The 72,089-nt window shown below is 44.7% G+C and overlaps 1 long non-coding RNA gene across 2 annotated transcripts; it reads left to right on the top strand.

Annotated features, from left to right (window-relative positions):
• Positions 1–3,564: 3,564 nt before the first annotated feature.
• Positions 3,565–35,182, top strand: LOC144785884 (uncharacterized). Of its 2 annotated transcripts, XR_013602054.1 has the most exons (4): positions 3,565–3,693; positions 10,604–11,162; positions 11,208–11,355; positions 33,561–35,182. It is a non-coding gene; the product is annotated as an uncharacterized LOC144785884 (long non-coding RNA). The 2 variants fall into 2 exon arrangements; XR_013602053.1 differs by having other exon boundaries at positions 3,576–3,693; positions 10,604–11,355.
• The last annotated feature ends 36,907 nt before the right edge of the window (positions 35,183–72,089 follow it).

Genomic DNA, 72,089 nt, shown 5'->3' on the forward strand with positions numbered 1-72,089 from the left:
GGTCGGCTGAAAAAAAATTATTTTAATTTCTTCTTTTTCTCCCCGTCTTTTGCTTTTCTAGAGCTTGGAGTGTTTTTCTTGAAAATCTCAGACTTTTGGGAGAAAGGAGATCTCTGTAGATACTTGATGGCAAGAACAGTTGTTGGAAACAAAGGAATATCTGTGTCCAACACCACCTGTTAAAGTAACAGGGGTAATACCCCAACTGTTATTTCAAATTCATGACTGTGAACCATAGTAAAAATCATGGTCATAGTATAGACCAGAGCTTTCCAAACTGAGTGTCCCGACAGAGTACTGTGTCGCCTGCAAATGGTGGGTGTGTCGCGGGGTGACACCAGTATTAACGGGCACTTAGCACATGACTGCTGCTAATTAAGATGCATTCCTTTGAAAGCTTTGTTCTCACTATGCCTCCTCTATTGCATAACGTCTCCCAGTAAATGGTCATTTAAAGACCGGTGAAGTAGTCGGGTGCGGCTGTGTGTGTGCCCAGGAAGCTGGGGTGACAGACAGAGGGAGACAGACACAGGGAGATAGAGGACGGAAGACAGAGGGAGGGAGACAGAGGGAGGGAGACAGAGAGAGAGGGAGACAGAGAGAGAGGGAGACAGAGAGAGACATACAGAGGGAGACAGAGGGAGAGAGAGAGAGAGAGAGGGAGACAGAGGGAATGAGACAGGGGGACGGAGACAGAGAGAGGGAGACAGAGGGTGACAGACAGACAGAGGGAGACAGACAGAGGGGACAGACAGAGGGAAACAGACAGAAGGAGGAGGGCAACAGAGGGATGGAGACATAGGGAGGGAGACAGAGAGGGAGAGAAGGGGGGGAGACAGAGGGACAGAAACAGAGGGAGACAGAGAGAGGAGGACAACGACAGAGGGAGTGAGACAGATTGAGGGAGACAGAGGAAGGTAGACAGACAGAGGGAGACAGAGGGAGACAGAGAGAGGGAGGGAGAGAGAGACAGAGAGAGAGAGGGGGAGAGAGAGATAGATAGAGAGAGGGAGGGAGACAGAGAGAGAGAGAGAGAGAGAGGGAGGGAGACAGAGAGAGAGAGAGAGAGAGGGAGGGAGAGAGAGACAGAGAGAGAGAGAGAGAGAGAGAGAGAGAGAGAGAGAGAGAGAGATGTGTGTATGCTGGGTCTGGTGGCTCAGTGGACGAAGGCATCTGCTGCAGGGGCCTGTGTTCAACCTCATGGTCTCAAATTTGCTTGAAAATGCACCATATTCCCACTTTTATTTCAACATTTTCTTCTGGGTGGTTCGGAATCGCTCGCTACGACCACTCGCTACACTGCCTTACTGTGTCCCAAATGATGCATCTCCAAAAAGTGTGTCACCAACATGAAAAGTTCGGAAAGCTGTGGTATAGACCTTAGTATTACCATGGAAACTGGTAACTGCAGCACTTGATGCATTCAGGCTCTGCTTCCACAACTCTGGGCTGTAGACTGTCTGTAAACATCTGCTATCCACAAGCCCCAGCATAGTCGCTCTATTTATATTCGCTCCAAATTGATACGGGTGCTGTTTGGGTTCAGCGCCTCCCGATAATGAACTCCAACAACTCCTACTTCCTTGGGTGCAGGTTTGTTTCACTGAGCCCAGTTCCCACCAATGTGCTGCCAGTTCCCATATTTGAAACACTGTGGTAGCTTCAGTCTTGCTCCTTTCTTCTTTCTTTGGTTTTATTTTTGCAATGGAAGCATTTTGTTTAGAAGTGAGGGCCAGTAGTTAATTGCTACTATAAGCCAAATGACAACAAGGAGCAAGATCTTTTACCCTTAGAGCGTGGGATTTGGGGGTTTTCCCACCCACCTCTGCGTTGCCTCAGGGAGGGCTTCAGTATGCAATTTAAGAACTATTTAACCTCTCATTTCTTCCTTGTACAGCTGGATGTTTGAAGCCACCTCTCTGCTTTATATTCGAGGTTAAAGTTCAGTTGTTGAGTAATTTCAATGTTTTTATTTTAATGTTTCTAAAAACCTTTTAGTATGTTCTTCATAATGACCTAAATGTTCCAAGGTAGTCTTTGTACTTTCTTGTATTCTCTTGTTCCCATGTGGTTGGCCGTTTGGTATGCCTTTTGCATACTCCCAGTAAGCAACCGGGCAAGACATGGGTCCATGTCTCTTGCGCCCGAGCCCATCCTTAGCAACTCTTTCAAATATAATAATAAAAATTCGGAGTCTTCAGCTGGAGAATCTTTCTGTAGCACTGAAGAACGTATATTTTGGTGAAACTTTGAGGCTGCAAATATATTAGTGAGTTGAACCAGGGACTCTTGATGTTTTTCAGCAGTTGTGATTATATTATTGACCAAGTTACGCCCCTGTTTACACTGAGACAAAGCCTTGACTAAGGAGACAAAACATGCAGTTTGTATGGGTGGATGTATGACGTTACAACGCATACTTTTACAACGCATTCCTTTACAACGCATTTATTACAACGCAACATCTATTACAACGCTTTCCATTACAACGCATGCCATTACAACAAATTTTTAAAAACTACCTTTACAACGCATTCCATTACAACGCATACTACCTTTACAACGCATACCATTACAGCGCATAACATTACATTGCATGTATGGTAAGTTTTGGATAGTGTAGGGGTAAAAATTACTATTCTAACTCCAGGGGGGTGCAACAGTAGGGTAAGTGTTGGATAGTGTAGGGGTGAAAATTACTATTCTAACTCCAGGTGGGTGCAACAGTAGGGTAAGTGTTGGATAGTGTAGGGGTAAAAATTACTATTCTAACTTGAGGGGGTGCAACAGTAGGGTAAGTGTTGGATAGTGTAAGGGAACTATGCGTTGTAATTTTATGTGTTGTAATGGTATGCGTTGTAATGACATGCGTTGTAGTGGTATGCGTTGTAGTGTCATGTGTTGTAATGGTTGCGTTGTAATGGCATGCGATGTAATGGATGTTGCATTGTAAAAGTTTTGTTGGAATGGTAGTGCGTTGTAAAAGTTGCATTGTAAAGGTTGTTTCCCGTATGGGTGTGCATACACCAAAGAGGTACACGTGTTTAAATAACCTAACGCCCAGTTTTTTTTTACAAAAAGCTTTAGCACAGAGGTGCACAAACACCTCACAAGTGAAATGTTTACCTATGCGCAAAGTGAAACGTGATCTTGTCCAGTCTTCTGCCTACACTGACATAATCAACATAATTCCCAAACCTAATGAAGTACGTCATTCAAACTTGATCACAGTCTTGGACAGCAAGAGATAACTATTGAGTAAAGGCTATGAGAACAACAAAAAGGCTAGATTCATGTGCACATGACTTACAAATTATGGGACCACAGGTTTTTATGGTTTCCTCTGCTGTGCACATAGCGATGTCCCATACACCCCCTTGTAGTGGGGTGCCCTGCTCACACCATTGTGGAGTTGTCTGGGCGAGCACAGTGCTGCTGCTGACTTTACTTCACTGCCTCCCTCTCCACAGCCACACCTCAGTTTACCACATTCCCTCTACCTCCTCTAGCCCCGCCTCTTTCCTGTTCTGAAAGCAGGCAGGGAGGTTTCTCCTGGTGTAGATTAGAGAGCAGGAGTGCCAGGACTGAGATCACTGGGGAGGGAGAGAGGAGAGCGAAGGAGAGCTGAGGACCCAGGGGACACCGAGACCTCTCCACCTTCACCTTGAAACCTCTCCATCATCCGTTTGAAAGGTATCTGCGCTTCAGCTGTTTACCAATTACCTTACACATTTTTTTCCCAGCTATTTTCAAACTTGTCATAAAGTTTCAGTGGGTCCATTTATCTAAGCCTACTATGCAAATGTGTGGGAAAAATATAGTTGTAAGTGGTTCCCAGTGGATACAATTGACAGGACTTTTAAAAAAATAATTGAACAGCTTTGGGAAAATTTCGGTTGTTGTCAGTCTCATATTGGAACTGTTTTTTTTGTTGCAAACTGGATAAATTAAACCAGAAGCGTGCAATATTATGTGGCTGCAAATTTGCTATCATGGGGGGGGGGGGGGGGGGGGGGGGGAGCGCGTGCTGGGGTAGTGACCTAGAAAATTAGAGGCTTATTAATGAAAGATTTATGAAGCCACGCAAAGCCACCCTGTGTGACTGTGAGTGGCCTCATAAATCATTAGTAAAGCGACTCAGCGCAAATCACTGCTTTGCCTTACTCTGCGCCCGGGAGGCATAATATGGGCGTCGCAGTGGGTTTACCCATGCAACACGCATGCAGCTAGATTCATCAAGCTTAATTGCGCTCGCAAAGGGCCAGATTCTGAGAATCTGGCCCTTTGCAAGTGCAATTTTTGCATTTGAGATTCATCATCCCAAATGCAAAATTCGCTAATAAAGAATTTGCGAGGAATTGCATTTAAGGAATCTCTATTTGACATTCCTTAAATGCAATTCATGAACCATTTTGAAATTGCGAAACCGCAATTTAGGCCGCTATTTACCACGAAGTCAAACCTCGTGGTAAATAGCTAAAACTTAGAAAAATGCATTTAAATGCATTTTTCTAAGCTGCATGTTACACACATGTCCTTTGGACATGTGTGTGCACAACATCAGTGTAAATTCACATTTCAGGGGTGCTACCCCTGCACCTTTGAAATCGCATCCTTATTTGCGATTAGCAAATTGCTAATCGCAAATAAGGAATAACTCCCCATTCATTCCTATGGGCCTGAGTTATTCCTTATTTGCGATTAGCAATTTGCTAATCGCAAATAAGGAATGTGTAGAAATCGCAATTTATTTAGCAATTCCTACATGAATCCCGTTTGGCAAGTCCTTAATAGCGATTCCTTATGAATCGCTATTAAAGACTCGCAAAACGGCCCTTTCATGAATCTAGCTGATGGAATTTGATGCTGCCCCAGATTTACAGAAACATAAACCTGGGGAAACGCCACATCCATATGTTTCCGAGGAGATGCGTAACGAGGAGCAAAAGTTTAATTTCTTCTCGATTTTTGCTCTTTTTATGTGTGCTGCATTCTGCTGCACGCGTTTAAAGTGGAAAATGCCTCTCAGGATTGTTTTTGTGCATGGAGGTACCCCTCCGGGCGCAAAAACAATCTGACCTGCAACGGAGGTACCCTTGCACCATCGTGCAAGGGTTCCTATGTTGGCGCTAGGGTGTCGAAAAGACACTAGCGCAAGAAGAAAGGACTGAAATGCACTGTCTCGCTTAAATACGGGGCATTCCTGCCCTTTCACTTTGTCGTAGGGTAAGGCAACAAGGTTCACAAATATTTTGACTACCCATTCTCCTTCTGAATATGGTGGATTAAGTCCTGTCATGGGCCAGAGCATGCCCCAAATCCAACGCAACCAGATGGGGTGAACACCTCCAAAATTGTTTTGGTTGTGGAAAAAGCTGTATCTCGAAGAGGAAGCACATTGCTCCTGTTGAAAAAGGATACAATGACTTTTGCAATTACATTTCTGCTAGGCATTTACATGTGTATATGTCTACACAGTGCATATTTATTCGTGTAACAGCCTACAGACGAACGTTGTGATGGATAGCAGGGACTGTCACAGTTCACTAGAATGCATCTGGAACATTTTGAAAATGTTGCCAAAAATTGTACGTCTAAGCCAAATGAAGGCGTAAATCTTCAGGGGAAGATGCTAGCATATATCTTGTGACTCAGGCTCACATAGTCCAATATTCAAAACTTACTGACCTCAGCTGCATCGAGTAGAAACCAGTTTCAACTGGCAACTGGTATTTCCAGAAGGATGACAGCAAATCATGTGTTTCAAATCATGAAAGCCCATTTTAGTAATTTTACAATAGGGAGGGCTTGAAAGCACTTCCGGTTATGTAAGGAGAGGAAAGAAGGGGGCAATGGGTAATCCTCCTAGGGCGTTTATAGAGAGAGGTGCATTCTTTGGGGCGCAGGCAACAGGTGTCTGGAGCTACACTACAGTCCGAGTAGAAAGTACTACTATCACAACTGGAACCACACTGGGGTCATGTTTTACAACCTCGCTCTATTTAGTGTGGCCTCACTGTTCCTAACACAGCACCATCACACTTCAAAAGTATCACGTGCACAAGTCTTTGCAGGACTACAACACCCGGAATCCATTAGGATGTCAAATTACAGTGCCGTACTAACCCAAAGGCTGTGGGCACAGCTCTACTCCATAAAGCAATGCAGGCCTTCCCAGGAGAGACCCTGGAATGGAAGGTATTCTACTGGGCTCTTCAATGGACCACCTCACCCCTCAAATTCCCCAGTGGGGCTCGAACAACACTACAGTATTTACACACTTTAATCTCGCCCTGCAGCCATGTTCTGGAGTTTCTATAAATTATGTCAGTATTTTAAAGAACACTGAAAATATCAACATGCCTCAGGTACAAGATTACAACTAAGCCTGTGTGCAAAGTACCATTTTTTTGCTAATTCATGATCATTTTTATATAAAAGAAAACTTAGAGGTCCATTAGGATGGCGGACGGACAAAGTCCGTCCGACATCCTGTCTGAGGACGGTACCGTCCGCCACAGGGGCGGAGGTCCCGTCCGTGGAATTAGGATGCACCCGTCACAGTGGCGGGTTCATCCCGCATTTTTAACATTGCGGCGGGCGGTGCTGAAAGCACCGCCCGCCGCAGTGTTAAAAATGCATGTTGTGCGTTTCAAAGCACAACATGACAGGCACCGCGCGGTGCCTGCCATGTTGTATTTTGAAACGCAGGGGGGTATCATAGGTACCCCCATGTGCACCCCCCCACCCCCTCTTCACCCTGGGGGCCCGCAACGGGTCCCCAAAGCAAGGACCGTATGCCTTTTCGTGGTGGCAAGGCATAGCCCCCAGCACATCCTAATATGGCTGGCGGTTTCTGATAGACACCGCTACCATATTACAGCTTTTCCGCCACGGTCGCAAGGCGACAACGGCGGAAAAGCGGTGGTCGTTCTTCCTGTCCGCCACGGTACCCCCCACCATTGTAAAATGGCGGGGGGAAATAGGTGGCAGACGGGCAAGGATGGCGGACGGATCGCAACCGCCTGCATGGCGGTGGCGATCCGTCCGCCATCCTAAATGACCCCGTAGTAAAGATTTTGAATTAGCCAGGATGCTTTTTCTGAAGATTGGAGACTTGCTCATGCGTAAGATGGCACAGGTCAAGTGGTTTGTGCTGTGCTACTTGGAGATGTTTGCTCCGGTAAAGGCAGCAGATTGGAAAATTGTCTTGGACAAGGTACACACTGCACAGGGATCACACTGAAAAGCTGCCCACGTCCAACTAGATCACTTGGAAAAAATGTCAATGGATAACTTGATCATATGGTGAGATTACTCATGGGAAACTGCATCATATGGGCAAGATACCTATGGTATTGTGGATCACCTGGGTGAAGTACCTTTGGGAAATATGAAAAGAGCAACATATCCACCTTCAAATCAAAACTGAGCTAGTTCCCAAAGGGCAATTGTGACACAGAAATCAAAACACCAGAGCCAAATTCATGAAGCAGGCATTTTAATCATGAACAAGTGGATCACATGGCAAATTGATTACAGTCGAGATTCTTGTGAGCTGTTTACCAGTAAGAAACTTGCTCAAGCACATCCTCTCCTTACATCTGACATATGGGTTAGTCTTTGTGACTTGTATAGGGCTTGCGTGAGTCGCAAATAGAAGGGGTATTGAAGGGATGCACCCCTTCTATTTGCAGTTAGGAGATGCATATGCCAATGTTTTATGATTGCAAGGGCATTCGCAAACTTAGATCAAATGCCAACTCCTCAAAGGGTGCAGCATCTGATTTGCAACTTGGGAAGATGATCCAGTGGGAGATTTTTCACTTTTGGGAATGGAGATATTGGCCTCTGTGGGTGCAGACATTTGTCCAGAGAGCCACTGCCTGCTAGCCAAGATGTCGTACTAATGGGAAACTGTTATAAAAAAATAACACTGGTCCCTTTAATGGACGAGGGCTTTTCCCTCTTGAAAATGCAAATGCCTGGGCTAAGGCCTGCTGTCTCCTGCAGCCTCCATCCCAGTATTTACAGCCAATCGCAGTGGGTTTCGAAATGCAAATTGCCAAATTAATGTTCATCATGCAGGTCGTTTTGTGACCTCCTGTGACATTCAGTGAGTATTACAACCTAACATTATTAGTATATAGGTTGCGTCACAAATTGCATTCCCATTCTAAAGTCAGTGTGTATAGTGCACATTCCTGGTATGTGAAATGTAATGGAATATAAGGCTCTGTACCCTATGCTCCTTTCTATGAGAAACCTTTCTGTGTGCTTGGCTTCCTTCGTGGATATGTCCCTCCTTGGAATTGCTTCTCATATTTTGAAGATGGGGTAATATGACATTACTGCAGTGCGCCTTCATGGAATCATCCAGTTTAACTCAGTCACATTTTGTCCATTCACAAGTTAGGAAAGAGAGATCAAAATTCGAAAACAATGTAAAAATTATTTTGGTAATTAGGTGCATTTTGTATAGTCAGGATGTACATACTTCCTCAATGCAAGCCCTCAGTAGGAAGCTGGCTCTGTATATACTATACCAAAGTAAGGTATGATGTGCAGAGGTAAAGTAGATAATACCTTACTCTCTCTTTATGGTTGTGTGGGCGAGCGGAAAGGCTTTATCAGAGGGTAGTGTTAAGCATTTATTGTACACACTCAGGCAAGAAATGATGTCACACACTCAAAAACTGAACTCCTAAAAATGTGTCTGTATAAAAATATTATTTTATTTTTTATTTTTCTAGAAGCAATCCAGGCCTGTTACAGGAAAGTCCAACAATACTTACCAACAATAATGTAGTTAAATATAGTTTAAATGTAGTTGAATGCAATTGGATTGATTACAGGTACTTTCTCTACTCAGTGTGATAAGCCTAGAAACCACACTAGAAAATGTTCTAGATATAAGTAAATACATTTTTGTAAATATGCAGTTTCTTAGGGTTTCATGCAATCCAGCTCCACACTTAGAACAATTTTCACAAAAAAGCAGTCAATGCAGTCCTAAGAGAGACAACCAGGTTATTGGTTTAACAGTAAGTACTTAGGTTTGGGAGTTGTTTTACTAGGGTTAGAACAAGGGTTCCCCCAGGGTCAAAGATGCACTCTCAAAGCACCCTCAGCAGTACTAGGGCAGCCGGGTGCAGAGTACTGCGGCCCAATGTTATCCAATGGGGGATAGGAGCACACTGTTGGTGGCTGCTCATGAGCAGGCCACAAAGTTGTGGGAGCGAAGTACCTACAGCGGCTCAAGGGTGGCCAGGTACAGGGTGCTATTTTAGCATGGATGACTTGTTGTTTTCAATGGGGATTCCCGGTTTTGGATTTTGGCTGCATGCTCGGTCCAGGAAGTCTTCTTGGAGGGACCAAAAGCTGGGCAGGTAAGTTGGAAGGCTTGGAGACGTAGGTGCACCTCAGGTTCTCTTCTCCAGGATGCAGGGCAGCTGCATGCAGGGTTGCCTTTTAAGGTCGAATTTCACCTTACTGAGTCACTCGCGGTTGGGGGTCTCCGTGCAGAAACTGCAGGTGACGTTGGGAAGTCATGAAGGGGTAAACCCATGGTAGACTCAGACTCTGGAGTGCTGAGGGACCTTGCAGGGAACCCACCAGAGGCTGTTTGTTTTTCAGGGGGCATCTCTAAGATGCCCTATGAGTGCTTTGTACAAAAAATACCACACTAGCATCAGCGTTGGGCTATTATGCTGAGAAGTTTGATACCAAACATCCCAGAATTCAGTAAAGGGTGCTGTGGAGTTCGTAATGACAAACTCCCAGACCATATACTCTTTTATGACTCTCCAGCACTTTCAATGTCTATGAATGGACTTAGACACTGTAGGGGAGTGTACAAGGCTCATGAAACTGTACCCTCACCAGTGGTATAGTGCATCCAGCTAGAGGGGTATTTTACCTATATCATAGGCAGTGGTTAGCAGACATGGCACACAGGTATGTGTGCCATGTCGACTCTTCACTTTTCTCTGCACCAAAACACACAGCCTGCAATGGCAGTATGTGTGTGTATTAAGGTACAGGACCTCTAAGGGTGGCAAAATATGTGCTGCAACCCTTAGAGGCCTTCCCTGGTTCAGTGTCCTTGGTACCCGTGTTACCTTTTACAAGGGGCTTACATGTGGCCAGAGAGGTGCCAATTGGGGGTGCATAGGTACAGCTTTGGGAAGGAACACAGGCCCTGGGAACCTGATTGGCAGGGACAACGTGCACATCAAGTTATGGTGCATCAGAAATCTGCAAAAAGTGGGGGTGGGGGAGTTATTGCAACAGAAACCCAGCTTCCTACACCCTTTAACAAGCAAAGTATCCTTTTGGGATTCAGAAAATATTTACAAACCATGATGATCGAAACGTATTGTGCTACCAGTTGGCTTAACAATTTTGTTGGAATTCTACACGCCCTGTATTGGTTTCTCCTGCCAAACACAAATAATCTTAAGCGTTCACACTCTGCTGTAAGGATGGGGAGGGAAAGGGCGAGGGACAACGGTTGCAAGATAATATGACCTCTATCGTAAGCTTGCAATAATGTATGAATTGCATGAAAGAATAATCATTACCAACTTTCATGTATCCATAGGTTCACAGGCGCTTCCATGAATCCGAAGTACCAAATTGCGGCTATAGTGGGCTTCTCCCTCTTGTTGGTAGCTGTCATTGTGGCCATCATTTGCGCTGTTGTTTACACCTCCAACACGAGGAGCAATGCAGTGAATCATTACCAGTATGTTCCAATCATTGGCGATGATGACATTTTAATCATGAAAAATATGACCACTTCACACTGATTCTAAGAGCAGATAAACTGGATCCCCACCTGGGAAGCAGCCAACCAGAGAGCATGCCCCACAAGGGATCCCAATGGATTACTTCATGGCAGTTAATTTTTACTCTGATCCCCTAGCTTCACTTGCTAAGAAGCTCAACCCAGCCAACCGTGAATGGAGGATGCTGGAGAACCCAAGACTTCGATGTTTTGTTCAGTCTACTCTCCTGTTCGCTGCAGGTGATGAGAGTGAAGCACTTAAGCTGCTTCATAGGAGAGTATGCTGGCCTCAGTGACTCACTTACTACCAAAATGTGTGCATCTATATGCCTAGGGAGTTCCTCATCACTTCCATGGAGAAACCGGCAGCCCGGTTCCTCGAGGACAAGAGCTTGCTGGTCTTTGATACGTGTCACAGTGTCTCTCTGCCGAACATCTCATTATCACCACTCCAGAAAGTCCTCACCCCGTCCTATGAGAGGCTCCTAATCACCATGAAAGATGGAATACGCGCTACCTCCACTCAAGCTGGGATTGTAGTGATTCTGAACGTGGGCCAGGAGCAGGTATGGAGAAGAATTCCATATTGTATTCTGCATTGCCTTATTCAACGTAAAATATTGGAAAAGTGATACATCCATGCTTGATTTGTGTGTTGTTTTACATCCTGCATTCCACTTGCTAGTGTAAAAAATGCAATCTTTAGAGACGTTCGACCACAACAACAACTATACCTCTTGAAGGGTCAGTTAATGCCTGGCTCTCAGCAAACTCCTTCCAACTGCAATTAATTGACCAACAAAATCCAACTGCATTTGGGCTTATTTCATCTTCAAAAAGTATGTTTCTATCGCTGTTACTGTAGGGAACACCATCTTACCTGCACCGTACCCTCCCAACCTCTTGGTCACGTTCACCAACCTCCTTGCCTTCCAGTCTTTCAGACCTTTACTTACCAGCTCATACCACCTCTTTCCACACAACTCCAACAAGTTATGTCAATTCTCCTCAAATCCACCACCTTATGTCCATAATCTGACGTCATTGTGGAAGTACCACGTCTCCAGCCCCTATGGTCATTCAACTCAGTCGACATTACACCAAAACACATCCTTTTTATTTAAATCTGAAGTCCACCATTCTGCAATGGTCCCAAGCTACTCAACCTCTCGCATCCCCACTACGAAATCTGCCTGCGCCTTAAGCTCTGCAACTTCCTCCCTCCTATCCACCTTGATTTTATGTGCTGCATAACAATGCTGAATTCAACATTCCCAAGGGTAGAATTTCATAGGTCCGCGCATATACAAAGGTATGTCTTTGGGAGGATACAATTTTCACAACATGATACCTTTGAGAGTCTGATCTAAAACAATTGTTGTTATTCACCAGGAAGGTTTGGTAAAATAGGTGTATGGTATCAATCATAATGGGAAAATATAGCAGAGCTTGATTTTAAAACACAGTTTGACTGGGTATGGGGCAAAACAAAATAGATTTAAGATGGAAAACCTGGAAAGGATAATTCCCTTGCTTTATTAGTGCACTGCCACTATGCCAGTGTACAAGGAGTGGCCATCGTCCGTGGTACATATCAATATTGTCTTTCCCTTCCAAAAAGCTTGGCGTGACAGGATTAATCAATCAATCAATCATTGTAAAGCGTACTACATACCCGCGAGGGTCTCAAGGCGCTGGGACCCTGAATTAATGCTTGTTGTACCCCTCACAAAGACTGGGTCCAGAATCGGAATAGAAGAGGAGATGAACAGCTGCAACTGAGAAGAAAACTAAACACAAAATTGTGGAGCGTGGAGCCCAGTGACTAGAGTCAGCAATAGTCTCTGTTTTTCAATAGAAAAGTGAATTAGTAGCAGTGATGTGCTGAAATGTACAATGTTGATTAATTTTGTCTTAAAGAAATCGGAAAGAACACACATCAGCGCACACGTTTTTATGCAGAAATACACTATGGAGTCAAGTTCAAGAGTTTATAGCTCCTACTGATGAATACAAAATATTTGAAAATAATTCTGTGAATTTGTACAGGTTTGGGAATAACAGACACACGCAACAGTGACCTTTATACATTTCTTTCCTTGATTTATCAAGCATGGGGGTTGGATATTCTCAGGTGTGAAAATACTGTGGTATTCTAGTTTGTGGCTGAGTTGTCCACTGAGAAATGGGGAATTACCACAGAAATCAGAGTTTCGACACCAGATTGCAACAGTCCTGAAGTGTGGCCTGATTTCAATCCAGACATTTCACCAGCTTTGTGCTGGTGAAATGTATTGGTGTGGGCAGGGCTTTAAGAGGGATGAAAAAACACTGGGGGGGGGTCTCTCAAAGGGGCGTGGCCAATGTAACTAAGGGCGTGGCTAAAACACGTAACCTAAAAATCTGTGCTTCACACAGAGTGCCGCCCGACTTGTATTTTGCTGATTCTGTCATTGCATCCAGATATATGATCCAAAAAGTAACATCATACCTACAACAAGCCGGCACTATAGGCTTTGTCAATTGTTGTTATTGCATAAGATAAATAATCAGCAACTATGGCTTGTATATAATATTGAAAAAGCTTCCACTTAAAGCCCTGGTGACACCACAACGATGTTGCTGCTCCTGCATTTCAAAATGAGAAGGGAAAATCCAGAGATAAAATGATTCTCTTTAAGTGGTTTCCCTTCCCCTACAACGCTCACCTGGCATGACGTTATGCTGTAACTTCTCCCCTAGTGAGAAGTGAGCAGTGTGAGCACCCGCACATCCATGTGCCGCTGTCACTGCAGTCCGAGAAAAAAACGGCCCAACTGTGCCAGGGCACAAAACAGAGCCCGATAGAGACCCGTTTCGAGCCCCCCTTAAAGGCACGCGTGATGTTACCCACACTTAAAGCCTTGGGTGTGGGGAACATCACGCATGCCTGGGGCATAACCAGGCTGCCAGGCAGGGAGGCCGCCAACCCTACAAGGGGCCCCCTATACTTCAAGGGGGCCCTTTGAGCCCAAGGCTGGTGAATAATGGGAGACTCAGGGGCCCCTCGTCACATTGTGCTAGAGGGCCCCATCATTTTTTGCTATGCCACTACAGAAGGCGGTTTTACCATATCTCAGGTAGCAACTAATCTCCCAAGACCGGGCATCTTGAGATGCCCATGGGGTACCAGGAAGATGGAGGACATCATTAGTTTCAGTAGATGTAGGACTGGCTTATTTGATTTTGATATCCTTGACCACATATTCAGGAATAGGTCCTGAGGAGGAATTACCCTCAAGGTCCTCCTACAGGTAGAATCAGATTTTACTCCCAAGGCAGAAAGAGTGCCCCCTTGTGTAAACTCCCAGAGCAGGTGCTGGCAGGGTCATTGTATGCTCTGGACTTCCTGTGTCATAGCACATAGGGGTTTAAGTTACCGTTGGACAAAAGTACCAAACTTGATTGGGCAGCTGAAAGAGAACATTAAAGAGAACAAACAGGTCTTATTTTAAACCAAACTGATTTGTTTGTGCAATTATCGTTAGGTTTTATAACAAAAATATATCAAAACATTTTGGTGAAAAATCAATACTGTTCTTAAGTATTACAGTTGTCTGTAGAAATACTGAACATTTTAAAGAATTTAGCAGGAATAGATGCAGAGACTCGGATCACTGCACAGCGGTGAAGGGATAAATGCATACTATGTCATAATAGTAATCCCCAGGAGTACTGTGAGGGTGGCCTCCCTCTGCCAGTACTTTGACTGCTCAGTGGAATCAAAGCTTTAATCTCAGAAATATGTTTGGCCAAAGTGCATTCAGGATCTCTCCTTTTGTAGGTTGTGCAAGGTTTATGAACACTACTTCAAATACATGAGCTCCGAGAATACGGCTCTCAAGGGAGGTACCTTACATTATAGGTTGGCAGCCTCCTGGCACAATGTTAGGACTCCACTTCTGCTACAGGCTGATGTAAAACATAGTACTATTGTAGCAGGGCCATGGAGCTTGTGAAGAGGCATTCCAAGCAGCCCTGCAACTCCTTTGTACACATTTTGGTTTTGAGACTAGTTAGGGGCAATGGTCTGGCACCTAAACGTCGCATCTAGGTTCTGCATTACTGCAGTGATGCTGCTGCCATCTGGAATCTTTCCTGCTCCCCAGTTATCTCTGTTGGAACTTTAACTTGACACTGCTCCCAGACTCAGACTTACTGCTGTGTCAAGTAGACTAAATCGGTGGGACCGCGGACGACAAGGCTCCTCAAGCTCAGAAGGGCATGGCTCATAGAATTACACACTATCTGGGAAAAATGTCAATCCAAAAACAGATTAAAACTCTGCATTCGCGATAGCATGGGTGTCCAACATGAGTCAAAGAGGGTCAGATCTGTGCTAGATTCTCAGGATATCTGCATAAGATACATCTTCCTACAGTTATTCTAAATTGAACTCTTTAAGATAGTCAGTAGTTGGACATCTCAGCTCTGCTGAATTTTGCGGTACAAAAAGGGGCTTGGCAGGGCATGGCCAATGTGTGTTTATAACTAAAGTCTTACACTCTCGAGATTGATCATGGCACACCATAAATCTAGTGTGTCTGCAACCAAGCCCTCTCAATGCTTAGACAGGGGCATGTTATGGCATGGCCTTCAGATGCAGACAGCTACAGTAAGAGAGGTGTAGAAACAGGCAAGAAAGGTACAGAAAGAGGGAACAGGGGTGCAGAAAGAGGTAAAAGGTACACATACATTTGCACTAGAGGAACAGAAAGAAGTAAGAGCAGTGCAGAAAAAAGCAAGAGAAGTGCAGAACAAAGCATGAGAGGTGGGTAAATAGGCAAGAGGGGTACAGGAAGAGGCCGGAGGGGTGCAGAAAGAAGGAAGAAAAGTGCAGAAAGAAGCAACAGAGGTGCTGACCGAGAAAGAGACATGAAGGATGCAGAAACAGGCAAGACAAGTGCAGAAAGAAGCAACAGAGGTACAGAAAGAGGAAAGAGAAGAGCAGAAACAGACAGGAGAGGTACAGAAAGAGGGAACAGGGTTACGGAAAGAGGCAAGAGAGGTATAGAAACAGTTAGGAAAGGTGCAGAAAGAGGGAACAAGGGTACAAAACGAGGCAAGAGAGGTGCAGAAAGAGGGGAGAGGGCTGCAGAAAGAGGCAGGAGGGATGCATAAAGAAGCATGTGAGGTGCAGAAAGAGGCAACAGAGGTGCAGAATGATGCAAGAGAGGTGCAGAAACAAGCAACGGACGTGCAGAAAGATGCAAGAGAATTGCTGAAAGAAGCAATAGAGGTGTTGAAAAAAGCAAGAGAAGTACAGAAAGAGGCAAGTGAGGTGCAGAAAGAAGGAAGAGCAGTGCAGAAAGAAATAACAGAGGTGAAAAAAGAGGCAAGAGGGGTACAGAAAGAGGCAGGAGGGGTGCAGAAAGAAGGAAGAGAAGTGCAGAAAGAAGCCACAGAGGTGCTGTGCTGAAAGACGCATGAGGGGTGCAAAAAGAGCAAGTGAACTGTAGAAAGAAGCAACAGAGGTGCTGTGCTGAAAGAGGCATGAAGGGTGCAGAAAGAGCAAGTGAACTCTAAGTATGGGCAAAATTTGCGAATTCGCGCTCCGCGAATTCGTGCGAAATTGCAAAAAAAGTCAGCGAGTTTGCGAATTTTCCCACGAACTGGCGGATTTTTGTGCCATTTGCACAAATATGTGACCACGTGTGCCAGCGCACCAAAAGGCGCCGAGGTCCCTTGAGTGAGCTGGCCATTATAGTGGGGACGGGTGGGAAGACGTTTCATACTGCTAGTGTGTGGTGGATGGGGCCAAGCGGGCAGGGTTTCTATGCGAGTTCACATGCATCTTGTTTGTAAAGGGTCAGAGACCGAGCAGAGCAGCAGATGAGGAGAAAACAGCCTCCTGGTCACAGGAGCTACACGGGGATGGCGCTCGGGAAACTCATGGATGCAAAAATACGTTTGGCACAGGACCCCAGAATCCTTCAGATGTCCAAGATAGCTTTGCTGCACGTGTTGGTACAAAGCCATTCTGATCCTGCTCAGTGGGTTCAGGCGCATGCAGCTGCTGCTGCTGGACAATGTCCCATCTCATACTAAACTGCCCTGTACAGGCATATGCTGGCGCTGGGCAGTAGGGTGCAGTGGAATGCGGGTGCTCCACGCCTGGTATATGCGCATACCGGTGCTAGGGGGGGACACGTGTTTATTGGTGTTATGTAGCAAGTTATGACTTTACATTTTGACTGCACCAGACGGTGGTACCACCTACATGGATCAGGAGCATCCAGGCACCAGACTTCATGGTGCAAGAGCATAATGGTGCTGTGTGGTACGGGTATATATGTACTGGGGGGAGGGGGACACTTAGCACAATGTGTGCTCACGCCCAGAGGGCTCCCAGGCAATTTCGCACAAATGATTTTCACACTGAGAGGGCTCCAGGGCAGTTCAGCAGCACGGGGCTTACACCCACTGGGCCTCGGGGCAGTTCAGTAGCGCGTGGGCTCACAACCCCTGGGCAGCACAGCAGCGCAGGGGCTCACACCCACAGGGCTCATGGGCAGTTTAGCAGTGCCACCCTCTGGTTCATCACTGCCACCCTCTGGTTCACCACTGCCACACTCTGGTTCATCACAGCACCCTCTGGATCACCACTGCCACACTCTGGTTCATCCCTGACACCGTCTGGTTCATCACTGCCACCCTCTGGTTCACCACTGCCACCCTCTGGTTCATCACTGCCACCCTCTGGTTCACCACTGCCACCCTCTGGTTCATCACTGTAATCCTCTGGTTTATCACTGCCACCCTCTGGTTCACCACTGCCACCCTCTGGTTCACCACAGCCACCCTCTGGTTCATCACTGCCACCCTCTGGTTCATCACTGCCACCCTCTGGTTTATCACTGCCACCCTCTGGTTCACCACTGCCACCCTCTGGTTCACCACAGCCACCCTCTGGTTCATCACTGCCACCCTCTGGTTCATCACTGCCACCCTCTGGTTTATTACTGCCACCCTCTGGTTTGCCACTGCCACCCTCTGGATCATCACTGTCACCCTCTGGTTCATCACTGCCACCCTCTGGTTACCACAGCACCCCCTGGTTCACCAGTGCCACCCTCTGGTTCATCACTGCTACCCTCTGGTTCATCACTGCCACCCTCTGGTTCACAACTGCCACCCTCTGGTTGATCACTGCCATCCTCTGGTTCATCACAGCACCCTCTGGCTCACCACTACCACCCTCTGGTTCATCACTGTCACCCTCTGGTTCACCACTGCCACCCTCTCCCCCTCTGGTTCATCACAGCACCCTCTGGTTCACCACTGCCACCCTCTGGTTCATCACTGCCACCCTCTAGTTTATCACTGCCACCCTCTGGTTCACCACTGCCACCCTCTGGATCATCACTGTCACCCTCGGGTTCATCACTGCTACCCTCTGGGTCACCACTGCCACCCTCTGGTTCATCACTGCCACCCTCTGGTTCATCACAGCACCCTCTGGTTCACCTCTGCCACCCTCTGGTTCATCACTGCCACCCTCTGGTTCATCACTGCCACCCTCTGGTTCACCACTGTCACCCTCTGGTTCATCACAGCACCTCTGGTTCACCACTGCCACCCTCTGGTTTACCACTGACAGTCTCTGGTTTCCCCCTGCCACCATCTGGTTCATCACAGCACCCTCTGGTTCACCACTGCCACCCTCTGGTTCATCACTGCCACCCTCTGGTTCATCACTGCCACCCTCTGGTTCATCATTGCCACCCTCTGGTTCACCACTGCCACCCTCTGGTTCACCACTGCCACCCTCTGGTTCACCCCTGCCACCATCTGGTTCATCACTGCCACCCTCTGGTTCACCACTGCCACCCTCTGGTTCATCTATGCCACCCTCTAGTTCACCACTGCCACCCTCTGGTTCATCACTGTCACCCTCTGGTTCACCACTGTCACCCTCTGGTTCATCACTGCCACCCTCTGGTTCACCACTGCCACCCTCTGGTTCATAACTGTCACCCTCTGGTTCATCACTGCCACCCTCTGGTTCATCACAGCACCCTCTGGTTCACCACTGCCACCCTCTGGTTCACCACTGACACCCTCTGGTTCACCACTGCCACCCTCTGGTTCATCACCGCCACCCTCTGGATCACCACTGCCACCCTCTGGTTCATCACTGTCACCCTCTGGTTCATCACTGCCACCCTCCGGTTCATCATAGCACCCTCTGGTTCACCACTGCCACCCTCTGGTACACCACTGCCACCCTCTGGTTCACCACTGACACCTGGTTCACCACTGCCACCCTCTGGCTCATCACTGCCACCCTATGGTTCACCACTGCCACCCTCTGGTTCATCACTGTCACCCTCTGGTTCATCACTGCAGCCCTCTGGTTCATCACTGCCACCCTCTGGTTCATCACAGCACCCTCTGGTTCACCACTGCCACCCTCTGGTTCACCACTGCCACCCTCTGGTTCACCACTGTAGATTATTGGGAGAAAGCACACCTGCCCAGCCTCAACCGGGGGCTGATTAATGTGTTACTGAATTTGAGCTTCAAGTCCGGCACCTGCTTCCTTATTTGTAAGTGCTTCCTGTTGTGGTTTAATTTTTGTGACAGCCTGGAGCATTGTGCCATACTTGTAACTATTCTCTGACCCTGCTTCGAGGTTCAGAGCAGGGTCAGAGAATAGTTGCAAGTAGGCAACAACTCTGGAGGCGCAGCTCAGGAAGCACTTACAGGGTTACAGCAGGTGCCCAAGTTGAAGTTAATTTCTTTGTAACCATTTTGTAAATTGTTACAAAGAAATTAGCTTCAACTTGGGCACCTGCTGTAACCCTGTAAGTGCTTCATGTACTTCAGTTTTTGAAAATCCACCCCGAACGTGATTTCGCGGATTTTTCTGCAAGATTTCACGAGATTCGCAGACCGCGAAATTGCATAAAATCCGCAAATTCCGTGAACGGAACGAATTTTACGCCCATGCTTAGTGAACTCTAGAAAGAAGCAACAGAGGTACAAAAAGAGGCAAGAGAGGTGAAGAAATAGGCAGGAAAGGTACAGAAAGATGGAACATGAGTGCAGAAAGAGGCAAGAGAGGTACAGAAAAAGAAAAGAGGGGTGCAGAAAGAGGCAAGAGGGGTGCAGAAAGAAGCAAGTGAGGTGCAGAAAGAGGCACCAGAGGTGCAGGAAGACACAAGAGAGGGGCAGAAACATTCAAGAGAAGTGCAGAAAGGCGAGAGAATACTGAAAGATGAAACAGATGTGTGGAAAGAAGCAAGAGAAGTGCGGAAAGAGGGAAGTGAGGTGTAGAAAGAGGCAAGAGAGGTGCAGAAAATGGTAATAAAACAGCAGAAAAGGGCAAAAGGAATGCAAAAAAGGGAAGAAGGGTGCAGAAAGAAGCAAGAGATGTGCAGAAAGAAGCTAGAGAAGTACAGAAAGAAGCAAGAGAAGTGCAGAAAGAGGGAAGACGAGTGCAGAAAATTACAACAGGGTTGCAGAAAGACACAACAGGGATGCAGAAAGAAGTAAGAGAGGTGCAGAAAGAGGCAATAGAAGTACAGAAAGAGGACAGAAGTGCAGAAAGAAGCAAAATAGGTGCACAAAGAGGCAAGAGGGGATACAGAAAGAGGCAAGAGCAGTGCAGAAAGAACCAAGAGATGTGCAGAATGAGGAAAGAGAGGTACAGAAAGAGGCAAGAGCAGTGCAGAAAGAACCAAGAGATGTGCTGAATGAGGAAAGAGAGGTGCAGAAAGAGGCAAGAGATGTGCAGAAAAACAAAGGAGGGTATAGAAAGAGGCATGTGGGGAACCGAAGGAGGAAAGAGAACTGTAGAAAGCTACAGGAGAGTTGCAGAAACAGGCAAAAGGGGTACAGAAAGAGTATACAGGTATGCTGACAGAGACAAGAGAGGTGCAGAAAGAAGCAACAGAGGTGCTCAAAGAGGCAAGAGGAGTGCAGAAACAGGCAATAAAGGTACAGAAAGAGGGAACAGTGCTCTAGAAAGAGGTAAGAGGGATACAGAAATCTGCAAGAGAGATGCAGAAAGAAGAAAGAGCAGTGCAGAAAGAAGCAAGAGAAGTGCAGAAACAAGCAAGAGAGGTGGAGAAATAGGGAAGAGGGGTGCAGAAAGAGGCATGAGGGATGCAGACATTTGCAAAAGGTACAGAAAGAAGCAAGAGCAGTGCAGAAAGAACCAACAGAGGTTAACAGAGAGGCAAGAGGGGTGCAGAAATAGGTATGACTACTGTACACATAGGCAAGAGGGGTACAGAAAGAGTTAGGGGGGTGCAGAAAGAAGGATAATAAGTGCAGAAAGAAGCAACAGAGGTGCTAAAAGAGGCACGAAGGGTGCAGAAAGGGGTAAGAGAAGTACAGAAAGAAGCAACAGAGGTACAGAAAGAGGCAAGAGAGGTGCAGAAACCAGCAGGAAAGGTGCAGAAATGGGGAACAGAGATCCAGAAAGAGGCAAGAGAGGTGCAGAAAGAGAAGAGGGGAGAGGGGTGCAGAAAGAGGGGTGCAGAAACAAGCAAGTGAGGTATAGAAAGAGCCAACAGAGGTGCAGAAAGATGCAAGATGGGTATAGAAACAAGCAAGAGAATTGCTGAACGAAGCAACAGAGGTGTAGAAAGAAGCAGGAGAAGTGCAGAAAGAGGCAAGTAAGGTGCAGAAAGAGGAAAGAGAGGTGCAGAAAAAGGCAAGAGAACTGCAGAAAGAGGCAAACGGGATGCAAAAAAGGGAAGACAGGTGCATAAAGAAGCAAGAGAGGTGTGGAAAGAAGCAAGAGAAGTGCAGAAAGAAGCAAGAGAGGTGCAGAAAGAGGGAAGACGAGTGCAGAAAGAGACAACAGGGGTGCATAAAGAAGCCAGAGAGGGGCAGAAAGATGAAAGAGAGGTGCAGAAAGAAGGATGAGGGGGAAAAAGAAGCAATGGGGGTGCAGAAAGAGGCTACAAGGATGCAGAAAGAGGCAAGAGAAGTGCAGAAAGGAGCAACAGTAGTAGGATAGTAGGGTATCCCTGTTGACTGCATTACTCTTGGCTATGGCTGCCCCAATCATCTTTTTGGAATAACCCCATGCTATTAACATGTTCTGACTGGGAGAGGCAGCGTGATGACTCTTTAATTAATGTTCTTAAGTCCCCCCTACTGGCGTCTTCGCTTTGCAATATGGTATTTGCAGTTCATTTACCTACTTTGTAGCCAAGCGGAAGGCATCAGCTCCACGCACCAGTCAAGCAGCGCATCAGTTTCCCAGCCTCCCGAGCCCACCTCTCGCCGCACCCGCTTCGCGGGTGCCGCTTCGCCGGTGGGTGCTGGTAGAGGCACGTTCTTCTAGGATTGAGGCGAGGATACCGGCAGCAAGACTCCAAGGCGGTAAGGGGCGCGAGGGACCAGCGGGGCTGCGAGCGTGCGGGGACTTCATTTCCCAGAAGTCCCTGCAAGACCAAGGAAGAGCTTCCGGTCCGCTCTCCCTGCTGGCCCGCCCCCCGCCCACCTGAGCCAGCTAAAAGCGTCTCTCTCCCTCCACCTTGTGGGACATTTACCTACTTTGTAGCCAAGCGGAAGGCATCAGCTCCACGCACCAGTCAAGCAGCGCATCAGTTTCCCAGCCTCCCGAGCCCACCTCTCGCCGCACCCGCTTCGCGGGTGCCGCTTCGCCGGTGGGTGCTGGTAGAGGCACGTTCTTCTAGGATTGAGGCGAGGATACCGGCAGCAAGACTCCAAGGCGGTAAGGGGCGCGAGGGACCAGCGGGGCTGCGAGCGTGCGGGGACTTCATTTCCCAGAAGTCCCTGCAAGACCAAGGAAGAGCTTCCGGTCCGCTCTCCCTGCTGGCCCGCCCCCCGCCCACCTGAGCCAGCTAAAAGCGTCTCTCTCCCTCCACCTTGTGGGACATTTACCTACTTTGTAGCCAAGCGGAAGGCATCAGCTCCACGCACCAGTCAAGCAGCGCATCAGTTTCCCAGCCTCCCGAGCCCACCTCTCGCCGCACCCGCTTCGCGGGTGCCGCTTCGCCGGTGGGTGCTGGTAGAGGCACGTTCTTCTAGGATTGAGGCGAGGATACCGGCAGCAAGACTCCAAGGCGGTAAGGGGCGCGAGGGATCAGCGGGGCTGCGAGCGTGCGGGGACTTCATTTCCCAGAAGTCCCTGCAAGACCAAGGAAGAGCTTCCGGTCCGCTCTCCCTGCTGGCCCGCCCCCCGCCCTTTTGCACCTCCTACAAAACAACACTTCCCTCCCGCAGCGCGGGACGCAGCTCGGGCGAAGACAGGGCAAAGACAGGGCCGTTTGAGGCCGTTCGAGGACGGCAGAGGACGGCCCGGGCCCTGTCACCCTGCACCCCACGACAACCCCTCTGGGCCCCCTTGAATTATTTAACGTACATTATTGGGGATCAGGATGCGTCCCAAAACACGAAGCACGTCCAAGAAAGCAACACTGGTGACGCAAGTGACCGGCCCTATAGATCTGTTTATATCCAGGGTAAATGACACCATTGACAAAAGCATCATCTTACTGGAGAAAAGAGTCTCTTTAGACCTCATACAGGCAAAACGATCTTCGCTCGGCTCAATTGCTACCGCAAATTCTCCCGTCCATCAGGGGGCAAACAATAATAATTGCTCCTTACCCCTGCCACTAACCATTGTTCCTATGGTGACTGTTCCAAACTTAGTAGACTTATCCGTAACCCAATCGGACTCCGATCAATCATATGTTGATCTTGATGCAACTCCTGATTTACAAGCTTGCCAATCACCGGATGAGAAATTAGTTCAAAGTCCCATTTGTAACTCTTTACCACCTGAGCCAGAAACGTATGTAGAACCAACAAAAACAAAGGAAATCATCACTACTTTCTCAAAGGAAATGCCAATCATCAAGGGAAAATCAAAAATAAAGAACCATAATTTAATTACTCCTACCCCAAATCCCTCGGCAGGTATCCCCTGTTGGGTGGAAAACATGGTTATGGATCTAAAATCTGACCTTGAAGCTAAAATTACAGCACAGATCAAACCACTCATATCAAAGCTGGACAGACTTACGTCATTAATTAACACTAAATGCAGTTGTAAATTAAGTAGAAACGGTCCTGCCCCAACACAGGGAGCAAAGGAAACACCTCAAAAATCACCTAGCACCAAACAAATAACAGGCAAAACAGTTAATCCCAATATTTCACAAATTAAAAAAGCGGCTGAAACACTTCCTTTAGCAAAAAAAGGGAGCAATTTGGAAGTTCCCCAAAATACTCCGGAGGTGGTAGTTCTTCCTTCTGCCACACAAACAGGTTTAGTAGGTCAATCAAAAACAAATAATAGACAAATAAAAGGGAATCTCACTATCCCACCAGAGACCCCCTCTCAGGAAATTCCATCAGATCTGAAGACAAAGCAACCTCGGCCCAAAATTATTAACTTACCCCCGGAAGCCTCTCCCCTCGTGGTGGTGCTAACAGCGGTGCCCCCACTGAAGGAGGGTACGAGAGAAACTTTTGCAGAGTTGAGGAACAAATGTGCCCAATGGCTCCAACTCCACAGACCATTACCCGCACATATTAGGGGTGACATCTTCTCTGTACGTAGAGGAGACTGGGTTGGTAGAACCCCGAAGGCAATAGCGGGGGATGTCATCAGTATCAAATTCAGGGAGATCGGGGCGTCAAATTATATCTGTAATTCGCCCAACAGAGGTCCTGCTACAAAAATAAATCCCCTCCCCTTGTCTTATTTTTTATCTTCACCTTCAAGGCAGAATTTTCCCTTTTATGCATATCCACCAAACCCTGGCCCTGCAAATCCCCCCGAAAATAACATATACCATCCCCAACACTACTTAGATAGGCCTAATTTCCCACAAAACTTACAACATTCAGTTTTTCAGTGGCAATCACCGGCCTTATTTTCCCAATTTGCACACCATGCAACCCAACACCCCATCAACCTACCACAATATTCACATCACACCTCCCAACAAGGGTGGCAACCTCACCAACCTCAGCAACCAACGCATTTTAGTATCCATCCTTGGCAACAGCCGCGGCAAGGATGGCTTCCCCCATTCAACCCACTAGGCCCAAATCATCATGGCAGAAATAGGGACGAATGGAGAGGCCAGGACCACCGGACAAAGTGCAACGATTCCACACGTTGGGATAGTTGGAATGGCCCTCAATTAGAAAATAGATACAGCCCCCTGGAATGTGTTGATTGACTACCACAATCACAACCTCAGGAAGACTCCCAACCGCAAACAGAAAGCCCGTTAGTCTCCTTAGTCTCAGAGACCCTACCAGCTCCTGAGATCCGAAATGAATTAAAAAGCACAAAAAGTCCAAGGGATAGCGTAATAATCCTCAGCTTGATCTCGTGGAACACTGCGGGATTAAAGACAAAAATAGAGGATGGGACAATCCTGTATCATACGCTTAATCACCAAGTACTATGCTTACAGGAGACATGGTCCCTACAAGAATACCACCTGCAAGGATTTAAAACGTACTCGTCCCTTGCGCTGCCGGGACATACAGGCAGACCAAAAGGAGGTCTCTGTATTTTTATAGCCAACACTATCCAAAACGTTAAAATAAAGGTTATCGAATTGGCACAAAATTTGCAGATCCTTGGTCTTTACTTCCAGAAAAGAGAGTCGATGATTATTATCAATTTTTATAACAATCTGGATGAATTGGACTTCGAGAAAGTCTTGGCCCACCTGCACGAGAAACTAATTAATTTAAGAATGAAACAAGGAGAAGGAGGCCCGGTAAACATATTATGGGCAGGCGATTTCAACCTACACGCCTGTACCAAACCAAAAAGAAAATGTCCCGGCATGGTGACGGAAGAAGGCCTCTTACTTACTCATTTTTCCCATAATAAAATGGGAAGGCAAGTGAATGATCTCCTATCCGATCTGGATCTCCAGATAGCAAACACCTCGGACTATGGGGAAAACTCACTTGCACCTACCTACATTGGAAGAGGCTACCAAACTACGGTAGACTTTATAATTATATCAGCGTCTTTACAACTAAGAGTAAAGAACTTTGAAGTAATACCAAATTCCCAAAGCGACCATGCAATTCTAACACTGGAAGTCTCATTAATTAACCAGAAATGTTCTCCTGAAATAATAGCTAACGCACTGACTCAGGAAGATATTAACATGGATAAAGTAAATGGGTATTCTATAAAATGGGAGAGGACAAATCCAGAGGAACTCACTAAAGAGCTAATAAGATTAGTCCATCCCCAAATTGAAATTTGTTTGGATACAGCCACCAACGACACGGATCTTTTAACCAACTTCGCCCAAATCATGGGAAAAATTAAGGTGCTACTAACAAAAAAACAAAAACCTACCTCATCCAAGCCCAATGGCTGGTTCAATCAAGAGTGCACCAAGGCTCATACAAATCTAAAGCAAGCCCTAAATAAAAAAGAAAGGGATCCTAGAACAATAGCCACTCTCAGAACTGAATATCTAAAAATAAGAAAAAGGAGGAAAGAGGAACTGAAGCGAGAGCTGTGGAATGAACTTCACACCAGTGCCCAGGAAAAAAACTCTAAAGCTTTCTGGAAAATTATAAGAACTCCTTTTTTGGCAGACGACATTTGCCCAAAAATCGAAGCTGCCATAGACGCTGTAACTTGGGTGTCACATTTCACCAGCATCTTCCGAAAACCAACCCACGATCAAGACCTGGAAGAAGAGGAAAAAATACCCTCACCATACCCAATAGATATAAGCTTTGATATTCCCGAAATCCTCGTGGCACTGAACTCCACCAAAAAAGGGAAAGCTCCAGGGCCGGACGGTGTCCCGGCAGATCTCTTCAAACATCAAATAGATCTCTGGGCACCAATTTTAACAAGAGTCTGCACCGCTACAGCAAAAATAGGAATCTTGGAGTCTTGGACCAGGTCCATTATGGTGCCGATTTTTAAAAAAGGTAATCGCATGGACCCCGCCTGCTATCGCCCAATCTCCTTGTTGGACTCACTGGGAAAAATAGCAGGACGAGTGATTTTAGAAAGACTTCAGGACTGGGCAGAAGAAAGAGGTATCTTATCCGACCTTCAATTCGGATTTAGAAAAGGATTAGGTACCGTGGAACAAGCCCTAAATTTATCATTAATTTTTGGAAAATATGTGCATGCAAAGAAAGCAAAACTTTATATGACCTACGTAGATTTGTCGGCGGCGTTCGACTGCGTCGCCCATACAAAATTGTGGTCCCTCTTGGCACAGATGGGGGTTGATCCTCCACTCCTGAATTTTCTAAGGGAACTCTATTCCTATCCATCTGCAAGAGTTCGTTATGGAATAAAGGGAGAACTGACGGAGTCCTTCGCAGTAGAGCGTGGGGTCAGACAAGGCTGTGTCCTGGCACCCTTCCTTTTCTCCCTCTATACCAACAACTTGGAGGTTGAGCTACTAAAGGGTGCCCGCGATCTCCCCTTGGCAAAACATCGCCCGATCCCCGCCCTGCTGTATGCGGATGACGCCGTCCTTCTCGCACAAACTCCCCGTGAACTCCAAAGGTCCCTTAATAGTTATTCCCAGTTTATGAGAACTCTTGACCTCCACATAAATGTGAAAAAAACTTTTGTAATGAATGCTGGGGTTGGGAAAAAACACCAAAACTCTATTTACCTTGATAGTCAAAAAATTGACTCAACCAAAGAATACTCTTATCTGGGGGTCATGATAGACAATAAACTCTCCTGGAAACCAGCAATAGAAGCCAGAAGCCATTGTTTCAAAAGAGCACTAGCCGCTTTGGTATCGTTCTCTCAAAAACTAGGAAAACGTCCACCTAGAGAACTGATAACTATATATAAAGCCAAATGCCAATCCACAGCTTTATATGGTGCAGGACTATGGGGACATATGGACGTCACGTCTCTGCAAACTGCAGAAAATAAATTCTTTAGATTTATCCTATCCGCCCCCAAAACTTCCTCCACTTACGCCTGCCACTTGGAACTAGGGGCACCATATATTGAAGACCTTGCCAAGTTACAACCAATTTTACTCTGGCGACGTATCTGGACATCGGACAAAAACGCCCTCACAAAAATGATAGTGGCGGACGCAATGTCCTTGGATTATGTTTTGAGAATTAAATGGCTGGCCTACATTCGGACCTTTCTTCGAGATCTTGGAATGGAAAAATATTATCTTAATCCCGAAAAAATTGGAGAACTCGCAAAGGAGAATTTAAAACAGCGAGCGTTGGACCATTTGATCAAACTAAGACTTCAGGTCGAGGCCGGGAAACAGTCGACGCAGCACGCCATGTTGGTTCAATCTACTCTTTCGATGCAGCCTTATTTAAATCTTGACATTGGTACCTTTGAACGATTCCTCCTGATAAGATTCAGACTGAACTTATTTCACAAACTGGTGGTTTTTCCAACACCAAACGTGTGGGACCTAAATTCACCTCCATGCCCATGTGATGGGATATCAGGTCAATCCACGCTTCATACAGTTCTGTTCTGTAAATTTTATCAGGAACACCGCAAACTCTGGCTACTGACCCTTTTAAAATCGTGGGGTCTCAGACAATGCAGAGTGGCCATGTTGAGCCTGCAGCTTTTGGATACTGAAGCCACATGTTACCATGTCCTTAATTTTTTGAAATGTATATACAGGCATAGGAAAAACCTTTAAGAAAATATATCTGTACTGTATATACTAATGAAATTTCTTTCTGTAATCATTTTAAGTAACTGATAACTAGATCTCTTTGAAGACTTTTTAAATTGTATTGCTTTTATGGATTGTAATAATCCGAATAAAGTTTATTATTATTATTATTATTATTATTATTAAATAAACTGCAAATACAATATTGCGAAGACGCCACGCTGCCTCTCCCCATATGCCATTTCCCAAGATGAAGGGCGCGGTGACGCCCGAAACGCGTTGGAACTGTCATGGCGAATTCAGCCCAAGTTTGTTGAAGTATTAGCTGTGCTGCCAGAGGAAAATAAAACATTTTGTACATGGATGCGTGTGGGCTGTAGGATTTGGACTTCGGGGGCCAACAGCAGGCCCTCCCTCACCCGTAGACCTCTGGATTGGGTCCGTGGGGAACCCCAGGGACCCCTCCTTCCCAACTATGCACATTGTGGCAGGCACAATGGGGTTACCACCACAGAGTACAAGGTTTTCCCCACCTTTCCAATTTTTCAATGAGAGCCTGTGTTCTTGTTCAGGACACAGGCTCCTACTGAAGTCAGTGGGAGTCCGACTGAACCGAGTCCATAAGCATCTGGACACATTGTAATCTGTCGGTAGGGCTCCCCAAATATGAGCCTTACAGAAAGCGATCCTAAACCGATTCGGTGGGAATGCTTTCTTGACAATAGCATAATCGGCCCCGTAGACAGGTATTCTTATCCAAGATTGCCCCATACCAGTCCCTGGAGAAAATGGGCTGATATGTAATATCACACCATTATGATGTGACAGTATATGTAAGCATATGTACAGATAAGTGCAAATTGTCATTTTGCCTAGTCATTATGTAACTTTACACTAATAAAAGGAGCTGTTCACACAATAGTGTTCTAATTAGGTGTGCGACTACGTTTATGACTCGGGACTTTTGAAACCAACAAAAAGCCTTAAGGCTGATTTTATTTCAGAAATGGACCCAGAGATTACCCCAGACAGTTAATTGGCAGTTAAAGTTCCCTGGAGAGTATAATTTCACTTTAGTTGGCAGAAGTGAAAATATGTGGCCAGTCCAACAATTGAGTTTTATCATGCAATTAATCAGGCAATAGTGTGAGTGGAAAATGAAAACCAGTCATAGCTAGAGGTGTGCAAGTTCAAGTAAACTTTTTTGCCTAAGATTACATGAAATTCCTTGACAATTTCACATAAATACAAAAAGGTATGCTTTCATTGCAAAATATGGTTTATCAGCATCTTTCGTGACGTTTCCAAGTGAACATATCATTTAAATCTTTTTATCTCACAGGATACTGGAAGGTGACTAGTTCACACAGAAATGTCCCTTCACTGGTATCTCTCGAGATTGCATACCTGAAGTGCATGCACACTTAAAAATGTAAGTGAAATCATGTAATGCAAAATTGTCTGTAACACAAAATTCAGAAATTTCCTAAATTTTTCTGCTGTAAATAAAACATTACTGTTTGAATGTGGGTTATTAGTACTGGTAAATATGCATCTACCACTGGCAATAAGGCCACTAACACAGTCAAGGGCTCAGAACAGGTCTCAGAAAATGTTTCCCATGCTCAACCCTTGGTAACTTGGCTGCAAGCAGGCAGGCTTAACTTCAGAGACAGGTATGTAAAGCATTTAAAAACACCAATTCAGTGAATAATTAAGACACAACACATAATAAAAATCCAACACCAATTTATAAAAGTAGGAAATACTTGTAATACTTGTATTATTAAAATGACAAGCAACAAAAATCCAATGTAGGAAACCGGAGATATGAATTTTGAAACCTTTAGCACTAAATAGCACTTAGAAACTTATAGCGCCACCTTGGGTCATCTGGTCGCGACTGACCGGACTAAAGTCAAAGCTTCAGGCTGACTTTGATGGAGCCCTGCTTGGATCCTTCTCGCTGTAGGCCTCGGTCAAGATTTTACCTTCTGACTTAGAAACGTTTCTGGAGCTTTTTCTGCTCAGGTCCCTCAATAATCTTCACCGGTCTGGGTTCATTGAGGGTTCGCCTGATTGTTTTCCAGGGAACATCTGGTCAAACTCTGGAAGTCAGACGTCAGGAGCTTTAAAGCCGTATGAACCAGGAAGACAGGCTGGCTCGCGGTTGAAGGTTGCCAGCTTGGCTCTCGCTGTTGTGTCGGTCCCCCTCTGGATTTTTTTTCCAAAGTTGCTCCAAACTTTTCCAAACTTCTGCAACTTCTTGCTGAAGTCCCTCAGGGGTTCTAACTGGTCCAAAACACAATCCAAGGGTCTGAAACGCCAAGATGATCCTTGAAAGTTTGGGACTTAAGTTCCCACAAACCACTTGGACAAAACCCTTACAAATCCACTGGACTCACTGGAGGCTGGGGATTAATGGTGACGGTGGTCCAGGTGTGCTCTGTTAACCTGTAGGTTGCAGGGAGTCCAATCTTTATTCCTCTTGAAGCAAGGTACATCCAAAGGGCTGTGGATCCAGATAATGCAGCAGGCACTGTAAGTCAGAATGCAGAGCCGGTTGGTACAAATCAAGTTTCCAGTTGGACAAGTCTTCTTCTTCTATTAGTTTGAAGCAGCAGATCTGAGAAGCTTCACTCTTCTCACATATTTATTTAGCGATCTCTGGAGTCTAGTTGGATAGCCCTCCTGTCCAACGAGATACAGTGCGACACCCCACAGTATGACCACTTCTTCCAAAGTGTGGTATAAGCTTCTCTCAGAAAGCACTGTTGTTCCAAAATGCAATATGTCTGAATTTCCAGCAGAGGAACAAGAACTAAAGGGGGATGGAAGCACACAGCTTCGCCTCCCAGCACAGTTCACTCCTTAGCATCCTGGTAAATGTAGTTCTGTTAAAATGCTTACTTGAAATTTTGTGGAAGTGTTTCACCAAAGTTGAAAGTTGAAAGGAACAAGAACTAGCTAAACAAACCTCTAGTATGGATCATTTTCATAGCTCTCCACCCCCTACCATCTTCAAATTCCTGTCTTAAGCCTGCCATCTGGCTGGGTCAGAGGGCTGGGGGGTAGATAGACCTGGCATTCTCTACCTGTCCTGCCCCTCTTTGAAACTCCTTGGTTTATGACCCCTCCACCTGGCATTCGTGCGTTTTAGAGCTCTCTTAAAAGAGATAACCTCTCACTGGGGGAGCAACTTATCACTTCATCTAACCAGCCTTTCTAATCCTCTTAAATCTGACCAATCAGGGGGCGACCACAGCAAGGCTGCATTTTGGCTTACAGAAAAAAAGTCTTATAACATATATTAGGTATATTTTAGGATAATTAAACAATACCATATTGTTGGATAAATCAATACCATTCTAAGTCTGTTAATGATTTTTTGTGTGACTTCCTAGCTATAGTTATTCATTAATAAACTATTGCCATGTTAACCTATGTGGCTAGGGATCAACAAGGCGGAAAATGAAATGTACAATTTCTTCAACACCAGGGCCTATAAAACATCTTTTATAAGGATACTACTTATAACTACAAGGGGCATATTACCAAGCAATAGCAATAATTATCGCTATTGCTTGGTTATAGAGAAAATTTTACCGCTAAGCTGCGGCGATTTTTACCGCAGATAAACCTTGGTATTACCAAGGTTTATCGCAAATGCGATAAAAAACGGTCGCAATGCATGAATATCACTGAAAAGTCAGCGATATTCATGCATTACCGAGCTAATGCTCTTAGCCATGTTATCCACCTCCCATTGGATAACATGGCTAAGAACTGCTCAGGGACAGGTGTTAGCTTTTGGAGATATTCGCGCTTAGCCCGAATATCTCCAAAAGTTGGTAATAGGAGATAGCGATGTTAGCGACTGTTTCCAGTCGCTAACATCTTGGCACGCCCACTTTGCATGTCATTAGTGATAAATATCACTGACATGCAAAGCGGGGCCCAAGATGGTCGCTATCTCCTACTAGCTGTCGCTAAGTGGTGTTAGCGACAGCTAGGTAATAGGGAGATCATTTTATCTCCGCTTTCTTGGCTTTTAAAGCCAAAAAAGCGGAGATAAACCCCCTTGATAATATGCCCCTACAAGACCTCCCACCCCAGGTATACCTAGGGGAGATATTAGAGGTGCTGAATATGCAAATAATAATGCCGATCCCCACTCCACAGTGCTCCTAGCCCAAAATCGAATTTGGGAAGCCCTTTGCTACAATGGGTGAAGTGAAATGTGCAATTTCTCTATTCCCAGGGAATATGAAACCCCTTTTATAAGGGCCCTCCTTATAAGTACATGACCCCCCATCCCTGGGACACCTAGGGGAGACCCTGGAGGTACCTAATATGCCACAATATTGTAGTTTGTCATTTTTTCAGTGCCCTTACCACCAAAGTCGAGTTTGGACGCAATTTACATTTAAAAGCAGTGCTGCAACATAGGGCTACTTTTGAAATGACCTCAGGCTTCCAGCAGCGCACACATGCAAGTGCTGAAAGGGCTGCTGGCCTCTAAACTGTCATGCGCTATTATATTCTAGGTACTTACATTTAGTTTTAATCCCCCTGCCCTAATATGTACTAGGGACCTATAGGGTACGTCATGCCAATTATAAGTGTATCCTAATATAAAGTAAACCCTCATATATGTGTGTCTTTTCACTGTGTTTTCAAAATAACACTGGCCCTTGGCCTTGTTAGTAAGAGTCAACGGACAGTCAGAGTCAGTTACCACCAGTACCAGTCAGCAAAAAAAAATTTGGTGCCCAGGGCACAGGATGACTTTGCAACATTTACAATTATACTTTAAACTATATTACAGTGGTGATGAAAAGCGATAATTTTAAACTTTGACATTTGTAGCAAAGGTAGGAGGAGAGCCAGGGTTTGGTCTTATTAGCGTGTGGCAAGTGCCTGTCATGGGGTACTCGACATCTTCCCATGAAGAAAATAGGTAAGTAGGTTGGGATGTGGCAAATATCATCATAAAAAAAACTTTTTCCTGCATTTTGAGTCTCTCATAAATATTCTAAGAGTTAGATGTTGGGAATGTTGGTCTTTGTGACTTTTCATGTATAAATATTTATTGTTGATTTATTTAGCATACGAAGAAACAGGCACTGCAAAATGACTGTAGCCGGCTGAAAGCGCATGAACACACACTGGAAGACGACATCAGCATGAAACCACGCAGGAACTGGTACCCGAGGTGTCATCTCCCTCTTTCCATGCTGATACCCTCCCGGGGTATATGAGTAGAATCACATGTTGTAGAACATTCCTGGCTTACACAGATACCAAGCCATCTTGAAATGTATATCTTCGCTATCCAGGTATCTTCGAGAAGTGATGCTTAGAACGTGGCATGGCTACCCAGATACCACCGAGAGGACCAGATTAGGATGGAGCATGTCTTATTCTGGCACCCGGGCATTAAGCATCTTTGAACACATTGCCTCATTATCAAGAAAAGTACCTTCTGAGAGTTAAGGAGCAATTAAGATGCATACCATTAGAGCACATTCAAACTTGGGCCTAAATTTACAAAGGTTTGCATGAGTGCTAACATAACTGTTGCACTTTATGGGGTATAGTAGATAGCCATACTCATTTACACTGTTGTATATCCTGTGAGCACCTACTGAAACCCTTAGTAAATTTAGACCACCATCTTTAACCGGGTGCACATTTTGGAGGTTTAGAGTGCTGGGTGTATTAATATTAGCGGTAATTCATAACGTCATCTTCTCTGGTCTCTTAGACACAGCCATGAGCTGAGAGATGTATCACATGTCAAAGGCATTGGGGTCCAGAACGTCCCCAAAGTGGGACACCTGAAATTCAGACAAAAACCTTCTGTTGTCTTAAAAGTCAGATGATCAAACTCTCTGTAGTAATAGCTGTGGCTTTCTTATGTAATGCCTTTAACAACACCATCCCTGCTTACATCACATAGGGGATCAATAATTGTTTAATTGTTGGTAACACTGATGGCCAACAAGTGGAATTTATTAAAAAGGCCACACACCAAAAGCTTATTGAACCTGCTGTCTTTCTGTCTGTTTTTTTTGCACAGGTACTTCTCTGGTCCCCATTCACACCAACAACTGGTATGCAACACCACACACATTTTAACATTTGATTTCCACAATCTCACGGTCTGGTCTGTATGCTGCTCTTGTCCAAGGGCTTTAATAATTCAAATGTTGATGTTATTTCTTCTGCAGTGGGTCAGTATAAAAAAAACTCACTAATATAATTAACAATGTTATTGAGGAGGACATCATTATGGTGTCAGTTATGCCAGTGACATCCTTTTTGTGTTGAATGTGACAATGTTTAGGTTCCCATCAGCAAAGCATGGTGGGACTGAATTCATCATTGTTATTTGCACTTGAATATCATTGTTTGTGTGTTTTTGAGCATTTGACCTTAACTTTACATTGGTTTCTGTGTGTTCAGTGGGTCTACTCTCCTTTGTCACTTACACGGTTTGTGGTTACACTATCCTCAGAGAGAAGGATACATGTAGTAACTAGTGGTGACTTTTATTGGCTAAGGAAACACACATTTTAATTAGGTCTCATCACATGTGTTGCATATGTTGGTTTTATTAATAAGTCATTTTTATGAACTGAACAATTCTTACACTACCGAGGTGTGTTGATATTTTTCATTTACTAATGTTACAACAATGTAAATTAAAAACAAAAAACAAGTAATACAGTAAGTGTGATTAAGCTGAATTTATTATGCTTTTTGGTTTATGTCATTATCATGAACTGTGATACCTATTATTATGCATATGTGTATGTTTCACTTTCAAAATCCAATATGTTAGTCAAAAAAAACATAGGAACCCTAAATGAAACAATTATAGTATGTATAGTATAGTTTAACTTTAATGGCGAAGCAGATCTGTTCTAAGGATGAAAGTCTAAAATAAAGGAAAGAATTTAAGTTGGCCTTGCGGAATGAGATGTAGGATCTGTGATAACATTCCGGAAGTGGGATGTTAAGAGGTTGAAATCAAAGAAATACAAGTTATGCAGATATCATTTCTTCGATGAAGCGATTGGGACTTTATGGTGGCATATTTTTGTTTGGTTAAAGGACTGGTAATCAATCATTGCAGAATTGCTAAATGGGGTTCATCCGATACCAGTCTATGAACAGGGGTGTGCACAGGCAAAGTTTTTTCTTGCAGCTTTTGTGAAGTTCTTTGGAAAACGTTCCAAGTTGTTGAAGTTAAAAAATATAACACTTAATGCCAGTTTTGTCTGAAACTCAGGATTTTTGCAACAATTTATGTCGCAAATGGTAGACTTAGAGAGTAAAATTCTTCATACAAGAAAGATCTGGTAAAGGGATAGATTACAGAGCAAGAAGTCTTTACCATCTCAGCTCAGTTTGATTAGAATGAAATGATCTTACAATGCGGTCAAAATGATCTCTCACTGTGCCAACACTTAACACATTAGAAGGTGTTTTTAAAGTAAGCAATTTTTGAGAATTGTAAACATTGGGAATTTCACAAAATATGCACACTTCTTGATGACAAGGATCTCCCCCTAATGACAGGGAGTGGAGTATTACTAAAAAAGTCTCTCTCCTGTGATGACATATGAGGAGCCTTTGGATGAAAGTGAGTGGAGAGTGTCTCAAATATGGCATCTTCATTTATGATATGTGAGGAGCCATTAGGTGATAAAATATAGAATGTTTCTCACTGGAGTTTCTTAAACATGACCTCTCTCATACTAATCTAGTAGGATCCATTCTGCAAAAGGGAGTGGGGAATTAGAAAGTACTTATTTTTTTAATCTTTATTCGATGAAGCATGCAATGCAAGTCAGTCATGAACCAATCCCTCTGGTGGTCTTACTTTCTCTGGTCTTCAGTCAGTAACAAGTGTTGATGTCTTGGGTCTCCATTTCTGAATGAATGTCTAGTGAGTTTATTCAGAAGCATTAATCTGTGCTCTTCGCATTTAGATGGAAGACAGCTTTCCTCACCAACTTCACTCTGATTGTGTTCTTCAAAATGTACGATTTCTCTGCAAGAGATTTATACTCTTACATACTACTTCCATCTTGCCCTTTGAGGCCCTGGGCAACCACTGTTACCAACAGTTTTCAAGCTTAATATCCATCTTGGAAACTGACTTGCCATTGTAGAAATCTAACCTGGCCAAAGCTGCAGGCACTGAATCTCCAGGATGCCCTCAGAAGTTGGTGGATCTTGAAGGATTTAAGTCCAGCTCTTTCTCTTTTTTGTGTAAATTTAGGAGTAAACTTTAAAGAACAGAGACTCAGCCATTTTCTCTTCTTGCCCTTGGGGTGTGCCATATTGAACATTTCTTCTTGGCTTCCCTTTACTGCTTGGTTACAAATGTTTACTATTCTGTACGTGCAGCTGTACTGTTCAATCCACGTGTTGTTTGGCAATCAAATCAATTTATTTTGTCAGAGGATTTGATGTCTTTTCTGAGATAATCTTCTATGTGGTAGCCATATCCATTTCTTTATGTTTTTTATTTTTAGTTTGCTTCATGTAGTAGTGATGCCTGTCTTCTTTCAGCCTATCTCCAAAACAACTGTAATGTGGGACCTGTCCGGGCAGCAAAACAGCCACACCCTCTCCTGCAGACAAGAAAGGCTTCATTTTACTGCCAGCCCAATCTCTGTACATACAGAGGAATCACAATTATGGTAGTTCTTTTGAAGGTAAAAAAATGATTGGTGAATGGAAGCCATCAGTTTTGATAGCAAACCACCAAACCTTTTGTTTTAAAAAAACAATATCTTAAAGTGAAAACACTTAGCAGAATCTTTCCAACCCGATCTGATAGCTGCCCTAGATGTGGGGCTGCTGACTCTGATTTTATGCATATGGTTTGGACATGCCTGATGCTGTTTCAGTATTGGAATTCAATATTGGAAAAAATGAAGGAGGCGACGGGATGGTCTGTGCCCAAAGGGATACGGGAGGTGCTGCTGGGTTTCCTTCCTGCTCCAAAGTAAAAGAAACTAAGTAGGAAGTTTGTAATGCTTGGGTTAGCATTAGCTAAACGGCAAAATGCTATTTCTTGGATGGGCACTACCCCCCGAAGATTGAGTCGTGGTTGAAAGATTTGGGTAAATGGGCAGCGGCGGAAGCAGTAAGAATGAAGAGAGTGAGATGTGACAAGAAACTGGAGGACGATTTGCGGGCTTGGGCGACCATGCTGATAGATATAAAGGACGTACAAACTCTAGCAATATCATCCCCTATATGCAATCACCCACATGATGGACAATGAAGCATTGTTCCTCATTAGACATTAAGGAACCATTATAGTGAATGACAAGACCTAAACGGACATAGGGCATTGAAAAGGGAAGGTGACGTTGAAAAGTTGTGGGTAATATGAGGATGGGAGGGGGTGGGATCGGGATAGTTGGGTAATTGTATATTTATCCTGGATGTAGGACAAGGTGGCGTTGCGGAATGGATATGTGCCTACTGAAATGTTGTTTAACAATGTAAGCGGACTGTACTAGTAGTTGTAATAATTGCATGCAGATATACGATGTATGTAAATGAAATAATGTAAATTCCTAAAATGCCAATAAAGAAATGTATATATATTTTTTAAAACAATCTCTTAAAGTGTGTTTGTGGGGGGGGGGATCAAGTGGGGTTGATTTTGAAAAACTAAAAATAATGACCCCCCATACTCAAATCGTTTTTTTCCCCCCTAGTTGAGGGATATTCAGTTTTATTTTTCTGTTTGTCACCAGTAGTTTTTCCCCACTGGTGCGGGAGATATTAGACTTTCCATTAACAGCCATTGAGATCACTGCAGACAGAAAACCATTGGTCCTGACGACTTACATTAGGGTGGGCGGCACAAGAGTTTGATGGACAATGTACTCTCCCCTCCATGTTTTTGATGGGTTCCCTTTTAACAAAACTCTAAATCATGCCCAAAGGCTCCTCTGTCATCTCTGATCTTAATGATTGTTAGGCTATGTAGCCCCTGCAAACACATTTGCCCCATTTGTCTGTAAGATAGTTACCCTGCAGCCATAGTGATTGATGATGATGCCTGCAGATGAGATGAGGGTAGAAGAGCAGCATGTCCTACTTTCAGTACCCACAAAGATTGAAAGGGAACAAATCCTCTTCTGGTGTAGTCCGCATTCTGAAGAAAGGCTCCAGAGCACCCCACCCTGCTGCGGTACTGGAACAGACCTCTTTAGAATATTGTCTCTTTAGGCTTGCTTCCTGGTCAGGGCCATCCAGCCATGACCAGGTATGTAGTTGAAGGGGAAGGTATTCTGCAGCTAATCATCAGGAGCTTGCACTGAAAAAGAATGAGCAAAGGTCCCTAAGGGGGAAGTGTCAACATTTAGGACAAACCATTGGATGATTGGCTTAGCCTGGCATTCAAACACAATTTATTTAATACATTTCTTATATTTCAAATTGAAAACATAAGGTGCTTCAAAAAGTGGTGTGGGGCAGTATACGTGAAAAAAAGAGTACAAAGTGCGCAGGTGCTAAACAAATTAATTGAATTTTGTCTGTACGAGAGTAGAAGTGATTTATTTATAAGTACTGGGAAAGATAATTCTGCGGTGATGACAAAGATAAAATGAAAATGTTAATGAAAAATCAATAAATAATTTGAAATTAAATTAAATGATGAATTCACAGCAGTGAACACTGTTTCCAAGTTACTAATAGTACTTGTTTTTCACTAAAGATTTCATGCTGGTGTGTTTGGCAGCACACAATACAGTATTGCACGCAATAATGGAGTACTTTACGGTTTACAACAACAAGATGAATGGAATAGTTTAGTTAACAAGGAGTGCACAAAACACTCATATTCAAAATAAGCGTTTTGTGACGCCTACACCTTTCTTTGTACTACATATGAGTCACCACTAGGTTAGGCCCCAAACAGCTCAGAAGGCAGTCCGCAGTGTATTTAAAAAGGAGGACATGTACTTTTAAGTTTTACATGTCCTGATAAAGAAAAATTCTTACATTTGTTTTTCATTACTGCATTGCCAATTTCTCCAAAAAGATAGTATCGGGCTACCCTTTGACATTTAATAAATGCTAACGTTCAATTGGGAACAGGTAGTCAGTTTCAGTTTGGTGTCTATCAAATTATAATTAAAAACCCTTGTTAATGCTAAAGTTGGATTTTGAGTAACAATTCTAAAAATGCCCCTTTTAGAAAGTTGACCTTTTCTTGTCCTAATCATTTAACGGCTGCAACCTGTATCGAGGGTGACATGACTAGGTGTAGCTGGCACTGGTCTTTGTGTATTGCTCCCAAACAGTGAGACAAAGGGAACATAAGTGTTTTCAGGATGGGCCACCTCTCTCTTAAAGAGGGGGCAGAACTGTCACCTACCATACTTACACATCACAGCTGCTGTGCCCAGTACCCTCATGAATGATTTTGACACCTTTTTTGTGACCCCAGCCAAGCTGGTGCCAGGGCGGGGAAGATGGACACTTCAAATCCCTGTGGGGATGGAAGCTCTAGAAGCATCTCCTACTTTAAAGGCAGCACCATGTATAAACATTGTACCCACAGACTTAACTCTTGAGTGCACTGCTGGACCTGTTGTTACACCATAGGAAAGACTGCTGTGTTGCCCAAAAGACTGCAACTCTTCTGCCCTGCTGCACTGCTTGATGAGAAGGAAGACAAGACCTGCACCCTTCATCCCAGGCTGCACTGACTCCGAGGGTCAGCTGACTGAACCTGTTCTGAGCTACAGTTACACAACAAGCTCTAGAGGATTCCATGTAACTGCCCAGCTTAACCTGCTTCACTGGAGACTATATCTCAACTTGCCTTAGCCCCGCTGCCCTCTACTGGGTGAGTACTTGACCCCAAGAGGTGCTCCTCAGGCTCTGGACCGTTAGGGACCTATTTACAATGCTCCTGCAGCACTTTTAGCCCGCTGGACATTTTGTGGCGCTCCAGAGGCGCAGGGTGTCGGCCCATATTTACAAGGCCACTCAAGGCCACCATGCATGGCTTTCCATGGCTCTGTGAGTTTATGGAGTAAGGCAATGCTTTACTTTGCATGGAAGGGGTGTTGCTGTTCCACGCAACACCCATAGTATTTGACACTGCCCCAGAATTCAAACTTAGCAGAAATCTGGGGCAGCGCCAAAACTAATGCCTTACCAAAGCAGGTGTAATGAGGAATTCATTTTTACATTCCTCCTAATTTTCTCCTTTTTCCAAGTGTGTTGCATTCTGCAGCACACATAGAACTAAGAAAAAGCTCACTTTGATTATTTTTGTGCAGATAGTGTACCCTTCCTGCACAAAAATGAATCATACCAACAACACAGACACCCTTGCACCATGGTGTCCTGGCAAAAAGGACAGGAATACACTGTATCTTGGAAATACGGCGCATTCCGTCCCTTCTCTTTTAATTTAGGGCAGAGCTGCTAGAAGGCATGCAGCGCTGCCCTACGCCTGTAATTGGAAGACCAACATAATTTGGGTCGGTAACTAACACCATCGACTGCGGGCAGTATTGACACTGAGGGGCAGATTTACCAGCCCCTTGTGCCATTTTTACGTCACTGTTCCCATGTTAAAAGTGACGTACAAGTGGCGCAAGGGGCTTGTAAATCTGCCCCTTAGAATTCCCAGTGTCATTTTCTGAACCGCAACACAGTCATCAGGCCTACCCACTTGCTGCCGGGGATCAGGAGCCAGCGAGCGGGTAGGTCTGCCCACTGTGTTGCGGTTCAGCAAACAACACTGGAAATTCCAAGTGTCAATCCTGCCGGGAGTCGATGATGTTAGTTACGGACCCAGATTGGGTTGGTCTTCCAATTACAGGTACCATACAGTAGGTTTGTTAGGTGGCTTATAAGGGACACTTTACCGGACAACCACCTGTTGTGTAGATAGATTCACTTATATTGGTCCTGACGAATCGCTGCTAGATCATACGACGACTAGGCGAGAAATATGTTGACCACTTGATAGAGCGCTTAATTCTGAAACATTACTTCAGTAGTGTGCCACCTTGTTTTTAATCAGGTTGAAAGCCCTACTGATTAAATTAATTTTCTCTGGTACTTCCAATTCCTGTTTTAATTTCCCTTGGTTCACTCACCTTCATTCCTTACATCTACACATTTAGGCCCCTCAACCCCACGGCACCAAACGGCTAATTGGAATAAAAGATCTCCGCCAAAAGCCCCTCATAGGGAGCCTGTGAGGTATTGCATCGCCAACCTGACAAGGAGCACGCCCTATTATGAAGCATGACACTCAGCCAGGTGTGTGAGGGCCCTAATTCAAACAGGAGGAACACCCTGTTCCCCCCGGTAACCAGTGAGGACTTATGACCACCCAGTCCACCTGTCCCCCCAAACCAGCTAGGAACTGCATACTTGTTTGAATTTATTAACAATTCAAATACCTCCTTTCAGTCAGGCCACTGAAACAATGCAGGGTCGCATCAAGACCATAGATATAAGGGACGCCTGATGAACTAATGAAAAACCAATTGCCAAGGTATAAGACCCAGCTGAGTACCTAGTGAGGGAAGGCCACAAAGCTGGTGAAAAACATGGGTGTGGTATGAGAAAAGTATGCACCCGACAGGAAGGGATGGTTCCTATATTAGTAACCACATGGATACATGTTGGGCAGAAGACAGGACTGCCTGGGTCAGATGAATGTTATGAGGCAAACAAAACAATATCAGCACATCTCATGGTTCTATTGATAGAGGGAGACAGGTCAATCTGTGCACTGAATCTGCATGGATGTATGTCATTACCATGCATGCTTTTACAACGCATGCCTTTACCACGCAACTTTTACAACGCAAGTCGTTACAACGACTTGCGTTGGGGGGTGCTGGATAGTGAATAGTTTAATTTACTATTCCAACTCCAGTCCCCGTGGATAGTAGGGAAGGTTTTGGATAGTAAATTAACTATTCCCTATCCTAGAGCACCCCCCAGCGCAAGTCGTTGTAACGACTTTCGTTGTAAAAGTTTATTTATTTATTTATTTATTTATTTATTTCACATACTTATAGAGCGCAGACCTGTCACCCAGAGGGCATCCTGGCGCTTTGATCAGAGAACCCCCGCACAAGACCAGAGCAGTCGCGCAGCCATTACTTGGGAAAAAGATAAGTCTTTAAGGCCTTCCTGAATGGAAGATAGTCCTTGCAGCTCCTGAGAGTGAGTGGGAGAGAATTCCACAATTTAGCTGCCGCCACTCTAAATGAACGGCCGCCCATCCTCACTCTTTGAAACCTAGGCACCACCAGAAGGTGAGCCGATGACGACCGCAGAAGCCGTGGGGCAGAGTACCATGCAAACATGTTTTGTAGCGGGATAGGGCCCAGGAGGTGTACCGCCCTAAATACCAAACAGGCCGCTTTAAATTGGACCCGTAGTTCTACCGGAAGCCAATGCAGGTCACGAAGCGCAAGAGTAGAAGAGCTAGATCTGGGTCGTGAAAGGGCCAGTTTAGCAGCCATATTCTGCACCCTCTGCAGCTTCCCTATCAGATTTTTTGGGGCCCCCAAAAGGAGACCATTACAATAATCCAGCCGACTTAAAATAGTCCCACGGACTACTTCCGGCCTGAGCAGGGAGCAGAGGCAAAACTCTGCGGAGCATACGGAGCAGCATCATGCATGTTCCCGTGGTTTTATTAACATGTAGGTCAAGTTGTAAGTTAGGACCGAACATGACCCCTAAATTACGAGCTGACTCTGATGCCGACACTGGTTCGGAAAAAGTGCAAGGCCAAAAATCGGTAGGTAGAGCCCGCGGGATCCGGTCAGTGGAGCAGTGGAGCACTTCCGTCTTCGAGCTATTGAATTGCAAAGAATTTGCTCGAAGCCAATCCGCTGTAGCTGCCATGCAGCGATGGAAGGTGTTCAGCGAGATCGCATTGCTCCCTTCCAAGGAAAACACCAGCTGAGTGTCATCAGCATAATTAAATGCCGAGACCCCAAAAGATTTTATTAGCTGGACAAGCGGACGGAGGTACAGGTTGAACAATATCGGGCTGATGGCCGAGCCCTGTGGCACCCCCTGTCCGATTTTCCTTGGCTCCGAACTAAAAGGCGGAAGTGACACCAACTGTTGCCTGCCCTCGAGGTATGAAATCAACCAGTCTCTGGCCCCCTCGCAAATCCCGCACTCTTCCAGCCTCTGAACCAGGGTCCGATGGCAGACCGTGTCGAACGCGGCCGACATGTCGAGCAGCACCAAAAAGGCTGCCCGACCACTGTCGACACGCGAACGCAGATTGTCCAGCACGGTCACAAGTGCGGTCTCCGTCCCATGGCCAGGTCGGAAGCCAAACTGGGCCTCATCGAACCACCCAATATGTTCCAGGTAGCAGGAAAGAGAGCGAGTTACCCATTTCTCTAAGATCTTGATTGGAAAGGGAAGCAAGGAGATCGGCCTGTAGTTGGAAAGAACAGCTGGATCCAAGGTTGGCTTTTTTAGCAGAGGCGACACCACTGCTAGTTTCCAGCAACCTGGGACAGACGCCGATTCCAGAGATTGGAGACAGATTGAAAACAAAGGCGGGAACAGTTCTTCATGAAAAGTTTTCCAAAATTTGGGGGCAGTGGATCAAGCGGAGATCCAGATGACACCGAGCAAGCCGTTTTACAAAATTCTTCAAAGGACGGGAGGGGGAAGGAGTCCAACCGTGGTGGCTTGGGTGAGGTGATCAAATCGCCCGCCCCGAAGGCCACAGCGGCCGGCTGGGGTCGACTGGGTGAACAACCCGGAGCTCCCACGCCGACTGGCTGGGGTCGACTGGGTGAGCTGCCCGGAGCTCCCAGATCCGAGACACTAGTGCTCCTCTGGGGTCGACTGGGCTGCTCCGCCGGAGCTCCCACGCCGACTGGCTGGGGTCGACTGGGCGAGCTGCCCGGAGCTCCCAGCTCAGAGACACTAGTGCTTCTCTGGGGTCGACTGGGCTGCTCCGCCGGAGCTTCCACGCCAATTGGCTGGGGTCGACTGGGTAAGTTACCCGGAGCTCCCAGAACCGAGACCACAGTACTGGACTGGGGTCGACTGGGCTGCTCCACCGGAGCTTCCACGCCGATTGGCTGGGGACGACTGGGTGAATTGCCCGGAGCTCCCAGAACAGAGACCACAGTGCTGGTCTGGGGTCGACTGGGCTGCTCCACCGGAGCTCCCACACCAACCGGCTGGGGTCGACTGGGTGAGCTGCCCGGAGCTCCCAGAACAGAGACAGCAGTGCTTGTCTGGGGTCGACTGGGCTGCTCGCCCGGAGCTCCCATACCCGTCGGTTGGGGTCGACTGGGTGAGCCGCTCGGAGCGCCCAGATCCAGAGCACCGATGACCATCTGGGGTTGGCTACCCGGGGCTCCCCGCCCCCTGTCGGCAGGGCTAGCAAGGCAGGCCTCCTCAGTTGCAGGAAGTTGCGTGGTAAAGGTACTGCGTTGTAAAAGTTGCGTTGTAAACGCTGTTTACCAATCTGCATGTGAGCCGCTGAAGGAATATGAGATGTTACATTGCATGAGGTACAACGCATGCAATTACAACGTGGCCGTTACAACAACGGTGTTGTTACAGTGCATACCATTACAGCGCAAGTCGTTTCTACGACTTGCTGTAGGGGGCATGCTGGATTTAGGAATACTATAATCTACTATTCCAACTCCAGCCTGCCCAACAGTAGGGAAGGTGTTGGAATAGTAAATGATACTATTCCTTAGTTTAAAGCACCCCCTACAGCCGGGGTCTTCAAACTGTGGGGCCTGACCCCCAGGGGGGTCGTGCAGTGATAGAAAGGGGGGTCACACATTCTCAGTCACACTTCTGCCTATTATTATTAATTCCATTTATAGTGTGCTACTGTTACAAAAAGGTGTCCTGGGGTTAATAACTATCTGCCTCCTGAAATAGCAAATGAGAAAAACACAGAAGGGGAAGGAGAACCAGCCAAATGCGGTAACATACAGACTGTAGAGCCAGGTTTGTATAGCTTCCTAAAGGATAATAGATTCTTGGTGGAGCAAAGCAAAGGTACAGGTTCCATAACTGTGCGGCCCGCAACAAAACAGTGAGGCTGACCATTCATGCTTTCCTGACTTAGGGAACAATAAGCTGATTGGCACAGTCAGAGAGGAGCATACAGGATGCCCGGTGAGGAGAGATGAGAGGGTGAGAGTAGATGGAATAAGGAAGGACAGCAAGAGAACGAGGGAATTTGATTTAAGAGACCAAGGATGAGGAGAAATGTGAAGTGCTGAAGGAAGTGCGGAAAAGCAAGAGGAGAAGTGAGTGTGAGCGAAAGGTGAGGGCACAGAGGAGGGATACTGTTAAACTGTGAGAGAAGATAGCTGAGAGATGATATGTGATGTAAAAAGAGAATTTGATGCGACGTGGGTGAGGGAAAGCAGCGATAGGAGAAGTGAGGTGGGTGCTGAGGTAACAAGGGAGAGGGACGTTGGTTCAAGAAGGTGTGGAAGAACAAAGGGGAGATGTGAAAGATAAATGGGGACTGGAGAGGTGTAAGATACAAATAGACAGAAATTTGAAGGGAGAGACTTGAGGTGAATGAGAAATTCTGAAGGGCGAGAGAGGTGTAGGATCCAGAGAGGCCATGAGATAAATACGAGAGATGAGGGCAGTGAAAAGACTGCCCTCATCTGTCAGGAATGGCAAGAGGTGATTAAAGGTGAAGTGAGAGGTTGAATAGAGAGAGTGCAGAAGTTGTAAAATAGGGTGAAAGAAAATGGTTTGCAAAGTGAGAGAGGGATCCAGTGTTGGAAGAAGAGAGAGGGATGGAAGTGAGGGGGGGAGAGGATCGCGTTGTGGGAAAACTGCTTAACTCTGCACAAGACCGCCAGGGTTTTAGCGGACTCCTGCTGCTCCTGGCAAGGGCCAGGTGAACTTCTACTGTGGCAACACGTATTCTTGCAGAGTGGAAGGCCCTTCACAAAGGTTAACTAGACAACTTTCTGTTGTTTATTCCTGCATTTGGTTATAATGAGGTGAAATCTTTCCTCAGTGTTACTGTGTGTAAAAAAGTCAAAATTGTGAAGCAATATTATCCAAAAATATGTGGCATCACATAGCAATATTTATATTTTCTTACTATACAATTTAGTTGAGCCTGCCGCATAATTTGGTCCTCACCTGCCTCATAATTCCAGTAGCTCTGCCGATTTAGAATTTTTTGTCAGGAGGGGGTCCTTACGTCTGTAAATTTTGACTGAGGGGTCTCAGCATCCAAAAGTTTGAAGACCTTTGAACTACAGTATGCACTTCCTAGCTGCTTTGGGAGGACAACCTCGCCGAGGGAACATGTCTCAGGCCTACCATTGCAGAACCTGTGTGTGCAGCTTATACTTCCATTATGACCTGGCAAAAGAAACATTTTGGTAGGCCCAATCCTTCCATCAAGGAGTGATGCCCCGAAACCGGTCCTAGGATGCTTGTTTATGGTCCTGGGCGGAACTGGCTTGGTAGTTCGGGCAGGACTGTTCCCATGAGGAGCAGGGTCAAGATTAATTTGCATATGGCTGGGTCTAAGCTGGGGTGGTGTAGTGAGCTAAAAAACAATGACAGATTCAACCCAGGTCTGCAACTGGGGGTGAGTGTTTAAAATGTTTCAGTGCTCCGTCCATCATCTCCTTGTGCTTGCTTTGTTCGCCCTAAGTTTGCAGGGTATGCCTAGACGTGTGTCCCTTGCTCACTTTGCCACTGGATTCAAGCTAGTTTGGCTGATTAGGGGTGTTGCCCCAAAACTGGTCCTAGGATGCTTATTTCCGGTCCAGGGAAGATCTGGCTTGGCAGTTTGGGCTGGCCTGTTCACACGAGGTACAGGGTCAAGACTGATTTGCATATAGCTGTGTCTGAACTGGGGTGGCGAAGTGAGCTAAATAACCATGATGGATTCAACCCAGGTCTGTGACTGGGGTTGAGTGTCTGAAAAGTTTCAGCGCTATGTCCATCATCTCCTTGTGTTTGCTTTGTTCGCCCTAAGTTGGCAGGGTATGCCCAGACGTGTGTCCCTTGCTCACTTTGCCACTGGATTCAAGCTAGCCTGACTGATGAGGGGTGTTGCCCCAAAACTGTCCCAAGATGCTTGTTTCTGGTCCAAGGAAAACCTGGGTTGGCAGTTTGGGCTGGACTGTGCACATGAGGCACAATGACAAGACTGATTTGCATATAGCTGTGTCTGAACTGGGGTGGCGAAGTGAGCTAAAGAACCATGATGATTCAACCCAGATCTGGGGGTGAGTGTCTGACATGTTACAGCGCTCTGTCCATAATCTCCTTGTGTTTGCTTTAAGCTAATTCTACCATGTTGTAGGGAGAAAGCAGAAGTACTTTAGTACTGAATAGCAGTAGTAAAGCAAACAGAGTCCTAAAGCCAACAAAAACAAATTCAGCAAAAAGTAGTAGAAAGAAGGCAAAACATTTGGGTTTGACCCTGCAAAAAGAACTGTTTCCAACAATATGTGTCTGAGAGAGACAATGTAGTAGATGTGAGCAATGTATATGCAGGTTAATAAGTAGTAGGACAGGCAGCAGCGGCAGACATGGTCATAATTATGGGGTTCCTTTGTGTTCTCCACCACAGTATTTGGAGCAGAGGTCTTCAACCTACAAGTGCACCTCCCACTGGGGTCCATGAATTATCCCAGGGGAACCCGGGCACTGGCCAAGTGGAACATCATGCTGAAAATTGTGTAGTGGTTTTAGTGGAGAAATAGTGGCAGTGAGCAACTTTGTAGTGGGTCATTGGTGTCATCTTTTGTCACTCATTTTCTGGCAGGGAGTAGGTGCTACATTTACTGCCCCATTTCTGATAAAGGACAACACTATGGATACTTTTACACCTTAGTGAGACCAGACTGCCCATAGAATGTTAGCAAGTATGCATTTGATTGCTGTGCTTGCTGGTTTTACATCTATCATTGGGGCAAGTCTTCCTGTTGCTCTTTGCTGCCCACTGCGAGGGATCAAGTCTGCAGGGCACAGCCATTATAGGAGGTGAGCCGCCGCAGATGCTCCAGTTGCCACTGGAGACTTCATGTCCCACAACTCCCTTCTGTCAAACACCAGCAGCTCATCTGCGCTTCTTAAGTCATGCTTCCAGGGCCAACTTTAGCACTGGTGGTGCCCGGTGCGACCATCACTTTTGGCGCCCCCACGTCTCATGACTGCCTCCTCGGATTCTCTCACTACCACCTGCAAAAGTGCCCCTCATCTCTCCTATCATAAAATATTGCTAAGCACAGAGCCCCCCTGAGATCACGGCACCCTCCTCCACAGGTCAGCGCCCAGTGCGGCCGCACCGGTCGCACTGCCCTAAAGCCGGGCCTGACAAGGCGGGAAGTGCATGGGCCACACCAGAGCAAAGCCTTTGCCAAGGGCGCGCCTGTCTGCACCCGACTGTGGCTGTTCAAGGCTGAGCTGGGCCACCCCCTAATATCTGTCTTTTGTTTCTCCACTTATGATCGTTAGACAAGTCTCCCTCCTGCCTTCTCTATTGTAGTCATCTGCACTTACAAATTGACAAAAGAAAGGCTGTAGAACCTCCGGTCAGAAGAAAGACTGAAAGCTCAAATCTTCCAAGACCAGATGTGGCTGTTCCAGCCGAAAGGACATCGACGCTAAGGGAAATTGATAACCTGATTTAGGAAGTAGAACCCCTGCTGTTGGTGGAGAAATCGAGAACTCAGGTGCAAGGGAATCAGTCTGCTAAAATTCCTCCTCTATTTTCTATTAAATGAAGAGGTCTCGTTCATTTATTTTGCTGTGCGGCAATGCTGCTGTTTCTGTGTGCACACTTTACTGAGATGTGTGCGCAACTGAGTTGCAACAGGAGTCACTATGTGAGTGAGCGTAGCATGCTGCCTGTAAAAAGGGTGAAAGGCAAAGCCCCTGAAAGTTATTTTAAATAGGAGCTACACCGCAACCAGCATTGATAGCATCATCTCTCTTTTGATTTGTTGTGGCAGGTGGAGGGGGCAATATGGACAGCGAGAGGAGAGAGAGGTAGCACGCAATAACATAGACAGTGGTTTGGTAAGAACAAGGACAGGAGTTGGGGCAAGCAACAACATGGACAGCAGGAGTAGCAAGCAACAATATGAAATGTGGGTAGGAGCAAGCTACAACAGAAACATCTAGAAGAGAGTGGGAGGGGGCAAGTAACAGCACAGAGAGTGGGAGGGAGCAAGAAACAACACAGACAGCCAAAGGAAGGCGGGAGAGTGTGTTATATAATCCACAGGAACAAGTTGAGTCTTTTAAGAAGGTTTATTGTCAGCAGCACAGCAACAGAGAATGCAGCTTCTTAGCACACAGGAGCAGTATAACTGAACTGATGCCTAGGAGCCAGAGGTGTTCTAAAGAACACTCAAAGAAAAATAACAGAGACTTAAAGGTACAGTATAAATAACATATCAGAGAAAATGTAACACATCTCCCTTCAATAAACAGAAGTAAACAGTTACAGGTTATGAAACATAGTCATCAAATTTCCTGGGAACATATCTTGGTCGAACAGACATCTTGACCCTGGAGGCAATTGAATCTTTTGCTGCTTGTGGGGTACAAGGATTCATAGATTGATGAACACTGGGACATTTAGTAACCCGTTTGATGTTCCACAACTTGCCGTCTTGGGTTATAACACTATTGCTAAACACTCTTACCACTTTCATTGGTTTGCCAAACTTATCAGAATACTTTGTTATCAAACCAGGTCTTTTGATCCTAACTAAATCTCCCACTGCAAGATTGGGAGTTCTAACATTCCATTTGTTGTCATACCACAATTTGGTTTGTGCTTGTTTATTCTCACCTTTCAGAGCAGCCTGTTCAACCAATTCCCTTGAAAAAGATGCATTTGAACATTTATCTCTGAACCACCAAGGACAAATAGTTGAAGCTGGATCACGTCCCTTGAGAAGACGGAATTGACTAACTTCTGTGGTTGAATGGGGAGTAATTCTATAAAACCAAACTTTTTCTCTCAAAAAGGTTTTCCAATCACTACCCGACTTACACACATCCGTAATGAACCCTTTCAAAACCCTATTAAAAAATTCCACTAATCCATTTTCATGTGGTTCATAAAAAGACACACTATGATGTTTAATACAATGTAATTTAAGGAGATTCCCCATTTCTAATGAGGTGAGTTGAACCCCATTATCAGTGACAATAGTCGAAGGACAACCCTCTCTGGAAAAAACTTCTTTAAAAAATTCTACCACCATGTTAGTAGAGGCAGATGAAACAAACTTAACTTCTGGCCATTTAAAATGGTAGTCTTCAAGTACAAAAGCATAACGAGAATCACTTGGAAGACACAAACATGGACCAGAGATATCAAAAGCTAATTTTTTCCAGGGAGCAGTAGGCCAAGAGGTTGTCTTCAAAGGAGGAACACTGACTTTTAGCATTTTGTAATTTCCCATGCAAACAGTACACTCTCTTACTTTGTGATCAACCAAGCGATCTAAACCCGGCCACCAGCAATAATTCCTTATTAATCTTTTCATGGCCGACATACCTGGATGAGATCTATGTGCCACATCCAAAATCATCTTTTGCATGGCAAAGGGTGGTACACACTTACCTGACTTGAAAACAAAATTGTTCTCAAGTTCTAATTCATTGGAGATATTGAAAAATGGCCTAAAATCCTCTTTTAAATGCTTTTTATCAGGTGAACCCTCTAAAATATACGTTTTGATGGACTGTAATGTAAGATCTTGGTTATCAGCAGACTCCCACATTTCTTCAGAAATTTCACCAAAAGAAATTGACAAAAAATCTTGTAAACAAGTAACAACTTCAGAATCATCTAACATTTTGTTATCTGAAGTTAAACACGGATGCCGAAACATAAAATCTGCAACTCCATTTTTTTCCCTGGAACATACTCAGGAGTGAAAGAATATTCCTGAAGTCTAGAAGTTAACCCGGAAATGCGTGCCGTGGAATTCCACCCTCCCCCTGGAGAAAGAATATTTACTAACAGCTTGTGATCCGTTCTCAGCACAAATTTACTGCCCCAAATGAAATTCCTGAAATGTTCAATCGCCCACACACAAGCTAAAAGCTCTTTTTCTATGACCGCATATCTACGCTCCGTTTCGTTAAGAGTTCGAGATGCAAAACACACATTCGACTCCTCCTTACCCGACCTTTGAGACAACACAGAACCAACACCATACATACTGGCGTCAACCGTGATTACACACATTTTGTTCAGACAGAAAGGTCTAACGGTAGGAGCATGCAAAATCTCTGATTTAATGAGCTCAAAAGCCGATTGTTGTTCATTACCCCAAACAAAAGAATTTCCTTGTCTAAGAAGCTTCCTGAGGGTTTCCATCTTAGTTGCAAAATTGTTGACAAATTTACTATAATATTCGCACATACCTGCAAATGACAGTAACTGATCTCTATTAGTGGGGGGGGGAGCTTCACTTATACCATCTACATTCGATCTTTTAGGTACAACACCATTCCCTGATAATGTGTGACCCAGATATTCAACAGAAGATTGAAATAATTAACATTTACCAGCCTTTAAAGTCAAACCATTCTCTCTCAATTTTTCAGATACACAACGTAAATGTAGCAAATGTTATTCATTACTTCCAGAAAAAATTAAAATATCATCTTGAAAACACTTTACAAAATGATCCACATCCCTAAAAATATTATACATGACTCTTTGAAATACCGATGCCGCCGAAGCCAACCCAAATGCCATTTTTGTATACTGGAAAAGGCCCTGAGGGGTAATAAAGGCTGTGAGGCATTTTGAATCATCAGTAAGGGGAATTTGGTGATAAGCCGATCTTAGATCGAGAGTGGAAAAAACGTTAGCACCTTCCAGCATCGAAACAACCTCATTTATATTGGGAAGGGGATGGCGGTCCACAATTATAGCCAAATTTAGAGCCCTGAGGTCCACACACATTCTCAAAGATTTATCAGGTTTCCTAACCAAAACAATCGGAGAAACCCATTCTGCAGAATCAATGAGTTCAATGATTTTTTCAACAACCAATTCATCTAATGTTTTTTTGAGATCTTCCCTAACATTAATAGGCACACCTCTTAACCTTTGTTTAACCGGAACCACTCCAGATTTAAGTTTAATTTTATGAGAATAGTTTCGAATCATACCTAACTTGTCTGAAAAAACATCCTTAAATTCTGATTTTATTAACTCAGTTCCTTTATCATTGACAATAGAGGAAACATTCTCAAAATCGAAAATTTCACCAAGCATAACCGGATCTTTGGCACGGGGATTAAGTATAATGCCAAATCTCCATTGATCCTTCCAACCAATCACATTCACACCCTTAGCTGCCACATAAAGTTTAACCTCAACACATCTGGATTTGAAAGTAATTTTCACAACAATATAGCCTAACATCTCTACCCGTGAACCATTGAAACTCACCGCACAAATTTCAGACGGAAGAATGTCTGAGAAGTTTAACACCTGTCCTAAACGCTCATCAAAATATTCTTTAGTAATTATCGTCCAAGGTGAACCTGAGTCAGCCATAAGATTGAGACTTACACCCAACACAAACATTTCACAAATGGGTTTCTTAATGACCTGACATTCAACTGAAACATCAACCATAGAAATGTCCTCACTTAGATAAACCACAAACCCCTTATTTTTTTGTAGCACAATTTTCTCCACCATCACAAACACAACTACAACCTTTAGAAGGTTCCTCTGTAAGAAACGCTACTTTACTTTTAGGATTTTGAACACATTTTCTAACGTCCCTACATACAGTTGAAAAATGTCCTAATCTCCCACACTTCCTGCATTCTTTATTTATAGCAGGGCAACCAGCATATGAAGCAACATGCATTCTACTGCCACATTTATAAGATATCACAGATTTATCAAACCTCTTAAAATTCACTGGATTATTCAACTTGTTGACATTAAAATTAGGATGTACATTATCATTAACATGCCCATCTTTATGTTTAACCAAACAAACTTCATCAGGAGAGTCTGATTTGTTAACACTATGTTTTTGAACAGTGAGCATCCATTTCTCAGACTGCTCTAAAGATTTCGCAATAGCAATAGCCTCAGACAATTTAGGATCCCCAAGTTCCCAAAGACGTTCTTGTGTTTTTTTGTTCTTGACATGAACAATGATTCGATCCCTCAACATCTCATCACACATACTTCCAAAGTTGCAATGTATGGATAACGATCTTAAAGCAGTCATAAACTCATCAAACGATTCTGTATCTTGTTGTGCGCGAGTGTAAAACTTGTATCTATTAAGAGCTATATTAGAAACTGGCTTAAATCTTTTCTCAATCCTAAGAAGTGCTTCCTTATAAACATTAGTACCTTCACCTTCACCATCCGCAGGTGGAATGGGAGGTAAAGCCCTAAAAACCATTTGTCCATCAGAACCTAAACAGTGTAAAAGAATACTTTTCTTCCTCTCCGAATCCATGCGTTCACCATCAATTGCCTTCATGTAGTTGGAAAACTCTTCCTTCCAACGTGTCCATGGGATTGGAGGATCTCCTTTGTTTTGTAGGAATTTTTCTGGTGGATCAAATTGCATGTTGTAGATATGATTCTGTAGGAACTACTCAGAAGGGCAGAAAAGAATAAAAAAATGTATTCCTTTGCTAGTGGAAAGTGTATGACTTCCTTCGTATGTTAAGAAAGAATAGAACGAGAAAACAAAGTTTTTTTTAATATTGAGCAAATACTTCCTTGTATGCCAGTGTCAACTTCCGTTTTTCCGTTATATAATTAAATCGAGTCAATATCACTTACTTGCAGTGATAAACGTTTTGAAATTTGAAGAAATGCCCAATGTATCGAAGATCACCAGCACTCGGTGAAACGTTGCTATGGAAACACAAAAACAACATTCAAAATGGCCGCCACACAGTGCAATTACGTCATCTCGCACCGAGCGTAGTCACGTGATGAGAACTAATGGCAAAGCTCTTGCGCTACCTCAGGCTTCCGAAGTGTGACGCTTCGTTGGAACAGAAACACTTGGTTCCGTTTTTCCTCCGATGACGCTTTGAAGAAGGAGCAATGACGATGTTGTGTCTCGCGTCGTCAACCTGGAGACACGCTCCTGAAGCCAGTGCAATTATTCAAAGGTAAACACAACTCCAAAATGCTGCAATCTGTTAAAATTAAGCCATTCAGTGTTGGTAGGAGTTATAAAGACGGTGATTTCCTCAAGGTGAATGAAGATCTTCACAAAGATGAAAATAAACAATCCTTTTGATATTAAATCGAAAAATATAAAAATAAAAAAAATCACGAATAACTCCACACCTGTGCTGCTGTATATCCAAATAAAGGTGTTTTTTTCCCTCGTCGCCAAAATTTGTTATATAATCCACAGGAACAAGTTGAGTCTTTTAAGAAGGTTTATTGTCAGCAGCACAGCAACTGAGAATGCAGCTTCTTAGCACACAGGAACAGTATAACTGACCTGATGCCTAGGAGCCAGAGGTGTTCTAAAGAACACTCAAAGAAAAATAACAGAGACTTAAAGGTACAGTATAAATAACATACTAGAGAAAATTTAACAGAGTGTAAGCTACAACATGGACAACGGGCAGAAAGGGGCAAGCAACAACACAGATGGCACGTGGGGGGTTAATTACATGAGGGAGCTAGATGAAAAAGCCACTCTCTGGTAGTGTGCTTCAACCTAAAGAAAAAAGTAGCACCTACTATAATGAGCGGTGGAAGACACAAGTAATGCATCAGTACTCCAGGGGAGTGACAAACACATGAAGAGGAAGGAAACTTACGGCAACTGACCAATAGGATGCAAGCAAAGTAGAGTGACAATGAAGCCAACCAATAGTAAGCAATAGGTGACCTATATAAAACAAAAGATCTTGCATACAATATCTTAGGCAAGACCTAATAAATGGGCAAATGTTCAGGTGCTCATACATAGCGTGCCAAGGCTCTTGGGCCAGGTTTGCGTTATATAACATTTCTGAAAGGAAATTGTTTCTAGTTATGCAAGCTCAAACGGATCAACTCATGTAAACCAAGACCATAACTCCTAGACTGCATAGGGCTCTTAAAGGAAAATCCAGCATTCAGCATATTAATGGGACCTACAGGAACTGAAAATGGTGGTCATTGAAACCAGAAAGGGATAACAAGAACAAGGGCCAGAAATGGAAAGGCATTTTGTGTTCGGAAAAGGTTGGGTTTGCGATATTGGCCTGTTTGCACCCTTAAATATTGCCTTTTGGTAGGTAACAAACCCACATTGAAATACAGTAACACGGTACAAAAAAGAAAATGAGCAGCAAGACCACTATATGTATTTCTCTACAGTAACACGTCACTAAATCACAATTTGTGTTTGCCACTAAATACTGAATCAGTATTTACAAGTTGGGTGTTTAGGGCTTCTCTTCCAAATAGTAATTTGGAATGGGATGCAATAATGTTTTGTGACTGAAATTAGGTTGCAAAACATTAATATTTTACTGACTACACAAATGTCGTGGTAGCCCCTGCCCCTTTGTAACTGTTGACAAAATATTTATTAGAGTATTCAGTGGTCCTGTCCCTACTTTTTAAAAGATGTTACTTTAGCTTTTCTTTCTTTTTTTAAACACATCCTGTTTACCTTTAAGGAAAACGGTCCGCATTTTAAAAAAAAGACTGCTTAAAATCAATCACATACATGTTGATCTGCTGACCTCAGCAGGCCACTATCACTGTGCTGGCTGAGAATCACAGTGAGTCACATTTTATGACCTATCTTATTAGTATTGTTGAGGTAGGTCACATTGTGACCCACTACGGTTTGGTATTTTGCAAACCGACTTATAAGTACGAAGGTCGGTTTGCAAAATACCACATTGGTTGCAAGAATATTGGTTACAAAGTGTGCCCAGTATTTTGCGGCCAGAGCTTCATCTATCTGGACCAAGATCTTTAGTAAAATTACTTTTTTGGTGTCATCACTTGTGCCTAGCACAGTACTTCCCAAAGGCTTTAGACCCACAACCCACTTTTTAGTTCACATAACCTTTGCGGCCCACCTAGCTTTAATGAACATAAGCTGCTCACCTCAGGCTGCTATTTCTAACCATATCCAACCACAGGTATGATGGGATCACTTCTCAGCACTTCATGAGATACCGGGGGAGGAGGCATGTTGTTTATAAGTTACGCCAAAGCACAAGGAAGCCCTCTCCTGAAAATGCCCTTAGTATAAATCTTGAGGTAACCGAGAGTGCAGTATAGCACTGAGTGATAAATGAGCAGAGTACTTGAATAAACTTACCCAGGCAGTTCTGGGGGATGCAGAGTTACCATCTTCTTTGAAGGCCATTGAAATAGTGCCTATACATAAAAAGGGCCTGAAGGATATCCCCCTCAACTATAGGGTGACTAGCCTGTTGAACGCTTCCCAGAAAATATTTGTAAGACAGATACTGTTCTGTCTTGAAGAGTGGATTGAATAAGCAGGCACGCTATCTAGCCTTCAGGCAGGATTCATGAAGGAACAGAGTACAATAGACCAGGTCCTAAGATTTGTATGTATCTACTGGAAAATAGTGGACATTCAGAAGGTACACATTTATGATATTGTTGTGGACTTAAAAACTGATTTTGATTTAGTTCCTTGCAATATGTTGTGGAAAATTCCTTCTTCACTTCTTGATATCTTAATCAGGCAGCATTTTGATATTTTTCTGCTGGTGGGATGGGGCAGAAAGGGGAGCTTGCAGATCAGATGAAGGTTGGGTGTGGGGTGTAACAGGGTTGTGTTTTAACACTGACCCTATTTGCATTATATCTGAATGATGTTGTGGCCACCTTGGGGCAGTGCAGGTGAGATGCACTGATGCTAGCAGGCTGTAGAATTCCAACTTTGCTCTTTGCAGATGGTATCCTGTTGGGATCTAGGTCGCCAATGGGCATCCAGGTCTTGATGAATACGTTTATGTGCTTCTGTCTGGCTAGATTATTCAACTGTTCTCAAGCCCTTAATGTCCACCAAATGAAAGCTGTACGAAGTGCCCTATATGGGACTGAACTACGGGGCCAGGTGAAGCTTGCACCGTTGGTAACTGGTGAAAATAACTTCTTAAGATCACTCCTAAGCCTCCCTGTGAGTATGCCCATTTTGCCAATAGTTTTGGATATGGTATGAAAATCAATTACAAGTATGGCTAGATTGAGGCCGATTGCCTACTGGCATAGATTGAGGTCAACTCCAGCACTTGATAGGTATTATCAAGACTTCATGGAAATAGTGGCTTTGGACAAGGGAGGGAGGACCAAGTGTCACTCTTTTCTTAAAAGAACCATCTCTAGACTGGATCTGGAAAACCTTTAGGTTATGGAAACCCCTTGGACCCAGTTTTCAAAGGTTCAGCTAAAGGGTTGGTGCTGGACATATGTGCGGGGCCTATAGGTGAGCAACAAAAGTATAGGTTGTCTTACTGCTGACTACCGGAAATCAGTCAGTCAAAAAATCTTTATTCGATTTAGTTAAAAATCATACAAAGAGATAAAAACATTAATATAAAATTAAAAACTATTTACAATATCATACAAATCAGTGCGTACAATGAAGTTCTTCTCCAGGCTATATATAAAAAAGCGAATTAATTCATTTTATACAAAGTTTAAAATGGTACAACTCATTAATGGGGGGCCCATTACTATGTTGCATTTTTTTAGTTCTTACTGCCGCCACCAAGAAATTTGCCATGCAAAATGTAATACGGATGTTGTTCAGTGTTTGAAGATAGAGCAGGGCTGGTCTCACCTGCGTGAAGCCAGCCTCCTCTATCGCAAATCGAATTCCAGGTTTGAAGGGTTTTTGGATTTTATTTCAGTACCAACATGTAGGAAATTGTATATTCAATATCACTTTGGAACACTTCCCGTGCTGATGTTCAGCAAAAGATGGGAGGGCATGGCAACCCATGACACTCTATGTCCGGTTTGCGTAAGTGCAGATGAGACCTTTCAACATTATTTCCTTTTTTGTCCGGGGTATGCCAACCCTAGAAAGAGGTGGATCTTACCAATCTGCAGACAACTTGTTATGAGGCACTGCTCCACTGCTCTGAAGCTGCTGCAAGCTAAAACAAAGGAGGTCATTGTGTGCGCAGTAGCCAAAAGTCTACATAGCAGTTTGGTTATACTAGCAAATACTAAGCCATTTCATCCAGGCCTTATGCTCATAGACTTATATTCAGCTGCGGTTGCTACATGTGGGCGTTTTGGCATCGTCTAACTGATTAATTTGCCCCAGGCAGTTGTCTTGAACAAAAATGCAGTAGTTAACTGATGGTACTTACAAAATCCCCAGCACTGAAAATCCCAGCTCATAGCAGGCAGCTGTTTCAGCCGCAGGCCGGTTACGTGATGTCACCTGTAACAGGCTTAAGGGGCTGGGGTGGGGTTTGGATTCTGGAGAAGACACAGAACAGTCAGTGACACCAACTGCGCAATGCGTATGTCGGGTTGGCTGGGTGCCTTTCCCTGGCCAGCCCAACATGCGCAATTTAAGAGTCTTGTCTGTAAATTAAGGAGGGGAGGAATCGAAGCCGCAGCCCCCTCGGTCTCCTAAGGAGCGGCGAGTTGCCCTGCCCAGGCCAATCCAAGCGCTGCTTTAGCGTCTCTAGGAAGAGAATGCAGTCTGTGCCTGGGCATGTCCATGGAGCATCAAGAGCATAGTCACCAATCACTGCATGGCTTCATTCTGAGGCTGTGCAGTGGTTGGTCATTGCTGCCCTAGCTCAGCCTCTCTCTCCACCTCCACTCTTCGTGCATGCTGTGTATGCTGTTGCCCACAATGAAGGGAGTGGACAGAGAGAGTCTGGAGGAGAGCTCCGCCTGACCTCGTTATCCAGCAGGCCTGAGGCCTCGCACACACTACTTCATTGGGAGGAGGCAATGTGAATATTTGATAGATGTCCCCTGGATGCCCGATCTACTCTACTGAGGGAGCCTGGCTGCTGCATTGAATCTTATCAGGGCTGAGCGCAGTTAGACAGGATTCAGTGAGTACAAGGACTCCGCTTGTGGCGTCAAACAAGTTGGCCTTCAAGTTCTAGGCTGTGTGTGAAGTCCACCACTGCTTAGCTTGCTTGGGTGTTTGACTTCTTTGTGTTTGAGGACCAGTGTCATCGTTGTCCACTAACTGGTGTGGTGCTCCCATGTGAAGCTGTGCTCTTAATACCTTCGGGTCGCGTTCCAGCTATATGAACACTCTGCACTTCAAAGAGTGTGAATATAGCGGGGAGAGCTAGCTGCCTTAATTTACATGCAGGTTCCTCCCTTCGGCCCTTGCGCGTGCCATAGTGCCATTATCGGCAACTTCCCCCACCCACAGTCTGAGCATGCATGAATAAATAAATACACAAGACAACTTTTGTTATGGGAAAATATTGCTGCAGGTTTATTCCATGCAAAAGTATGCAATATGGTGGGTTATCTTATGGGCGATCCAAGGGCAGGCAGCTGTACCAACCTATGCTGCCCGCCCCCCTGATCAGCCAGCACTGTGGGACACCCAGTCAGTGCTAAACCTTTTGGTGATCTTCCTCCGGATCACATGACACATTGGTCTCATTACTCACACCCTTTTCAGGGCGGAGCGTAGCAGGGCAAACCCCCGGTTGGTCAGGCCCCCAACCGCCCGAAGGACTAATGGGGCACCGTCATGGTTTTCCAGGAACCTGCCCTGAGGCTCCTAGTCTTTGGCTCTGGCACCCCTACTGTGCCACACAGAGGTACCCTTACTGTACCCATCTGTCGTAGAGGTACACTTACTGTACCCATCTGCCGCAGAGGTACACTTACTGTACCCGTCTGCTTTCAGATCACCCTGTACCTCTGCCTGCAACACAAAATAAATCATTAAAACATTCTGAGTACCTTGTCCACCAGCCTGTCCACCGGGAAAGAGGTGGGGTAGAAGACGGCGTGGCTAGTGCAACAGAGGACGTCACAAGGGGCGGGAGAGGCATATATACCCTCCCCCCACCTCAGCGCACCGGATTTGATGCCCATATGGCGCCCTGGTGAGCGGACTCCTACAGGATCCCAACCACTAGAGAGTGGTGAGCTGGTGCCCAAATGGCACTAAAGGGCAGCCCTTTTGGAATGGCCGCCGGCAGGGGCCGCGGACAGCCACATTTCCTGCGCAATGAATACCCTAACTTGTTGCACTTTGAACTTTATTTTGCTAGGGCCTGGGAACACAAAAACACGGGCATAGAAAATATTTTCTCATGTCCTCCTCAATATAACTTGTCTTCGGAAAAAAAAAAAAATTACTCTGGCAAATACATTTACCTTGTGGGGTTCCTGTTTTCGTTGCACAGTTTGGGGCAAGACTCACCAGGATTTTCTCTGCACCCTGCTCGGATTCTTTGGTCTGCTGTTTGGTTTCCCCCCGCTGCCGCCGCTGTTGGACATCGCGAGCAGCCGCCGAGCGGGGGAAACGACATTTCCCATAAGTCCTGAGGACCACGCCCACTCCATCACGCGCCCAGTGGGGCACAAAAGACCGCGAGTACTGCGGCAGAGCGGGTTCCTGTTTTCGTTGCACAGTTTGGGGCAAGACTCACCAGGATTTTCTCTGCACCCTGCTCGGATTCTTTGGTCTGCTGTTTGGTTTCCCCCCGCCGCCGCCGCTGTTGGACATCGCAAGCGGCCACCGAGCAGGGGAAACTACATTTTCCATAAGTCCTGAGGACCACGCCCACTCCATCACGCGCCCAGTGGGGCACAAAAGACCGCGAGTACTGCGGCAGAGCGGGTTCCTGTTTTCGTTACACAGTTTGCGGCAAGACTCACCAGGATTTTCTCTGCACCCTGCTCGGATTCTTTGGTCTGCTTTTTGGTTTCTCCCCGCCGCCACCGCTGTTGGACATCGCGAGCGGCCACCGAGCGCGGGAAACTACATTTCCCATAAGTCCTGAGGACCACGCCCACTCCATCACGCGCCCAGTGGGGCACAAAAGACCGCGAGTACTCCCGCGTCGCGGGACGCGCGCGGGCATCGCCGGGAGAAGCCCGGGACAAGGGCAGGGCCATCCTAGGCCGTCACAGGCCGGAAGAGGCTGGGCCCCCACTCTTGGCCTGCCTGTAGGAAAAGGTACTGTTAAAAGGAAACAAATCTTATCTCACATCCAATCCTTTTGTAATATACCAAACACACGGCCAGGGCGTGATATTTTGACTTGGGGATGTCTACATTAACAATGAGTAAAAGAAAGGACACGGTGGGAACACTGGACGATTTCATTACACGAACTGAAAAGGCTTTGGACCAAGAAATCGAAATTGCCCAGAGGAGACTATCCCTTGACCCTTCTAGACTCCCCACATACACGGTAGTCAGGGAGGCACACCCACTAGAAATTTCACTACCTGTAGTAGCAAATCAACAGGATCAGTTAGAGCACACCTTAGACCATCCGACTACCCTAATCGAATTAGAAACACAAAGCCCAGAGATGAGTCCAGGAATATCTACTAGACTGCGGGTCCAAAAGCCATTAGCTACAATAAATAAGCAGACAGGGGGTAGTGGTGACTATTTATCAAGGGGGAAGAAACCAAGCCAGAGGAAAACGAAAGCCGGCACGAAGAGGAGGGGTTGTGATCTGCATGCGAAAGATCAAGAACCTACAGGACTTACTGCTAGATCTATTGGGGTCCAAACTGATATAATCAACCCTAAAAAATCTATAATTGACAGGGGGTTAGTGGATGGTCTTGAACAGATTGTAGCAGATATTATATAAACAACTTTAATCTCTGTCCACAACCAAATAAGCGAATCAATGGATCACAAATTAAGAGAGCTACATAATGAGATCATCCAGTTAAATGCTGCTGTTGTCCATCTAGGTAAAAATATAACTGAAGGAAATAGAATAATTGCTGAGGGAGGGGATTTGATAGCTAAACTAGAAGTAACCAACGCAAAGAATAAGGACCACATTGAACTAGGAACCCCATTGGGCAAAGGACCCGAATCGGGAGAAAGACATTTGGATAAAGCTTGTAATAGACATAACAAAGAAATTATCATTTCCCCTTTGGTAACCAAGAGGATCTCCTTTACCCCGCCTGGACACAAGGCTAAGAATGGACTAGTGTCCAACCCCTATAGGGAGATTCAATATAGCTCCAAAGGCACAGATGTGGTTCCTAAATCTAATGTTTTAGATCTGCCCCCAGCAACCTGCCCGTATGTTTTAGTACTAGCAGGAGTCCCTGCATTAAAAAGAGAACAGATGGAGTCGTGGGACGTTCTAAAAAATAGAGTAATGGATTGGCTATCTAAACACAAAAACCTCAATACTAGGAAAGCAAATGAGATCCTAATGGTACGCAGAGTAGGATGGGTGGGTAATTCACCAAAAGATATACTTGGAGATTGCATAGTTGTCAATTTTAGGCAACCACATTTGGTGCGTTCCCTTCTTTGAATTCATGAAGATTCAGCTGCAAGCCAGACAACTATTCAGGCCCTCCCTTTAGGGTATTTCTATAAACCCCAGAATCACACTCCTGGATTAATATCGAACATGGCATTCTCAGTAGTGACACATAATAGATTCCAGGAGCTATCACAGTTAGATGAGTGGACTGACTGCCCCCGCCACTTATACAGAAAAGCCTACTCAAGGAGAAGGGAGAAGAAGAAGCAGGGTCTAATTCTAAAACACCTGAAACTATAAATAGCAATAGGGAAGAAACTGGTTGTAATGGTTGCGCAGATGTTGCATCCATAACAGCTCTGGTTTCTAACCCAAGTGGGATTAATGGACCACGAGATCAACTAAAAGACAGTGTAAGCCTAAAAATAATTTCATCGAACATCGCAGGCTTGATAAAGAATACAAAAGACCCTGGGTGGAACGAATATGTTGAAAAAAGCGACATATACTTACTACAGGAAACTTGGGCCACCAAAATGATCCACCGAGCAGGATATAAAACCTTTTGCATTGGTGCAATCCTGTCTAAAAAAGGCAGGCCATCAGGGGGCCTACTGATCTGGACAAAAGTCACCATTAATGGTATTATAAAGCAGGTAGAGACAAATTCCCCTGATATACTGGGCATACAAATAGTGACCAATGATAACAGGTTTCTGAATATTTATAATTTATATAATTGCCCTGGCCTGGCATCTAAGGAATCACAGGTATTTGCCCAACTGGAGCACGTTTTAAACACAAAAAACAAAACACAAATAGGTACAGGCATAATTTTAGGGGGAGATTTCAACTGTGAGTACGAACCAATAAAAGGGCTTGACTGCATCCATGAGGATGAATATATGGCGAATGAGATCCCCGAGTTATGTAGCGTGAAGCAGGTTCCATGCACATCCTTAGCGATTCAAATAACAAGTTTAATGACCACTCATGGACTAAGAGCATGCAATGGTCGACATACTTCTGATGTACCGATGGTTCCCACATTCTTTAAGAAGGACATGCAAAGTAAGATAGACTACGTAGCTCTATCCCTTGACCTATGGCAATATATAGTAGACTTTAAAGTCAAGAAAAGGGTAGAGAGTGACCATCGGCCACTTGAATTAACACTAAAAAGAGAGATTATATCTAGTACATTGGATTATAAATCTCCTGCTTTAGATACCAGTGATAACATAACTGTGACTAATAATCGTCGCGCAGTTAAATGGGCCCATACATTGGACAACAACGTGAAACTGGCAAAACTTTATGATACTCTTGCGAGCACCTTTTCTGCTTATATAGCAATAGAAATAGAAATGGAGGGGAACCAATTCCTAGAACTACATAAAGGATTTATATTGGAAATAACCCCATTAATAACTAAGCTAGTTAGACCAGACTCTAAGAATAAAAACAAAAAGTTGATGGGGAAACCTTGGTACGACAAAGCTTGCCGTTGTGCTAAATCTGAGCTAGTAATAGCAATTAAAACTAAATGTAATAGCTCCAAGGTGAGGGAAGCACGGCAGAAGTACAAAACATCACTCGAGACTGCTAAGAAGATCTGGGATGAAGCAATATGGGCAGACATGCTGACCGTAGTAAAGAGCAAGGATTCCTCTCGTTTTTTGAAAATAGTTGCAAATAAGAATAGGGAAGTGAAGGGTACTAGAGATGTTTTTCTGGCATGGATGGATCACTTCATAAACCTATATGCAGCACCTGATTCAGGGACCGAATTGGATACTCTAATATCTCCGAATTTACCTGAGCCTATTTTAGAATTCACCCTTAAGGAAACAGACACAGCTATTAACTCTGTGAAAACCCGGTAAAGCCCCAGGACTAGACTCCATACCAGGAGACTTGTTCAAGCATGATGTTAAAATTTGGGCACCATATCTTAACCACTTGTGTAATTATATAGCTCCGGGTGCTAGTATGCCTGATACTTGGAGGGGGGCGGAAATCATCTGTATTTTTAAAAAGGGCGACAGGGGTGATCCTGCAAATTACCGCCCGATAAGTTTAATAGGCATACAGCAAAAAATGTATGCAAGGCACCTTTTAAATCGGATCAATGAATGGATTGAGGAAGGAGATGTCCTTACCAAATACCAAGCAGGCTTCAGAGCAAGAGTTAGCACTATAGATCAATTATTCAGGTTCTGCTGCCTATGCTGGAAATATGTTAATTTGCGGAAGGGCCATTTGTATGTGGCATTCGTTGATCTTAGAGCCGCATTTGACCTCATCCCCAGACACTTGTTGTGGAAAGCGCTCGCCAAACAGGGTTTACCCAAAAATATTTTGGAGCAGGTACAAAGACTCCACCATAACAACTTTGCGAAAGTGAGGTGGGGTCCAGGTGGCGAACTCACTAAAGCGATACCAATAAAAAGGGGGGGTTCGCCAAGGTGGTGTCCTTGCCCCAACCCTTTTTTCCCTGTTCGTTAATGACATGCCCACTTTCCTAAGCAAGTGTAAAAACGATTCACCAAAATTGGGGGGTGAAACAGTGTCAGCCTTACTATTTGCGGATGATACCATCTTGATATCCCAAACGTTGAGAGGGTTACAATCATTGCTTAATACTTTTCACTCATACTGTAATACAAAAGGCCTCAAGATAAATACCAGCAAAACCAAGTACATGGCAATAAATCCACATAGCTCCTTTAAGGGATACATGGTTTTAGAAAATCAAAAGTTGAAACATGTTAAAACTTTTATATACTTGGGTGTATCCTTTGACTCTAAAATGCAGTGGAAATCCCAAATTGAAAAAAGTAAGCTGCTTTTAACACAGAATAGTCGCCCCATACTAAAAAGACATAGGGATAGCTGGAATAAAGCTGTGCTACCGGCACTTGAAGTCTTTCGGGCAAAAGCACAATCGGCAGCCCTCTATGGGGCCGAGCTGTGGGGACCCCTCTGTAGAAAATCTTTTGAGGTCAAAGAGAATGAATTCTATAGAGCACTTTTAAAATTGCCAGTGTGTACCCCAACAATACCAATGCTTCTTGACTTAAATATGAAGCGGACAGATCATCATGCCATACTAAGACCGTTAATGTTATGGGTTAGGCTATGGACCACTCCTGAGCTGATACATTATAGAGTAGCCCTAGTTGAGTTAAAAGACCTGGATGTTTTCAGCCGTATTGCATTGTTCGACCATATCAGAGCATGGTTAGTGAGGGTTGGACTAGCCCATTTTTGGGCAAATCCATCTGCACTAACTCCATGTTCAAAAGGGATTTTAAAAATCTCCTTCTGGGCTTATATGAATGAACGGAGAACTAATGATTTATCTAATGGCTCTCTAACTAAAGAATTTTACCTGTTTAAAATAGAGCCTTGCTTCGAGCCCTTTTTGAATGAAGTAAACCCTGCCCTAGCAAAAACATTATACCTAAAGCTTAGATATGGATCATTGATGATAAAAAGTCGTACAGCAAGGTGGAGTTCAAATGGCAATGATAAATGTGGTATGTGTAGTGAAGGTATGACGCACACATACTATTTTTTTGCCCCGCATATTTGACAGCCAGGAAAAAATGGATCAAACCCCTTTGTACAAATATTGGTGTTAGGATGTATAGAGTCGCAGAAAGAATTTTAACAACTGATACGCGACAAGTTGTAGTTTTCTGTATTAGTAGATACCTGCTTGCTGTATATTTTATTAGGAAAAAAGCGGGTGAAAAACTGTAAAGAGATGTAAATTAATTGGAAATCTCTGCTGATTTTATGGAGTTGATTTTATCTGCCTTTTTAATTATTTTAAATATGATATGCACTCCCTCCAATAGATATTTTACCTGTACAGCTATTCACAATTGGATGATGTAAAATGAAAATGTTTTATCTTGTATATGTACCCTTTATGATATTTTATCGAAATAAGGGATATATAAATAAATAAATAAATTTACCTTGTGTCCTCAACTGCAGGGCCTGCTCTGTCCTATGGAAGGAATTCTGGTTTGGAGAACATTTTCCCAACAGGGACACTATCTTAAGTCACCTGCCTTTGGGAAGCCCGTGGAAAAAGCACTTTCTCTGAGCATTTTGCTGAGCAGAACATTTGCCCAGTCCCGGGGGTGTGCTTGGACGTGGAACTCATTGGAGCCGGTTATAATTAAGGAACATCTATGAGAGGCCATGATCTTATCCGTGTTAATGACATGTAGTAACAAGCACACCGCTGCGCCACCTCACGACGTGTGCACAGCAGTCATGGACATATTGGGCCGAGCTGCCGACTTTGGAGGTGGTGCATGTGCGACTGGACCAGTCATGGCTGTAATGGGCAAAGCGGAGCTTCCGACTTTGGTGCCTCCAAATTCGGCAGCTCTGCTCTGGCCATTACGGCCATGACAGGAGATGTCACACACACCCTCTTGTTATGAACAGAGGGGTCCCCCACTTATATGGAGTTGGTAAGAAAAAAGGAAAATCAACAAATATTTCAAAAGGTTTAGAGAGAAAGATTAATCAAAAAAGGTTCTGGAAATGCATTGTTTTATTCACTATGCATCCATATCGTCACAGTCACGTAATTCATTTGTGAATATCAGAATACACACTTAATTTGTCATAAGTTTATGTGCCCATAGGGAGAAGGGAAAGGGAAAGGAAGGTAGTAAAGTTAGCATAGAATTGTGACTCACTATACATTTAATAGAAACAAAATTACATTGAAATTCATGTATGAGTTCAAAATGATCCCTATCCACAACAGGGTCATATACAATGTCCGCAATGTCTGGTACTTGTTCAGAAAAGTTCAAGCTCCTATACAGCCGTGTGTATCATGCTGGTACTAGGAGTTGAAGATGGGTAGAGGAACAGTCTACGTTTCGACCCAGGAATCGATGTAGGATAGTTGGTCCTTACAGAGAGGGTCTTCTTCAGGACATACGGGGTGGGGGGATGGGCAAGCCTCCTAGGGTTAAAGGAGAGCAGAGTCAGACTTTACTTAATGTAGGGCAAAAATGTCCCTAAGATAACCGTAGCGGGGAAAGTGACAGGCCGCCCGGGAACAGCGTTAAAAACATACTGAGGACTATAGAGGTTGTCTGTGAGGACTGTTACCTGCTGTGTATTGCAAGTAAGCGTATGACCAGCACGGTCATAAACAAGTCGTAGGGTTACGGATTGTGGATATCTAAATTTCAATCGGTATAGTAAGATCCAAATCTGAAGAGGAACATAAGAATTTTTTTTAAAAAAATGATCACCACTTAGAGCAAACCACAATGCTATTCACTCTAAGCCAACTATATCCGGTCATACCTTAGTTAGAAGTTTCAAGTAGTGCAGAGAGGAACTATCTTTGTGTGTCAGAAACGGCTCAACTGATTTCCGAGTCCGTATCTAAAGTAAAGAGAACAAGGGGGACTGATTTGATAAATGAGCTGCCCCACCGTAAATACTATAATGGTGGCAGATGTCCAAAGAGAGGGGGGGGGTTTGTCTTACCCATGAGAACCGGTCCTTCAGCGTGGGACGGGTGTCTCAGAAGAGCGACTCCAAAGTACTCGTGCCTGGAGGGGGCGGGGGTGGGGGCGAGCTTGAATGACTGAGTTGGCTTAGAGTGAATAGCATTGTGGTTTGCTCTAAGTGGTGATCATTTTTTTTAAAAAAATTCTTATGTTCCTCTTCAGATTTGGATCTTACTATACCGATTGAAATTTAGATATCCACAATCCGTAACCCTACGACTTGTTTATGACCGTGCTGGTCATACGCTTACTTGCAATACACAGCAGGTAACAGTCCTCACAGACAACCTCTATAGTCCTCAGTATGTTTTTAACGCTGTTCCCGGGCGGCCTGTCACTTTCCCCGCTACGGTTATCTTAGGGACATTTTTGCCCTACATTAAGTAAAGTCTGACTCTGCTCTCCTTTAACCCTAGGAGGCTTGCCCATCCCCCCACCCCGTATGTCCTGAAGAAGACCCTCTCTGTAAGGACCAACTATCCTACATCGATTCCTGGGTCGAAACGTAGACTGTTCCTCTACCCATCTTCAACTCCTAGTACCAGCATGATACACACGGCTGTATAGGAGCTTGAACTTTTCTGAACAAGTACCAGACATTGCGGACATTGTATATGACCCTGTTGTGGATAGGGATCATTTTGAACTCATACATGAATTTCAATGTAATTTTGTTTCTATTAAATGTATAGTGAGTCACAATTCTATGCTAACTTTACTACCTTCCTTTCCCTTTCCCTTCTCCCTATGGGCACATAAACTTATGACAAATTAAGTGTGTATTCTGATATTCACAAATGAATTACGTGACTGTGACGATATGGATGCATAGTGAATAAAACAATGCATTTCCAGAACCTTTTTTGATTAATCTTTCTCTCTAAACCTTTTGAAATATTTGTTGATTTTCCTTTTTTCTTACCAACTCCATATAAGTGGGGGACCCCTCTGTTCATAACAATTAACTACCCAGGTCCCTTTGACTTCTGGGTTCAACCCTGTTTTATAATACACACACCCTCTTGGCAGCTCTGCTTTGGCAATGACCACAGTGCACACGTCGCACACCCCCTCCAAAGTCGGCAACCCTGCTCTGGCCACAATGACTGCACACAGTACATTTCCCAATACAACAATGTTGAGCCATCGATGCCGCAACTCAAACCTGGTTCACCTGGCTGAAGGGAACTGGGTTCGAGTTTCTGCATCGTCGGCTCAACATCCTGTGATTCTAGACAAGGCAAAGAAATCACCTAATAAATCTTCTGATGCCTACCAAAAAAGTATGATGACCATATGAAGTACACCACTGCTTTGCCTTCATGGGTGTTTTTGACATCTTTGTGTGTGAGGACACTATGTCGTCCTTGTGTATTAACTGGTGTGGCGCGCTCATCTGGAGCCACGCTCTTAGGGGCATATTATCAACATCCAGCGATAATTATCGCTGGCCGTGCTTAGCGATAAATTTCTTATCTCTGGAATTCTCCAGGGCGATAACAATTCCAGAGATAGCAAGGGTATCGCCGTTTTGCAGGGAACATCGCTGGTTTTCCAGTGATGTTCCCTGCAAAACGGCGATAACCTTGCTGATACGACCCACAGCATAATCCACCCCAATGTTAGGGATAGGTAAGTCTGCATTTTAGCAGATGTTAGTTTTTGGAGAAAACAGCGGTTTTCTCCAAAAACTAACCTGTGCTAAAATGCTGGGGCAGCCTAGTAAATATTGTGATGTGAACATCACTGATATTTGCAAGGTAGTCCATCAGGGGTACGCCCAGTGACACCCACTTTGCAGCTCATTAGAGGCGTTGGGAAAAAGGGTGCTAACATGTGATTATGCATGTTAGCACCCTCTTGTAAATAGGGAGATAGTTTTATCTCTGCTATTTTGGTTTTTTAAGCCAAAAAAGTGGAGATAAAGCCCTTGTAAATATGCCCCTTAGTACCTTCGGGTCTCGTCCCGCTGTCAAAACACTCACACTCTTTCAAGTGCAGACGAAAAAGTTTTGGAAGCTAGGCGCTGCTGACACGCACCTCCGAGAAGCTTACAGGCTGCGTGCCAGCAGGGCCTAGCTTCAGAAACATTTCTATCTACAAGGAATGTTATGTTTCTGAAGCTAGGCCGTGCTGGCACGCAGCGTGTATGCTTTTCAGAGGTAAAGTAAAGTCCACATTTGTAAAGCGCACAATCACCCGCAAGGGTCTCCAGGCGCTGGGGGCCGTTGGGAAGATTAAGCAAGCTATTGCCCAGAGTCACATGGTGCTGGGCTAACCTGCCGCCGGACCCGGGGATCGAACCGTGGTCCCCAGATTCCAGCGTCAGTCGCCCTGGCCGCGGCGCCACACCTCTTCGTGCCAGCAGGGGCTAACTTCAGAAACATAACATTTTTTGTGGATAGAAATGTTTCTGAAGCTAGGCCCTGCTGGCATGCATCTCTGAGAAGCATGCACATATCATACACTGACTGTGCGCGCCAATGCTTAGCATTGGCGCGCAGCGTATGTGATTCTCAGAGGTGCGCAGAGACGTTTGCCAGCTTGTTCTGCAGTCTTGTGCAAAAAACTAGGGGACGACGTAGGGTATACTTGGGTGCACCCAAAGGGTTATTGTCAGTAAATATTTTAAGGTGCACTTCTACCAGCTGATAGAAGTGCACCTTAAAATATTTACTGACAATAACCCTATGGGTGCACCCAAGTATACCCTACGTCGTCCCCTAGTTTTTTGCAAAAGTATTATTCAAGGGCAGAGGTAGCCCAAGGGTCAGGTAAATTATGGATGACGATAGAGACAAATTAGCAGCGGAGGTTTTTCGGACTAAACAGCCTAATGGTGCCACAGGTAAAAAAACTGATACTAAAGTAAGCCTCAGGGATAAATTTCTAAAATTAGAGAGATTGCGGAAGTCTGAGTTAAGTAAGTGGTGGGATGGCGTAACCCTAAAAAATTACATGGAACAAAGGAGAATACCTCCAGGGCTACGCATACTTATATTCCCAACATTCGATGATTTAGAGGATGACCATTTGAAGGAATGGGAAGAAAACCTCTACGCTTCATCTTTTACCATGATGAATATTCTTATAAAGAACTCTGACAGAAAGGTAGAAAAACTCAGACAACAAATAAGTGACTTAGAGAAAGAAATCAAAGATATGAATTTACTTGAATTAACAGACAAAAATTACTTAATTCTCAAGGATGTCATTAATAGACATCAATTACAAATTAAAGACAAAAAATTAAGTAAACTAAAAAGGGATGAGCGGGACTACAATGAAGGAAGGATTTTTACGTTTGCCCGGGGCTATGATGAGGTGGCTAGACCTAAAACTAAATCTAATCAAACATCTGGGACAGTGCAACCAGGTGATTTGAGCACATCCACGAATTACAGTAGTTCTAGTATTTCTTCCATTGATGACAATACAGCTGGAGCTGTTGGAGGGACCCCTAAAACTAATTCTTCTTTTTGCGACTAATTAAAAATGATAAAAAAAGGTCGAAGAAAGTTTACAGGAGGATTAGAAGGGGGAGGAGGAAAT

This window comes from Lissotriton helveticus, chromosome 10, assembly GCF_964261635.1.
Source record: "Lissotriton helveticus chromosome 10, aLisHel1.1, whole genome shotgun sequence".
Lineage (NCBI taxonomy): Eukaryota > Metazoa > Chordata > Amphibia > Caudata > Salamandridae > Lissotriton > Lissotriton helveticus.